This window comes from Pygocentrus nattereri, chromosome 19, assembly GCF_015220715.1.
Source record: "Pygocentrus nattereri isolate fPygNat1 chromosome 19, fPygNat1.pri, whole genome shotgun sequence".
Classification (NCBI taxonomy): Eukaryota; Metazoa; Chordata; class Actinopteri; order Characiformes; family Serrasalmidae; genus Pygocentrus; species Pygocentrus nattereri.
Genome location: NC_051229.1, coordinates 16,689,979 through 16,762,067, shown reverse-complemented (window position 1 = coordinate 16,762,067; position 72,089 = coordinate 16,689,979). Strand labels below are relative to the sequence as shown.

General features: G+C 38.3%; 2 protein-coding genes across 3 annotated transcripts; both read left to right on the top strand.

Annotated features, from left to right (window-relative positions):
- Nucleotides 1-575: 575 nt before the first annotated feature.
- On the top strand, nucleotides 576-10,376 carry LOC108427189 (lipoprotein lipase). Of its 2 annotated transcripts, XM_017697165.2 has the most exons (11): nucleotides 576-786; nucleotides 1,820-1,995; nucleotides 2,799-2,978; nucleotides 3,596-3,704; nucleotides 4,286-4,519; nucleotides 6,032-6,274; nucleotides 6,624-6,744; nucleotides 7,763-7,939; nucleotides 8,527-8,634; nucleotides 8,828-8,986; nucleotides 9,692-10,376. In XM_017697165.2, the coding sequence occupies exons 1-10, from the start codon at nucleotides 696-698 to the stop codon at nucleotides 8,967-8,969; spliced, it is 1,581 nt and encodes a 526-aa protein (XP_017552654.2). In that variant the 5' UTR covers nucleotides 576-695; the 3' UTR covers nucleotides 8,970-8,986; nucleotides 9,692-10,376. The 2 variants fall into 2 exon arrangements, with proteins under 2 accessions (XP_017552654.2, XP_017552653.2); XM_017697164.2 differs by having other exon boundaries at nucleotides 8,828-10,376.
- Nucleotides 10,377-32,428: 22,052 nt separating this feature from the next.
- Nucleotides 32,429-59,487, top strand: ap1m1 (adaptor related protein complex 1 subunit mu 1). Its single transcript, XM_017697163.2, has 12 exons — nucleotides 32,429-32,632; nucleotides 34,525-34,681; nucleotides 37,116-37,183; nucleotides 37,433-37,563; nucleotides 38,094-38,241; nucleotides 38,727-38,853; nucleotides 40,262-40,404; nucleotides 41,321-41,392; nucleotides 41,724-41,882; nucleotides 42,049-42,174; nucleotides 55,882-55,957; nucleotides 57,597-59,487. The coding sequence occupies exons 1-12, from the start codon at nucleotides 32,591-32,593 to the stop codon at nucleotides 57,617-57,619; spliced, it is 1,272 nt and encodes a 423-aa protein (XP_017552652.1). The 5' UTR covers nucleotides 32,429-32,590; the 3' UTR covers nucleotides 57,620-59,487.
- Nucleotides 59,488-72,089: the final 12,602 nt, after the last annotated feature.

Here is a 72,089-nt window from a genome sequence, read left to right as displayed (position 1 = left end):
TGTTCTCGATGGTACCACATGATGGGGGCTGGGGCTCTGGCTCTTCTCAGTTTGCTGAGGAAGTAGAGGTGCTGATGAGCCCTTCTGGCCAGTGATGCTGTGTTGTTGGCCCAGGAGAGGTCCTCTGTGACGTGGACGCCCAGGAACTTGGTGCTGTTCATCTTCTCCACAGCAGCACCGTTGATGGTCAGAGGAGCGTACTGGGTGCACATTCTCCTGAAGTCCACAACGATCTCCTTCATCTTCGATTTCACTCTCATAATTTTAAGACTTTATTCTCAAAGTCTACTATTTTTATTTTTATTAACAGCGGCCTTAAAACGCCGTCGTAGTTCTGTTTACTCAGCAACATTACTGCGGCTTTTACTCCAAAGCCCACCTGCCCCTGACGTCAGTTGAGGGGCGTTCCTGGGTGGGCGTATCTGCATCACAGAAACGCCCTCATATGGTGCTACAATTCGACCCTCCTCGTTTGATGGCACTTTTCTTCTCAGGATGCTTAGCCACGCCCCCAGACTCACTTTCGTCCAATAGCGAGCGAAGAGGAGACGTTCTGCTTGGTATAAAGTGGCGGGGACGCAGCAGGTCTTTCAGCCGCTGTTGTTGCTTTGACAGAGTAAACGGTCAATCTAGCTTTGATTTACAGCCGAACTCTTTTTGGTTTGAACTCCAACAACACGTTTGCACACTGTACTATGGGAAAAGAAAGTATCTGGCTACTTGTCATCGGATTTTCTCTCATTTCGTGCGACCCTCTTTCTAATTCCACCCAGGCACCTTCCTCAAGTAAGTGTAACATCGTGTTTAAATTGTGCCTAACGTTACCCCAACGGTCAAATTAGCGTGTTAAAATGCTAGCTGGCTAATTTTATCGTCTCAAACCGTCTGAGCTCAGCAGCCTAACGTCGTAAACTAACTGCTAAAGTTAAACAATACTGCATAAAACGTGAATGCCAGACGTTAATTTACCTCAGTGTTAGCATTAAGATGCCAGTGCAACTGAATATAAGCTAACGGTTATGAAACATGAGTTTGAATAGGTTTAATGTCAGCTGTGTGACAGAAAAGTATGTGTTCAGAAACATTAACGGGGAAATCCACCTTTATTTCAGTATTTGTTGAGATGTAAAGTCATTCAGAGAGGTTTGATGTGAAGGGGTTAATAGTAGAGAAACCTACAGACTGATTTCTTTACTGTGGTGGTGAGAGGAACCAGGGGTCACAATGTCTACAACACTAATGCATTTTATTTACTGTCCGAAATCACCAGACGTCTCTAAATGTCTTTTTTTTTTACATTTAGCCCCTTTAATTATGTGAATTAAAAAAAAATCCCCCTTAAGTTTTTATCTCCGAAATGCTAGTGTTCAGAATCCCTTAAATTTCTGAGTCAATTTAACTTTGAATAGTAAGTGACCAGAACCTGGCAACCTACTGTTTGAAGTTCAGTTAACTTAAACTTTTAAGTCCAGTCACAAACTTTTTAAAGTCAAAATATTAACCGAATACCTTTTGTATTTTTGCGGTGATTTCACCAATATTTGGCATATTTGAGTTAAATGTTGTTCTCTGTCTTTCAAATGTCATTACAGCTCCTAATGGTTCATTTTTCCACTGACCGTGAAGTCTCACTATTATTAGACTAACTATTCATAGGTCTTTAGCTCTATGGGCAGTTGCATTCAGGTCAAGTTTAAGGGCCTCATGCACAGTTTGGGCACTGCAGTGTGATGAGGTGATTTTGGTCATGAGGGTTTAGCTACAAAGAAGCCATTCAGGTGAACTCAGGTGAGATTTCTAAGTCTTATTTTATTATTAGGTAACACTACTGACTGGATTGAGGACTACAGTAACATTCAGTCCAAGTTCTCACTGCGACATGTTGAGTTTCCTGAAGAGGACGTGTGCTACCTCGTCCCAGGAGAAATAGGCACTGTATTAGACTGCAACTTCAAGCCTGATGCCCAGACCTTTCTGGTCATCCATGGCTGGTCGGTGAGTTGTGTACATACAACATCTCTCTGCATTGAGGCCTTTTCGGAGAGGCAATGCATATTGTGCATCAAAATCACTAATGACTAAGGGTGGGTGGTTTGGCAAAAATTTTACATTGCAATACTTTACAAGTGCAACCTGTAACATGATATACACCAGATAGTTAGTTAGGAATCGGAACGGACACCAAAACTAGAGTTGAGCGATAGGCAAAAATCTAATATCATTAAATGTGACATTGATACGTTAAAAATACTATCAACAACTATGAAAACAATGATTTTTATTCAACATTTAACATGCTGTACTGCACTAAATCCAGTTAAAGAAGCCTAATTATGCTCTGTTTGTAAGATAACATGCAGTTGGTCAGTATTCCTTAAGAACTGATGATATCCTTGATGTGCACAGAGAAGCATATTGTGATGTAATTTATCATGATAAGGATAAATATCTTCATATTGCCACCCCTAATTCAGACAGGCTTTCTATAATCTATCTAAATCTGTCTTTATGATACATTGATATGTTCAGTATTTTAGCAGTTTTGACAGTAACCATTATATACTAAGAAAAAGGCATCGTGATGGAATTTGTCACAATAACGTTAACATATTTCCCACTCCTACTAATGCTATTGACAAGGATATAAACAATAATAGTGGCATATTAAATGAAACATAGTTTGTTTTATTGATTTTCAACAAAAGGACATCTAACAGCTCACAAATAGGTCTCATAGGTTGATGTATATTAGGTAAAGTTGTCTTGTTGGCATAATTACATGCTGTCTATCTCGGCAGGTTGCAGGGCTGTTTGAAAGCTGGATCCATAAGCTGGTGTCTGCTCTGTTTGAACGCGAGCCCACTGCCAATGTCATCGTGGTAGACTGGCTGGACAGGGCCAGCCATCACTATCCCACCTCAGCTGAGAACACCAGATTGGTGGGGAGGGATGTGGCCAAGTTAATCAACTGGTTGGAGGTATACATGTTAGGAGAGGTTCAGTTTCCACATGGAATAAAAGTAGTGAATTGAGTTTGTATGATTTTTAAATGTGTACATTATTTTAATGTGAATAAAACATATTACATCATCAGAACATTTGGGAGTTGTGTGTTGATGTGACATATTTTATTTATTTGGAAATTGTGTTCAAATTTAAATCAAGTGAATTCACTGTATTGCTTTTTTTCATAGACTTGTTGCAGCCAGGACAAAATGCTGTGACTCCACTTTTTTATACCGAATTTAATAATGCCAGTTGTTAGAATTCCATGATGAGTGGACAAATGGAACTGGACCAGCATTACTTGCATTATTAGTCTTGTTCCATTATCTTCCATTCAAAGTTATGAAGGTTTTCTGCTTCTCCTGCAAGCTCCCATTTCGGGGGGTGCAAGCATTTGTCCTGACAGCATCGTCATGTTTTATGCTTGGCTGTTGTGTCTCTCCATGTCTAACCCTGTTTAAGATTTTATTTTCAGTTATTTTAATTATGTTTTGATGTCCACTTATAGGTTTCTCCTTGTCATTGTGATGACTGGCCTTTCTTTTGGGTTGTATTGTGGAAATTAACTTTTGCTTGTTTTGCTGTGAAGGGTCTAGGCTATCCACTTGAGAAACTGCACGTGTTGGGTTATAGTCTGGGTGCACACGTGGCAGGCATTGCAGGAAACCTCAGCAACAACAAAGTCAACAGAATTACAGGTCAGAACCATTTAGACAAAAGCTACTGAGCCTGTGCAATGAATCTCTGTTGAATGTTTGTCTGTATGAATATCTTATTGGTTGATTGTTAGGAATTTTAGGTATGGTTTTAAGAGACCAGAGCATTGCACCTACCTAAAAATATTTAGATTGTCTCTTTGACTTCTCTCCCTGACTTGAATCACCAAATACAAAAAAGACCCAAGAGGGAGTTAGAATCTTTCATGTGCATGACTGCTGCACATGTAGGCTGTTCTGTACACTGTTTAAAATAAAGGTGGGAATAATGTTTTTTTTTTAGTTTTGCCATTGAAGAACCACTTTTGGTTCCTTAAAGAACCTTTCAGTGGAGGGTTCTTTCAAAAATGCAGTTGAACCCACTTAATTGAAAAACTCCTTAGGGAATCAAAAAGTAGTTCTCTGGTGCTCTTTTTGGTGTCTTTGTTTTTAATAGCAATGGGTACTAAAAGCAAGGTCTTCCTGTATTGTTATTTATACATTTGTTGTTGTTCCTATAAAAACACTTAAATAAATCTCACAGCCATTGACTTTCATGCTATCTTTTGACTCTTGACCTATAGGTCTTGACCCAGCTGGCCCAACCTTTGAGCATGCAGACACTTTGAAACGACTGTCCCCTGATGATGCTAAATTTGTGGATGTCCTGCACACTAACACAAGAGGCAGCCCAGACCTGAGCATCGGCATCCAGAGAACTGTGGGCCATGTGGACATTTACCCCAATGGGGGCACCATGCAGCCTGGCTGCAGCCTGCAGAACACCATGAAGATGATTGCTACATACGGCTTGTACAGTATGTGTTCATACTGACAGTAGTTTGAGTATCTGGTGATTTCTTTTATGTATTAGTTTACATGAACAGTCCCTTAGCCTTATTTCATCACAGTATATAATAATCAGCTCTCTCTCACTGTAATCAGTGCCATTATTTTTCCTGGAGAACTAGTGTTCTGTGGTCATTTCTTAAAATTTTGGCAAATTCGATAACCAATAACCAACCATCACTAATTGGAGATTTGAGTAATTAAATCTAATTGGCAGAGCCACGTGTAAAGCCACTGTAATTTGCTGAAATATACACACAATATACACTTATGTGCTCACATATCAATTGAATTCTATATTAATGCACCTAGATATTGAAGCATGTTCTTTGTATCGACCATAGAATGTAATACTGATAGTTGGGTCTGGACATAAGCATGTATATGGAGTAAACAGCCTGGGACTGGTGTATACAGTAGTGGGCTATTGAAATCTATATTAGAGAAAGTTATATTTACATTTCATCACTAGTCCAAGTTAAAGCAGATATAATTGCTGTAGCCAGGGCTGTCTCTAGCTCAGTGTTTCTCAGTAGCTGTCAAAAACTGTCACATCTTTCTTTAGATTTTTTCACACTGTGAATCACACTTTCTCTTGGAGATCATACATGAAGCAGCTGTCTATCATATTACTTGCGAAAGTTTGCTTTCTGTATGGTACATAGTTGGAGTTGTGCTATCAGCCTCTTGAAAAAGTGGTCCTGAACACCATATTTCAGTAGGTCTATCTAGGGGAACCAGTTTCCTAATGTGCCCTCCCAGTAGAATTGGAAATAGAAATGGAAAAACTTTAATGACCCGTCTGTTCAAATAGGAGCTGTTGTTTATTGGAAATTAAGTCCAATCAAATTCAGCATTTTCAACTCATAGCATTAGTTGACAGTTGTTTATTTTTCAGTTAAAGTTTAATTGGTTAATCATATACATTTGTCTCATTCCAACCTTATTCTAACATCTAACATCATTCCAGATGATGCAGCCGATGTTAAGAAGCTTTAAATTCATATAACCAATAATTTTGGCAGGTACAATTGCATATTGTTGAGAATTAACCACACAAAATTAAAAGTGAATGATTTTCTTCACATATTTCTGTTCATTACAAGATAAATCGAGTTACAACTTTTTAAAAATCTTAAAACCTAAAAGCTTCCACACTTCCATTCCTCACCCTCACAACCACATATCTTACTAACTATTATGAAACTATTCTGTATGTTACTGTTATTGGCCAATATAGGCCTTTGCAATACTATAAACAAAGTACCACTTTATCAAATGCTTTTATCCTGTCCTGTACGCGTCCTCAACATTCCCAGATTTCGGATGAGTTTACTGTGACTGATTTAATGGATAAAGGCAAATGTAAATGTAAATTGTGTTAATGTAGATCAGAGTTTAACCAAGTGTTAAGTAAAAAAGGTGTAAAGGTTAAGCTCAATAGGGTGCTGACTATTGTGCCCTTTCTGCCTTCTCAACAGACATGGACCAGCTGGTGAAGTGCTCGCATGAGCGCTCAGTGCACTTGTTCATTGACTCTTTGGTAAATCAGGATCAGCAGAGCCTGGCTTACCGCTGCAGCTCCAAAGAGGCCTTCTATAAGGGCCTTTGCCTGAGCTGCCGCAAGAACCGCTGCAATAAGCTAGGCTACAATGTCAACAAGGTCCGAACAACCAGGAGCGCCAAAATGTACCTCAAAACGCGGGAGATGATGCCCTACAAGGGTGAGTCTGTGAAAACTGAACCTAGGCATGCAGCAAAGAAAATGGTGATCTTTGAAAGTATTTACGGAGCCTTGTCTGGTCAGTTAGGTGATTATATCATGTGTCCAGTCGTGTATTACATTATAATGGTGGTTGGATAGTGTAGTGGTTAACACCTCTGCCTTCTACACTGTAGACTTGGGTTCAATCCCCACCTAGGCAAACACCCTACACTATACCAATAAGAGTCCTTGGGCAAGACTCCTAACACTGCCTTGGCCTACCTATGTAAAATGATCAAATTGTAAGTCGCTCTGGATAAGAGCGTCAGCCAAATGCCGTAAATGTAATGGCATCTGTCTCTCTGTAGTTTTCCACTTCCAGATTAAACTGCACCTCTTCAGCCAGAAGAATATGGCTCTGGAGAACCAGCCTGTTAAGATTTCTCTGTTCGGAACTCGGGACCAGAGAGACGATATCCCCGTAGTTGTGTGAGTGCCTGTACTTTCTGAAGAAAACTCATAGCTCTTTTCACATTTCTCATTAACAAGGATCAGTTCAGTAGTAGGAAACTTGAGCAGTCTGTCCACTTTTTAAGGTTGCTCTGCACACTAAAGAACTTCACTGTAAAATTACAGTAAATTACTGCCTACTAGTTAAACTACTGGCTACATGAATTACATTAATGTACTTCACCATGTTAACTGTAAATAGTAAAATAAATAGCTGTAACTACTGTACACTTACAGTAATTAGGTATAATTGAATACAGTAATCACATGTCTTTGTATATAACAAATGTAAAATTAATGCAACTCATTAACAGGTAATTTATTATACATTAACATATTAAAAACCCAGAATTTTAATTTTACCAGACTAATAAATGTGTTGATTATTTTAAATAAAAAGTTTTATACCCAATACAATATTAATGAACATATTTATTCACTATATTTTGTACTGTATGTGCACAGAATAACTCAAGTAAGCATGTTTCAGGCAGTTTAACTCTGTTTATAATTTGCATAAACATGAAAAAAATAAAAAAATTTTTTTATAAAAACAAACGAACAAAAAACTCCAGAAGAAAGCTTTAAAACACTATGACCAGAATTGTCATAATAAAAGCACTTAACAACTATTAAACTATCAAAATGCCTTTTAAAATGCCTTTTTATCTCAGTTGCTGCCACATTTCATAATGCTCTGTGGTATAGCTCGACGTCAACCTCAGTAATGTGTGGTGTTATTACAGAAAGTATGTAAATATTAGTTAGTTTTGCAATGGAAAAAATGAACCTACCTTTTTAGTTAGTGTTAAGTATTGTGAAATTCTGGCAATAATTAAAAATGCTGCCGTAACATTAGATGCCATGGATAAAAGCATCATGACAACAGTCAGAGATAAATAGAGGACAGCAATAACCTCAGTTATCAATTAGTTAATTACCATTCCCTGCCCTGCGTGTGATTCAAATCAGGATTGCATCTTGTGGTCCTCTGTAGGCCCAGTATGATCACCAACACAACCATCTCCTTCCTGGTGACATCTGATGTGGATGTAGGAGAGCTGCTGATTCTGAAGGTCCAGTGGGAGACAGATTCATACCTGCCTAGCTTCTTCAGTACCAACGAGTTCAACATCCGCAAAATGAGAATTAAATCTGGAGAGACACAAGCCAAGTGAGTACACTTACCACAGATAACTGATGGAGGTGACCACAAAGCAGGTCACAAGTTCTTGAGACTGTATCAGAGGCTCACTGATAGGAAAGGGTTCTTTCTTATTGTCGCAGTTTCTTACTTCTTGAAGTCATTTTTTTGTAGAGCTGAAAAACCTGAGTTCTTTAGAGTGCTGCTACTTTAGTTTTGGGTCTCTAAAGAACCTTTTGATGGATGGTTCTTTCAAAAAAACTCAACTGAATCCTACTGAAAGGTTCTGTAGGGAACCAAAAGTCTTCACTCTAAATAACCTATAAAGTAAATAGACTTATTGCTGATGATAGATAAATAATAATATATTGATATGAGGAAAAAAAAATTGTGGTACCCTTGAACAGGAGAACATGACATAAGTCATAAACACCTGTTTAAACTTCTGATCTATGTCAGTGTGTCTAGTTACAGGGAGATAGAAACAGCAATTAAAGTACTGATGGGGGAAAAATTAGTGGCATCTAGTTTCATGATAAGATAATAAAACCTATGTTTCAACTTTACAGGCCATACTGTACTTCTCTATGTTTATGTTGTTTGTCTTTACCTTCCAGGGTGATTTTCAGACCCAAAGATGTGGAGTTTGAGGATCTCATTCAGGGGGGTGACGCTGTGGTCTTTGTGAAATCAAAAGAGCATGAACAGAGCAAGAGAGAAGCAAGGTAAGGCTGTAAACACAGAGTAAGGATTGGCCTTAAATAACTATTCACTATTTACAGTTCTATATGTTTTATACTATTTCAATTTTTCAGTTATGCAATTTTACAATTTACTGGTTACTTGTGCATATAGTATAGTTTACAGTGTGTATAACTAGCCATGTACTTTGTATTTAATGCTTGTTTCTCTTTTCAGGTCACACAGACTTAAAATGCATGGCAGCTTCTTCAAGGAAGGTGTCAATGAATCAACAACAGATGTGAAGAAAGAAGAATCAGGGATGCAGTCAACAGAGAAACCAGTGGAGGTGACCACAAAGAAGGCCACAAGTTCTTGAGACTGTGTCAGAACCTGGTTAGTGACTTAAAAATACTGCTGTGAACTTTAATGCTATTTGCAATCAAATTAAAGATTTCAGATATGTAATCTCAGAAAATAAAAAGGGAATGTTGAACCTTGAAATTTGAAAGATGGAGTGATTATACTCATTCTTAGTGCATACCACATCTAGGAATCAGCATGTCAGCTTGACCTTGAAGGCAGGCTTAGTATAGACTTATATACTTAATGGCTGTTAGTTAGTATTAAAAAGTAATATTATTTAACAATATTATGTTACATATTACATCATATAATGTGAGTCCTGATTGCGATATATACTATTATGGCCTGCCTTCGTTTTTACAATGACATACTAAATATGTTATATAACTGTGATTAAATATAGAAATTCTTGCTACCTCTGCTTAGTAGTTCACTGGAATTCAACATTCCAATTAGGAAGTTACACACATTCAAAAGTTTGGAATCACTTGCTATATTAAGCTTTGCGTTTTTTATATACGATATCTAACTTATATTGTTATACTGACTAGTTATATTAATGTTTTTAATGTTATTTATAGTGCTAATAATGTTGTTTATATTTTGTTTACACGCACAAGACATTATATTCATTTATCAATTATAATTTGATTCGTAATGTTATACAGCTTTCTGAGTCATTTTAGAAGTCGACATATTTGCTGTACAGCTTTACAATTTCCTTTTTACCCCTAGCTTCCTACTACTTATTTGAAACCTGTGGAGATGTGCAGGACTATCACACCAGAATCATTTAAAAGATGTATCTGTAACAATATTGAAAACTCTTAAACTGTTATTCCAAACTTTTGACTGGTAACGTATGCATGTTACTCATTTATTATAAAATCAAATCGATGCAATGTCTAGTGAAATGCTGTATCTTCTGTTCTCAACATCCATGAAATGTATGACATGCTTATGTGTGTAATCTGTCTAATGTATGTTTGTACTTCAACCAAGTTTCCTTGATGTATATGTTCATTAAGCATGTATAAAACTTAGTTTCTCCATGTGATATGTATAGCATGTTTAGACTGGTTCTTGCAAAAAATATATTTACAGGTTCCAAACCAAATGTATTATAGTCCTAGTTTTGTAGTATGTATTTGTAGCCTTGTAGATTTTAGCAGAGGTCACTTTTAAAGTCATTGGTCTGATCCTAACAAACTGACTTTTAAAATCATCCTTGTATACAGAGGCCTTTGCATTGTTTTCTGTGTAACCAGGAATTATGGTTTTCTTAAAGAAATCACCCAGTAGGTATATATTTAACATGTAGATCTACCTAATACACATTTGAACTGTAAATAATGTCTGACAAATGTAATCTTTCAGTAACATGTGTTTTAATAAATGTAAAATGTAATGAGTTTTTGAATTTCAGTTTCAGTCTCCCATTTGTTTTGCATTGTGATATGATTGTCAATTCTATTTTAAAATTCACAATTCTTTTCAAGTTTAAAGGTGCCGTAATGAATAGTCAATTCATGTGAAATTCAGTAGACTGTGTGCAGGAGCATGTACAGTTCCTTGGAAAAGTATTTGCCCCTTTGTCTGTGTTTTAATACTTTTTCACACTTAAGCAAACACAAGAAAAGACAACCTATGCTAACACAAAATTCTGTTTTTAAAGGATTCATTTATTAAAGGTTATTTAACTCTAAGTGGCGCAATTAGCAAATTTTGTTTAATTGGGATCAGCTGAACAAGCCCTGCTGAATCTGAACATCATTAAAGGTTCTGGCGCTTCAGGCGTTAATACTGCTGGACTATTTAAGGTGGAACGGGAAAGTTAGCTAGCTAGCTACCAAGACCTTAGCATACTTTTAGTGATTTTTGTTTTGTTTTGTTTTTTTTTGCTATGCTTGTTTCAAAGAAAAAAACCATAATGCGTTGAAACAACGTTAAACTAAGATAACTCACAAATGATAATCATTGTATTTCTTTCATCTTGCTGGCTTTTTTTTTTTCTCATAACAGAGTGTGCCTCTGAAAAACCTTAGATTGAAGAGTCATATAGCCCTAACACTTCACCCTACCCGTCTACCCTTAAATGTAAACACGGAAAACAGAGGGTTAAGGGCTAAGTGGTAGGGGCAAGGGGTGAAATGGGATTGAGTCTAAGCCTCTGTGACTCCAGCAAACCATTCCAAATGGAGAAAACTCGGAACAGTGGTGAATTTTCCCAGAAGTGGCGAGACTAGGAGCAGTCCACATGAGTTTCGCAACAAGTCATTTAGGAAATTGCATGGAACCCCAACAAACACTGAAGAATTTGTAGGCCTCACTCACTTCAGATAAGATCAGCATTTCTGATTCCACTGTTAGAAAGAGACTGGACAAAAATGATATCCATGGAAGTGTTGCAAGACAAAAACCATTGCCAACCAACAGAAACACTGGGATATTTTGCCAGTCAGGGATCTGGTGAAAAGCTGACACAGCATTCCACTACAGGAACATCACAATAACTGTCAAATGCAGTGGTGCTAGTGCGGTAATGTGGGAGTAGTTTGCTGCTTCAGGTCCTGGGCGATTTGCCATACCTGATAAACGTCTACCTATGGTTTAGAAGACAGTTATAGGAAGAATTTGATTGCATTTGTTGCTGCCAGTGGTGGTTCAATCAGTTATTAAGTTTCGAGAAGTAATTACTTCTTATGGCTGATATAAGTGTTGCATAACTTTTATTTATACAATGTCTGGACATGGAGACACTCAAATGTCCCATATGTATTATGTATACATAAGCAGTGTTGTACAAGTTCCTGAAAATGAGTAATTACAGTTAGTTGTTACTTCTTCAGAGAGTAATTGAATTACTTTACTAATTACTGCATACAAAAGAAATGAATTACTAAATGTTTGTTTCAGTTGTCTTTTTGATGCTTATATAACTATAGTTTGCTTGTTTGACACCATACCTGGCAATCGATCTGTTTATTTCTGCCTGGCTCACAGACTTTACAGATGTATTTTTGGATTTATAAACAAGCCTTAGCTGCTTGGGTGGAGTGGCTCAATGTCAGTAGCATTGTGGACTTTGACTATTAGCTTGGTACAAGTGTGTTGTTTTAGATTTACTGTTCTTTGATGTGGATGAAGTTCAGACATACACTGCAACTCATCTATTTGTGTCCTTGATCTTGAGGAGTGAAAAATAATGCTCTTATTTCCAGGACGGCACGCTCACATTGCCCTAACTGTGGGCCACTGTGTGGGCTAATCCTGGTTGATTCATTCATTCATGATGCCACCGTGTAGTGGGGTGAGGTTAGATCATAAACAGGAAACTAGGGGAATAGGCTGCATGTGTCTGCTATAGTCTGCAGTTGTCCATTAATATTTTAGCCCATATACATTTCAGTAATTGCAATTGTGTTATTTAATTTGAAAAGATAGTCTGCCCTGCGATGGACTGGCAACCTGTCCAGGGTGTATCCCGCCTTACACCCGATGACCGCTGGGATAGGTTCCAGCACTCCCCTCGACCCTGAGGGAGAAGCGGCTTAGAAAAAGTGTGTGTGTGTGTGTTAATTTGATAATTGGATATGTCACTGTATCTCCAAAAAGAGGAACCTTAATACAGAAGGAAAACCAAATTTACAATGGAATCTAATAGAACAAGATTTTTTGCAAGAAATTTCTTTTGGCTGATTTGCCATAACTGGAGTCTTCAAATGTTTTTGTCAACTTTGTCACCTTTGTCAGGTGACCAATTTTTTTCTGACGGTTGGCTGTCATGACTCTTTTTTGGGTGAAATGACAGCGTGTGATAGTAACTGATATTGTGTATATCACAGTGACATAACCTTGATGATGTGACATAACATCAACTTCAAAATGGTCACATGACCCTGACTTTATCTCAGGGCCTCACCAAAAATGCAAACGTACAAAGACGTACAAAGCCACTAGGTTGTCACTACAACCTCATTTTGGGAAAAAAGTGATCTCACATACATGCCAATGTGAAATGTTTCCAAAAAAGTTGAGATGCTGTGCAAAATGTAGATAAAAACAATGCAATGATGTGCAAATGATTTTACCCATATATTTAGAAAACAGTACAAACCCAACATATGAAATTTTTTTTTGAAATTTGTGAAATTTTATTGTTTTTTGAAAAATATATGCCCATTTTAAATTTGATGCCAGCAACCTGTTTCAAAAAAAGTTGGTATGGTGCAATGAAAGACTGGTAACATTGCGTAATGCTAAAAACACCTGTCCATTTATTGGCAACAGGTTAGTAGCAAGATTATGTTACCTTGACATCAAAGTTGGTAAATGCAGCCTTTACAACAAACAACGCCTTGGAATATACATTTAGAAATGTTTATATAGGTCTATAGCAGTTGGATTGAAAGGGCCCTCATGTAGCCTTATGAACACTGCCCTACAGTGTAGTGTTACCCACATTTTTAACACTGATAGGTTGGATAACATTCTTGGTGAACAAATATTTAAGCAGGACTGGACACTGTACAGCTGGACTAATGCTTTCCCAGCATTTACAGCTTCTCCTATGGCAACAGAGGCAGAAATGTCACAACTACTGTAACCTGATGACCAGCAACCACCATCCGCTGCACTGAAAAACATAAAACATTCAATGTATTTGTTAAATGTGTTTTATTTCCACATGAATAAAATCAACAGCATCAATAGCATCAACACAATGTAAAGAATTGTGAACGTTGTACACATATGAATTGAGTAAATTTAATGCAATAATTTTTCCTTTTCAGATTAATACACATGTATTAAAGACTTAAAAATTCAAACTAATTCATATTAAAAACATAGATGCAGCTGGTTTAGGTGATAGTCATTGTTATTGCTACAATCACGGTTTGGCATCGCGGTTAAAATGACAAGCAGAGAGAGAAAGCACTTTAAGTACTTTCATGCATGTGCCCTGTTTGTGCATGTGAGTACAAAGGAATGAAGGGCTGAATGCTTCTTCTGTTTTGAATTGTGCAAGCTTGAGAGTTTCACACGCCATGTGATTCTATTCACCATGTGTGCTGTCACTGCACTGGATGAATTACACAGTGTGTGGGGCTGTGGGCAAGCATATGCATTTGCATACACTTGTTTTTATACAATGTCAGGACTTGGGGGTCACACATACACTCACCAAGCACTTTATTAGGAACATAAAGTGCTTGGTACACCTGCTGTTTCATACAATTATCTAATCAGCCAATCGTGTGGCAGATGTGCATAAAATCAGACAGCATCAGGTAAGATTTGAGTCTTTATACAACTGCTGATCTGTGATTGTCATGCACAGCAGTCTCTGGAGTTTATTCCGAATGATTCAATAAAGAAAAACATCCAGTGAGCCAAGGTTTTGCAGAGGGAAACGCCTTGTTGATGACAGAGGCCAACCATCAATGGCCAGACTGATTTGAACTGATAGAAAGGCTATGGTAACTCAGATTACCACTCTGTACAATTGTGCTGAGCAGAAAAGCATCTCAGAATGCAGAATACAACAACACCTTGAGGTGGATGGGCTGCAACAGTGCAGAAGACCATGTAAACTTCCACTTCTGTCAGCCAAGAACAGAAAGCTGAGGCTGCAGTAGTCACATACTCACCACAACTGGACAGTTAAAGACTGGTAAAATGTGGCCTGGACTGATGAATCTCAGTTTCTGCTGAGGCACACTGATGGTAGGGTCAGAATTGGACACCAACACCATGAATCAATGGACCTAACCTGCCTTCTGTCAACAGTCTAGGCTGGTGAAGGTGGTGTAATGGTGTGTGGCATGTTAAAATTGTTAATATTGAGATAATATTGACCTTCATGCAGTACTGCACTAATGTGGTTATCTGATTTTGAATTTCTCACTGTAGCAACTAATCTTTACACATTAGCTTAACAGTACTCACAGAATAATTTGTAGTAGGCTATAAACCAAAAGTCTTATCATTAAAACTGATTGAAGTAATAGTTGAGGGTAGTGACTGTAATGTGGAATGACAGCTGTTGTCTACATGAATGAACAGTGGAGCCAAAACATGTGTGGACCTCATGGCAGCTTTGGTCATGAATAAGGGTACTCATGAGGCATCAGGAGAAAGTTCACGGGGCAAGTAGTGGATGTGTGTGTGTTGGGGTGTGTGTGCAGGTGCGTGAGTGAGGGTACCCTTTGAGGCATTAGGAGAGAGTTCATGGGGCCTGTTGTGGGTGTATGTGTGTTGGGGGTGTGTCTGTGTAACAGGTGGTCAGTGTACTATGTGAAAGAGGAAATATCAAGGCCAGTGTGACCCACATGTAGACACACATACCATCATAAACATTATTCACATTAAGAACTGTGCAGCAGTCTTATGTGACCAGAGAAAATGTAACTATTTATTGAGACAGGTTTTGTCTGGAAAAATGGTAACATCCTCTGCAGGGAATAAATTTATACATGACATTTTCAGAAAATCTTTTGCTAATTAAAAATAGCACCCCACTTCTATCTATTTACTTAGCTTTACATCTTGGAAAAAAACAAAACATAAGCTAAAATATGTGCTTAACTTATGCTCAGACCACATTTTAACATGTTAACATTTTGAAAATAAGAAAAAGAAAACATGAAATGTATAAACATAACAGTGTGTATATAATACATAAGCATATGTATAACACAGTAGTATACACTCACCGGCCACTTTATTAGGTACACCTTGCTAGTAAAAGGTTGGACCCCCTTTTGCCTTCAGAACTGCCTTAATTCTTTATGGCATACCTTTAACAAGCTGTTGGAAACATTCCTCAGAGGTTTTGGTTGGTTATTTGAGTTACTGTTGCCTTTCTATCATCTCGAACCAGTCTGCCCATTCTCCTCTGACCTCTCACATCAACAAGACATTTTCGTCCACACGACTGCCGCTCACTGTATATTTTCTCTTTTTTGGCTCATTCTCTGTAAACCCTAGAGATGGTTGCACATGAAAATCCCAGTAGATCAGCAGTTTCTGAAATACTCAGACCAGCCCGTCGGGCACCAACAACCACACCACGTTCAAAGTCACTTAAATCACCTTTCTTCCCCATTCTGATGCTCGGCCTGCACTTCAGCAAGTTGTCTTGACCACCTCTACATGCCTAAATGCATTGAGTTGTGGCCATGTGATTGGCTGATTAGCTATTTGTGTTAACAAGCAACTGAACTGTACCTAATAAAGTGGCCGGTGAGTGTATATAAATATTCATGTATGCTTTATGTTGGTGCACCGAAATCATTTGACTCAAGACTCAAATCTACATTATTTCCACATGAAGTATATTACATCAACACAATTATTTCCAAAAGTAAGTCAACTGAAAGTTATAATATATTTTATTAATGTGAAAATGAACAGGTTTAAATTCAATGTATTGCAGTCAAGACTAAGTCAAAACATACTTACTGCTCAGATAAGTAGTTTTAAACAAATCTCTTGACTGGCTTAAGCACTACAAACTACACATTGTTTTCACATTGTATTTCTTTTCAGTAGAGCACAGTGAGACAGTACTCTTGACTTTGCTGGCATGGACACTGGCATGCCTGTGCAATGCTTCCACCAGTCCATCATTGTGTCGTCTGTTGCTGCTCTCAGGCTCTGTTTGTCCCCCTTAGCCTCTCTCTTATCTCTGTCTTGACCCACAAGGGCCTTATGAAAGCTGGTGAGAGGTGGACACATCTTGACAAAGTGTAGTACATATCTATGGCCTCAGACTCGGGTGTTAATATTACTCCATAGGCTGCTGCAATGGCAGGATAAAACTGATGAATATATCAATTTTATAGAAGAAAGCCAAGTTCCATTGTGCAATCTTTCTATTCCATTCGGCTTTCTAAGTTTAGCTAGGATTGCTCATGTTACTTCTTCTTTGTACTTCTTTTTTCAGCTAGTGAAATCCACCCACTATAACACATATCAGGATCTTATTCGAGAAATCACAAGATGTCAGTTATAGTGTGTCTTTTATGTATTAACCCTTTAAGGCTGATGCATAACGTGACTATTTCTGCCATATAATGCGCTCTTCTCTTCTCTCCTAGTGATGGTGGTGCATTTATTCGAAATATAAGGAATGTGGTCTAACAAATCAGAACATTTGCAGGTTTTTACTTAATCTGCTTCACAAATCACCCCATTAAACTAGCATATACACATAAATAGGAATCGTATTTAATTTTTCTGTTTAAGCAAATCAATAATAAACGCTGATCAATCTAAATGAGCTCGTTCACGGAACAAGTTCTCTCGTAAATGTAGTTGATCAGCTGAAGACATGAAGTTTTGCACTGGAGCAGTGATGCTAATGTAGCTAAGGAGTGTGAGCTATACTTCACCAATTCGCATCATACAAACTACATTGCTAAAACTTCACCAGTTGTTTCAAACTGTGTTGAGTAATCTAATAGACTTGCTTATGAGATTTATGACACTGGCAATGTTTATATGCAGCCTGACAATCCGTTAATAATCCAACTAATAGCTCAATCAGAATAAAATATGTACATGTAAACACGTCAATCAGACTAGACTGGTCTGATTGAGGCCTTCGGAATACAATTTCTATCTGATTGAGTGAGATGGGTAAATAGTCCACTAAATAAAAGAATAATAGCCATGTAAGCGCCTGTATCTGATTACATTCCCAAACGGAAAGTTCAAGTACATTGTGCACATGTGCATCACATCATAGTGAAAGTTTATATTGTTCAATATGGCTGGAGCAGAAACTGGTCATGAAGGTTAAGCTTTAAACTTTAAAGTAGGGTGGTCTTTTACTCCAGTAAAAGTAAATGTTCCTTCCTTTAGACCTCCACTTGAGTAAAAGTACAAACGTATTTGCCTTCAAATGTACTTAAGTATTGAATGTAAAAGTACTAAAATATTAATTATGACTCTAATGTCCTATTATCATTTTTGTAACAAGACTCTTGCTTCATTAACTCGTTTTAGGTGAAAATACTCCAGTGTCACTCTTGGTAAACCAGTCTTTTAATAGAATGTCATTAATTAGTCTGACACTGATGTCTATTAAAATGATCTATTCATAAACATAAACTAGCCAAAACAAATTTACTATAAAATAAAAGTGTTTGTATGAATAAAAAAGGCAGATGACAGTCATAACTGCATATGTGTACATATTTTAGTAGTGACTATTTTAGTAGTGACAGTTTCATTAGTGACTGTCTCAGTAGTGACAGTTTCATTAGTGACTGTTTCAGTATTGATAGTTTCATTAGTGACAGTCTCAGTAGTGACAGTTTCATTAGTGACAGTTTCATTAGTGACTTTCAGTAGTGACAGTTTCATTAGTGACTGTCTCAGTAGTGACAGTTTCATTAGTGACTGTTACAGTAGTGACAGTTTCATTAGTGACTGTTTCAGTAGTGACAGTTTCATTAGTGACTGCTACAGTAGTGACAGTTTCATAAGTGACCTTCTCAGTAGTGACAGTTTCATTAGGGACTGTCTCAGTAGTGAGAGTTTCAATAGTGACTGTTTCAGTAGTGACAGTTTTATTAGTGACAGTCTCAGTAGTGACAATTTCATTAGTGACTGTGTCAGTAGTGACAGTTTCATTAGCGACTGTTACAGTAGTAACAGTTTCATAAGTGACTGTCTCAGTAGTGACAGTTTCATTAGTGACTGTTTCAGTAGTGACAGTTTCATTAGTGACAGTTTCATTAGTGACTGTCTCAGTAGTGACTGTTTCATTAGTGACTGTTTCATTAGTGACAGTTTCTTTAGTGACTGTTTCAGTAGTGACAGTTTCATTAGTGACTGTTTCAGTAGTGACAGTTTTATTAGTGACTGTCTCAGTAGTGACAGTTTCATTAGTGACTGTTTCAGTAATGACAGTTTCATTAGTGACTGTTACAGTAGTGACAGTTTCATAAGTGACTGTCTCAGTAGTGACAGTTTCATTAGTGACTGTTTCAGTAGTGACAGTTTCATTAGCGACTGTTACAGTAGTGACAGTTTCATAAGTGACTGTCTCAGTAGTGACAGTTTCATTAGTGACTGTCTCAGTAGTGACAGTTTCATTAGTGACAGTTTCATTAGTGACTGTCTCAGTAGTGACAGTTTCATTAGTGACAGTTTCTTTAGTGACAGTTTCATTAGTGACTGTTTCAGTAGTGACAGTTTCATTAGTGACTGTTTCATTAGTGACTGTTTCATTAGTGACTGTCTCAGTAGTGACAGTTTCATTAGTGACTGTTTCAGTAGTGACTGTTTCATTAGTGACTGTCTCAGTAGTGACAGTTTCATTAGTGACTGTTTCAGTAGTGACAGTTTTATTAGTGACTGTCTCAGTAGTGACAGTTTCATTAGTGACTGTTTCAGTAGTGACAGTTTCATTAGCGACTGTTACAGTAGTGACAGTTTCATAAGTGACTGTCTCAGTAGTGACAGTTTCATTAGTGACTGTTTCAGTAGTGACAGTTTCATAAGTGACTGTCTCAGTAGTGACAGTTTCATTAGTGACTGTTTCAGTAGTGACAGTTTCATTAGCGACTGTTACAGTAGTGACAGTTTCATAAGTGACTGTCTCAGTAGTGACAGTTTCATTAGTGACTGCCTCAGTAGTGACAGTTTCATTAGTGACTGTCTCAGTAGTGACAGTTTCATTAGTGACTGTTTCATTAGTGACAGTTTCTTTAGTGACAGTTTCAGTAGTGACAGTTTCATTAGTGACTGTTTCATAAGTGACAGTTTCAGTATTGACTGTTTCAGTAATGACTGTTTTAGCTGAACTGAGTCTGTGCAGAATTCCAAAAATGCTAGCCAGTACATGACTAGCAAACACAGGTTTGAACAATTGCACAGACATAAAATCATAGTATTTTTATTGAAATACAAAAAACCCTTATTTGCTGAAATTATGTGTTTCAGCAGTGGTGAAATTTTGTGCACTGACATTTAGACTTTGGGACACGTTTATTTCAAAACAATAGGGTCTAACTGCTCACCATGTGGCATTGAGGGACAGAGATGCAGTCTTGCTTCCTGCCTTAAAATGTATGTACAAGATTAAAAGAAAGCCTCCTTGAAAAGTATTTTTTGTTGTTGTTGTTTTTTGTTAAAAAAACAACTCTTTATAAATCAAAATCTTTGAAGTACACATTAAAAACATTGATAAAAAATAGAAAAAAGGATGTATTTTCACAAATTGAAATACCCTGTAAATGATACGTTTGCTTTTATTTAGCTTTCTCAATAAATACCTTGGGTTTAAATAGATCAATATCTAATGTCTGAATATTTCATCATTTTTTAGTACTCAGTTTTACTGTGGGAAAGTAAAACTAATTCAGTAGAATAGTCCATATATGTATACACACACACACACACACACATATATATATATATATATATATATATATATATATATATATATATATATATATATATATACATACTTTTTTCTGTGCTTTTCTTTTAATGCAGTTCAAGGTTTTATTTTAGAAAAGTCTGTAGTGCTCAGCAAATGAAGAAAAACAAATTTGTGTATGGGCTTATTTGTGGCTTCTCACATCAGTGGTGTTTGTCAGTGACCTGAAGAGGGCTAATGGATTGATGGACCAACTGCACATTGGGTAACATGGACAGATTTGTTGTAGTCATACCATGGGCCTCAAAACAGGGACATAGGTCAGAGAGAGAGACAGAAAGAGAGGGAGAAAGAGAGATAGGCCGGTTTGAGAAAGGTTGCTTATAAAAAGATCAATGTAGAGTGTGTTAATAGCATTTGTTCCCAATTCTTTGGGTTTTGTGGGTAATTGGATTGAATTTGCAAACCTGGAGTAGGAAAAACTGCAGTTTCTACATTTTTAAAACTAAAGGTTAAAACAATAATGTTCTATATATGATAAAACTATATGCAGTCCATCCAAATGGTGTAATCTTTCACACACAAACAAAACACACATCATTTGAAAATAATTATTGTTATTATTAAATTCTGTCGTGTCAGTTCTGACTCCTGCTGACCACATGGATAGTGCTTCTCCAGAATGTCCTCTGTTTTCCATCTTTAGGCTTCCAAACATGATTATCATTGCCAATGAGTTGATTCTACTGTGTCCAAAATCAGGTCCAATTTGATCACCCTTACAAACAAAAGTTTATTTAAGTGTGATATTAGTATATTTCTCTAGTATATTTTTATGTAATTATCAGAGAAATACTAAACAAAATTAAAAGAGAAATGTTTAAGTATATTTGGTCTGTGCTTGCTTGTAGTTATTTATGTACATAAATATATATATACACATACACACACACACACACACATATAAGTGATACTTTTTTTTTTTTTTGATCCCACAACCAGGGAAATTCCACCTCTGCATTTAACCCATCCATGAAGTGAAACACCACATACACACCAGTGAACACACACACTAGGGGGCAGTGAGCACACTTACCCAGAGCAGTGGGCAGCCCTATCCACGGTGCCCGGGGAGCAGTTGGGGGTTAGGTGTCTTGCTCAAGGACACCTCAGTCATGGACTGTCGGCACTGGGGATCGAACCGGCAACCTTCCAGTCACAGGGCCAGATCCCTAACCTCCAACCCACGAGTGCCCCATATATATATATATATATATATATATATATATATATATATATATATATATATATATATATATATATATATATATATATATATATATATATATATATATATATATATATATATATATATATATATATATATATATATATATATGAAGAACAGGGTAAGAGGGGGCAAACAAAGTATGCTGAGAGACAGAAGGTCTACAGTCTGTAATTGTAGAACTATAAAGTGCACCTATATAGAAAGTGGAGCTGATAAAATGAACAATGAGCATAGAAACAAGAAGGTGATTTTATATATATACATATACACACATACACTATTTAGACATTAATGACTGTGTGTTGAGTTTTTTTCAGAGGACAGTAAATCTTTACTGCTATACAAGCTGTACACTGACTATTTTAAGTTATATCCAAGTTTCATTTCTATAGTGTTGTTCCATGAAAAGATATAATAACATATAATAGATATAATATAATAAGATATAGTATTTGCAGAAATGTGAGGGGTGTGCTCAGTTTTGTGAGATACTATGTATGTATATATGTATATATAATTATACTATACAATTATAATCTCTCTCTAGTTATACAATCATGCATATAGATATAAGTATATAATTAGTAAACTATAGCTGCACTATAAAATTCAACTTAGATGTAAATGAGTTGTGTACTCAAAGTTTACAACTCTTACACCTAAAGTATACTTTAAAAATGTACTTTTGTTAACTAAAAAGTGGACTACCACACTGTTAGTTTACTACTTAAGTAATATTAGTCCACTATTAGTCCATATATATATATATATATATATATATATATATATATATTTGTGTGTGTGTGTGTTTACTTGTGCTATACCACAGTATACTTTCACAAACTAAAAAAAGAGAACTAGAAGTGTATAACTAGTACCTATAAGGTCACTTATAGTGTAGTTCACAGTCTAGTTGCAATACTTAGATATTACTTTTATAAACTAAAAAGTGGGCCAATTTAGTCAATTTAATGTGTGTGTGTGTGTGTGTGTGTGTGTGTGTGTATGATGCACAGCCTTATTGGATGTATGTGTGTGTGCTGGATGTGCAGAGTTAATGGAGCCTAAAGTTGTACATGGTATCTCCCCGTTCCCTTGATAGAAACAGCCTCGAACATCGTAAAGATAGCCTCCAGGCACAGAAACCTCTAATCTAACTAATAACCCCCACCAGACAGACCCTCATCGTCAATAAGCGTTGAAATGTTATCAATTGGAGTGATAGTTGCCCCTCTAATCTATGCGTGGGTAGGTTTTCACGTAGGTATGTGTATGTATATGTGTATGTGTGTGTGTATGTCTGTGTGGGTGTGTGGATGTGTGTGTGTGTGTGTGTGTGTGTATATGTATGTGCTTGTGTGTGTGTGTGTGTGTGTGTGTGTGTGTGTGTGTGTGTGTGTGTGTGTATGTCTATATAAGTGTGTGTGTGTGTGTGTGTATGTGAGTTGGAGTAGAGCCTGACTCTGATAGCTCCCTCAAGCCCAACCTTGACACAGATAAGCTCTAGGCTCAAAAGAACATCTCCACACTGGTATATATTTCTGATTCTTTTAAAATACCATTAAATAACCTATAGTTGGAGAAGCAAGATCCCCAAAAAATATATAGTTTGGTGGTCAAGATCCCCAGATCGCTTACACTGGTAAGTATACTAGCGGTACAGTGATGTTAGTATACTTACTACATAAACTGTACTTGTGAAATATACTTGAACTTTGTTTGTTACTTGATAAAATGAACTCTAAGCCCACTTTAGGCTTTGAGTGACAGATGAGGTTCGATTTGGTTGATGACCCATTTGTTTGTTTGCCTTTCAGGGTCTCAAAAGATCAAATTTTCAACTACATCAATTTTCTTTCTTTCGTCCTGCTTTTACACCCATTAAGAACCACAGGAAAGACCATAGGACAATTCTGATCTTTCTTCATAGAGACAAATCCTTACATCTGAGATCTTTTCAAGATTGTTCATCCTGTGTTGTGTTTCTTGACTGCTGCATCCTTTGTTGCTAATAACTGATCCAAGTGAGCCAAAGCTTTGCACCACTTCTACATCTTCTCCACTGGCAAAGTTACTGGTCTTTCTGACTGTTATAACATTTGTTTTCTTCACATTGAGATAAAATATTTTTACTGTTCTTTTACTTTTTTAAGGGGTCATTCAGATCTTCCTAATATTCCATTAGTGTGTCATGCCATGTGTGCATATTTGTGGGCCAAATCAAACATCCTTACAGGCCAATTTTTATTATTAAGATTGTAGAATGCACTTCCAGACAGTGTATCCCACAGTGTATTTATATTGAGTGTTCTGAGTATTTATTGAGTCAACTAGTGTTTAGAAAGTCACATAGTCGTATAATATACCACATGACATTCATTCATTCATTCATTCATTCATTCATTCATTCATTCATTCATTCATTCATTCATTCATTCAGTCTCTTGTGTGGAATATTGACTTTCTGTTCCTAATAAAGTTAAAACCTAACTCCCTGACTAAGCAAACTGAATTTCACCTGAAAACACCACTCTATTCCATGAAACACATGCAAGACATTCCAGCTGTTTCCAATTAGGCCATGATGTCATGGAATGCAGTTTTAATTGTTGTTATTGATGTTGACATCTCTGCACGTGCAGATGCAAGTCAATACACCAGTCAGGCATAGAGTAAACAGCTTTTTACAGAGTGGATCTAAGAACAAAACAAGGCCACCATACTGGAGATAATCAGGCATGCAATGAGAAGCAGCCTACTGACGTCAAAAGTTTGGAGTGTGACCTCTATTTTGGAGACTGGAAAGCCATGCACCTGTCAATGGAAAATCTGAGATGCTGAAAACTGGCGCCTTCTATCTGCTAACAGCACTACTACAAGTTTGGTATCCTTCCCTGGGCTGGGCAGTTGGCCAAAGTACAGGCTGAGGCAAAAGTCACAGGACACATTTTATTCTATTTTATTTTTATTTTATTATCGACTTTTATCACAACAAACACCCCCTTCAGCACTGCATCATGGAGGCTTATGACAGCATAAAAAATAAAATAAAATAAAACGGTGTCCTTTGACTTTTGACTCACCCTGTATTGATTATTTACATACTACTGGAGATAATAAAAGCATAAAGGACTATGATGTTACACTGGCCCCTTTCACTTAGGCTCAATGACTCTCTTGGCTTGGACACTTCTAGAAGAAACAATTAACTGGTACAACATCTTTACATTATCTACAGCTCCTTTAAACTTTTTAACAAAATTTCATACTTACACATTTATAGAATAATTCTTTAAAAATCTCAAAGTCTCTAGGGAACCGAAATAGCTTCTTTTATAAAATTCCTTCTTATAACTTTTTAAGAGTGTGTGCTATAAGTGTGCACTGTTGCTAGACAAAGGCAGGTTTACACTGCACGATTTCATGGGCTGACATTAGGGGACTGGGACCTCCCTGAACAACCATTGTGCCCACTCAACTCATTTACTCACCTAAGGCACTCCCAAGCCTAAATATGTTATATGGCCAAAAGTATGTGGACATCCCTCCTAATTAAGTTCAGGTGTTTCAGCCAGACCCGTTGCGAACAGGTGTATAAACCCAAGCACATAGCTAAGAAAACTCTATTGTGCTGAAATGGAAGCAGCTAGTAGCAACAACAGCTCAGCCACAAAGTGGCAGACTTTGCAAACTTGCAGAGCAGACAGAGGGCAGATGTGTGTGGCATGTAAAGAATCCTGTATCCTCTGTTGCACTGCTCAGTACACAGGTCCAGACTGCCTCTGGAAACAACATTAGCACAAGAACCTTGCGTCACAAGCTTCATGAAATGGGTTTCCATGGCCGAGCAGCTGCACACCAACCTAAGATCACTATGTGCATTGCCAAGTGTTGGCTACAGTGGTGGAAAACACACCATCACTGGACTCTGGTGCACTCAAAACATGTTCTTTGGGGTAATAATTCATGCTTTATTATCTCACAGTTTGATGGATGAATCTGGTGTTGGTAGATACCAGGAGAACATTGCTTCACAGAATGCATAGTGCTAACAGTAAAGTTTGATGGAGGCGGGATAATCTTCTGAGGTTGTTTTTTAGAGTTTGGACCATTCCCCTTAGTTCCAGTGAAAGGTAATGTTAATGCCACAGTGTACAAAGATATTTTAGACAATTATATGATTCCAACTTTGTGGCAACAGTTTTGGCAAGATCCTTTTCTATTTTAGCATGACTGTGCACTGTGCAATAAGTGTGGAGGATCTCCAGTGGCACTGCGCAGAGCCCTGACTGAAACCCCATTGAACTTTGGGATAAATTAGAATTGCGAGCCAGGCCTTCTCATTCAACATTTGTGAGATCATTTGTGATTTCACAAATGCTTTCTACAGTGAATGGGCACAAATTCCCACAAACACAGTCTATAATCTTAGAGAACACCTTACCAGAAGAGAGGAGACTGTTATTGCCCCAAAGAGTGGCCAATTCTATATTAATATCCATGATTTTGGAAAGTTATGCCCAACTCACACAGGTATGATGGTCAGGTGGCTACATACTTTTGGCCATATAGTGCATGTTAGCCAGGAGTATGCCTTCAGTTCACATATAGAGTGATTTGTTTTGGATAGCAAATCACTGGAAGAGTAAACTAATACATAATGAACAAAAAAATTCACCAACCTAAAACTTGCATTTTGTTGTCCTTTTTTCTCAGTCATGAATGGCTACAAACAGAAAGTGCAAGCAGAATGTCATTTTCCTGCATTGTAGATCTGTCACCAGAAAATCGAGGTCTTATAATCACATAATCTGACCTTCAAACACACTTCAACACTGCTATTTTTTTTTATCAATGTTTGCAAAGGCAATATATAATTTTATTAACGTGAGAAGGGCAGAAAAAACCTCTATCCGAATGACCTCTGTATAAAAATAAAAAAACAAATGGCAAAGATATTGCGATAGAGTGCCCTCTTTTGAGACTAAACCTAGACTACAGGGATTATTACCAGCTCAGTGGATGGACTGGTCATGCTGAACATGCATGCTCATTCAGAAAAAGTGCAGGGAACAATGAGGGTGGCTAGCTCTTGGTTCCTTTCATTTCCTAATACAAGAACAAAAAGAAATCTGCTGTGTGCTGCATCAGGACAATGATTGAGAAACTGTTACCAAACCAGCTATTTGGGTAAACCAGCCCCGTTACACCAGCACTGGCTCATGTTGATCATTTAGAGCATGGATACAGAAATGAGTTTAAGTTCTACATTAATATCAGGCTTACAGTTGTGTGCAAATGCTTGGGCACCCCTGGTCAAATTAGAATTTATAAAGTTATAGCACATTTTATATTTTGTGTTTTTTTCCCCAATATGTTAAACTCAAATAAACAGAAATTGTGCTCTAATATATGCATATGATGTCTTTATGATATTTCACTTGGAAATATACAATACGTCATCTGACCAGGGGTTTTTAAACTTTTACATACTGTAGGCATGTTTTCCACAGCTGGACTGTGTTGACGTCGACATCATGCCAAACTGAGTTGACGCGTTTGGTCTTTTACGCTGGTGAAACACATCAGCATTTCAAGGTTAAAGTATAAAAGCCTGGAGCCCAGAAATACACCTCTGACATCAGAGCCTCAGCTTATTCTCCACAATGGCATGTGCATCACATGACCATTAATACCTAGAAACTTCAGAACAGCTTGCACGCATGTTTTTCTTGTAAGGAGGGGGAGGCGACTTTTAAATCGAACACAGAAAGTTTTTACATGAAATGGTTATGAATACAAACCCAAAAGTTGGAACAATGCAAATAAAAACAGAAAGCATTGATTTATAAATCTACTTTGACCAGCTGTTAAACGAAATAGCACGAGAACTATATAATATATTTAATGTATATAAAGCCCTAGTCGCTCATGAGCAAGGATGGATTGAGGCTCGCTACCTTGTAAAGCTTGCATCTGCAAAAAATGTTCTAGCTTAAGAATAATATTCCTTAGTAAGCAATTGCAAATATTTTAGGTATTTTATCCTATATAGTGCATAATGTCATCAAACGATTCAGGGAAACCAGAGAAAGGGCAAGACTGAAAACTAATCAGATGGATCTCACCACATGAGCTCAGGAATGCTTTGACAAATAGTTATTAATGTACACCACTGCATCCACAGACGCTAATGTTAAGACTGTACTATGCAGTCATATTTCAACAGTGTCCAGAAACGCTGCCAACGTCTCTGGGCTTGAGCTCATCTGAAATAGTCTGATATTTGGTGGAAACGTGTACTGTGGTCTGAGGATTTAACCTTTCAGGTTGTTTAAGGAAACATAGAATGTTGTATTCTCCGGACTGAAGACAAAAAAAGACCATCCAGATTTTTATTAGCATCAAAATTTTAAAGGCAGGGTCTGTCATGGTTTGGGGGTCTAAGACACATTCTGCATGAGTTACAACAGCCTGCCTATGTAATCAGAGAGTGCAGATGCTAGACTGACCTTCTCACAGTCCAGACCTGTCACCCACTGAAAACATGAGTAAAATACAACAATAAAGGCTCTGTACATTTGCATAGCTGAACACTTTTAAAAGAAAAGCAGATGAAACACAATGGTAAACATGCTCCTGTCCCAACATTTTTGAAATGCTTTGCAGACATTACATTTGGAATCAGCATGTATTTACAAAAAAAACAAAGATGTTCATAAGGTTGGACATAAATATTGTGCTTTTGTACTGTTTTCAGTTTAATACTGAAATAAACAAACAGTTTGTTTTAGCATTTCACATAATGTACCAACTTTTTTTAAACCTATTTATAGTGGAGAGGTACATGCTGGTTGTTGTAAACCTAAATAATACCGCAAAAAACAAGCTTTTACCACACAGTGCAAGTTCACTGGTCATTTTGGATAATTAACAAAATGATAATATTAGTGTTGCAACTCCTGGTTCCTATCATCACCGCTGTAAAGAAATCTGAGTCAGTAAATTTCTCTGTAATGCATCATTTCACATCAAATTATGCTGAATGATTTTGCTGACATCTCAAATATTATATATATATATATATATATATATATATATATATATATATATATATAAGCAGAAACTTTTTTAAATGGGTGAATTTTCCCTTTAAGCCTCTTACAGGCCTTTGCTAATCAAAAAGACATTAGCAAAGACAATGATTACATGTCTGATCTACAGTGCTGCACGACACCTTACAAAAGCCTACAGCTTTCTGACGTGTCATCTGACAAATAAAGCAGCTGCTTTAGGATCCACTATATACAAACAAGGCAAGAAAACAAAAGAAAGGTGAACATCAAGTGACATCTAATGGTGAAATTGAAAAGTGCCAACTTAGATTAGATCATTACCAAGTCAACGTTAAAATCCATCCATCCATCCATCCATCCATTTTCTAAGCCGCTTCTCCGTCAGGGTCGCGGGGGGGTGCTGGAGCCTATCCCAGCAGTCTTCGGGAGGAAGGGACAGGTCGCCAGGCCTGGACAGGTCGCCAGTCTATCGCAGGGCAGACAGACAGAGACAGACACAGACAGTCACTCACACATTCACACCTAGGGGCAATTTAGCATGTCCAATATATATATAGTCAAGCTGATGTCAATTTAAAGGAATACAAACAAACAAGTAAACAGCCTTCAAACATTGTGGTAGTTTAGTTGAAGTGAACCCAAATGCTGTACTGTTATCTAGCGTACTATTCCACTTTTATTCAAAAATATTACATTTCAGTTAGAAGCTATTTAGCCATCTGTGCACCTAAATGTGGAGTATGTGTTGGTAATATTACTATTATTAACAACAATTCTGATGATTTTTCAAAATTCCTGTGTATTTACATTATTAATATGTAAACAAAGTCATTCAGGGTGGTTTTATATGAAATATTCTGTTGTAGGATAACTTACCAAGTGTCACGATTGCCTCCCCAGTCTTGTCCATGTGTTCGTGCTTTGGTCTAGTCCATGTGTTTTCTTTGTTTTGGTAATTAGTCATGCCCCCCTTGTTTAGTGACTCCGCCCCAATTGTTCCCACCTGTTTTCCACCTGTCCCTTGTTCATATTTAAGCCCTGTGTTTGCCCCTTGTGTTTGCTGGTCTTTGTTGTTTGTTTGTTCTGTTTGATGTTTGTTGGATGTACTGTTTGAAGGATATGGGTTGTTTTAAGAGTCTTGTTTATTTCTGGTCTGTTTGGAGTTCTGTGTTCATTTTGTCATGTCTGTCCCTCCTGCTCTCTGTATGTACCGTCTGACCCTGGACCTTTTTGACCATGACCCTGGATTTGCCCTTAATAAAAGTCGCTTATCTCAGTGTATGAATCCGCCTCCTCGCTCCCCACCGTTACACCAAGTCAAAATTGTTCACAATGGTGGTGATAGGAACAAGACCCCTGAAGAGTTTAACGACTTACAATCCCAGACTTATTACTTACTAAGGCTTAGCATTTAGTAACTACAAGGACTTCATTGCAAACTGGTTGACCTATTTTTAGGTCATAAAAAGGTACAATAAACACTTAAGGAGTACCGGTAATATCTCTAACATGTCCCTCACAGAAAATTGTTACATGAAATTCCACATACATGGGCTGATGTCTGAGATGTTGTTTTGTGGTAGTTTTTTAATAAAGCTTAAAACCTATTTTTAAAAATATTCATGGTGGACAGGTGCATGCAAGGTGTATAAATAAATAATAAAATAATAACAACATGTATTAAAATAATGTTATTATTTAATGCAATTTGTATATGATTATTTATGGAATTTATACATATATTAACAATGCAATCCAATTCCAAAAAAAGTTGAGAAGCTGTGTAAAGTATAAATAAATGTAAAGAAAAACAAAATTCAATGATTTTCAAATCTCATAGACCCATATTTTATACACAATAGAACATAGAACACATATCAGATGCTGAAAGTGAGACATTTTAGCATTCATGAAACATATTACCTCATTTAGAACTTGATGGCAGCAATGCATCAGAATATTTGGGACAGCGCTGTTTCTACCATGGTGTAGCATCCTTTCTTCTTTTACAGTCTGTAAACATCTGGGAAGTGAGGAGACCAGTTGCTGGAGTTTTGGGAGAGGAATGTTGTCCCTTTCTTGTCTGATGTAGGATTTTAGCTGCTCAATGGTCCTGGGTCTTCTTTGCTGGATTTTTCGTTTCATGATGTGCCAAATGTTTTTTTATTGGTGAAATTACCAGTAACTGGACTGCAGACAGGCCAGTTCAGCACCTGGACTCCTCTTCAGAGATGCCATGCTATTGTGATGGGATGGGATGGGAGCAAATGTTGTTCTAAAACCTCATAATACTGTTCAGCACTGATAGTGCCTTTCCAGATTTGTAAGCTGCCCATGTTATAGGCACTACTGCAACCCCATACCATCAGATATGCAGGCTTTTAACCTGCACGCTGATAACAAACTGGATGGTCCCTCTTGTCCTGAGCCTGCAGGACACGCCGTCCATGGTTTCCAAAAAAGTTTTCAAGTTTTGATTCCTCTGACCACAGAATAGTTTCCCATTTTAAATGAGCTTTAGTCCAGAGAAGATGGCAGTGTTTCGGGATTGTGCTGACATGTGGCTCCTTCTTTGCATGATACAGCTTTAACTTGCATTTGTGGATTACGCAGTGAACTATATTCACAGACAGTGATTTCTGGAAGTGTTCCTCAATAAATGCAGTGATTTCCAGTACAGAATCATGCCCGTTTTTAATGCAGTGCTGCCTGAGGGCCTGAAGATCACGAGCATCAAATATTGACAGTCAGCCTTGTCCCTTGCATACAGGGATTTTTCCAGATTCTCTGAATCTTTTGACTAAATAATGTACTGTACATGGTGGGAGGGCCAGTCTTTAAAATTTTACGCTGAGGATCATTTTTCTGAAATCCATCCACAGTTTTTAGATGCAGTTTTTCTCAGATTGCTGAAAATCTGCCCATCTTTGCTTCTAGGTGTTTTATGTTCTGTTGTGAATAAAATATGGCTCTTTCATTGCATTCTGTTTTTATTTACACTTATTTACATTTTGCACAGCGTCCAAACTTTTTTGGTATCGGGGTTGTACATTTAAAAACTCAGAAGACACACGTAGGTTCCCTGGACAGTAAAAGGACACCTGGAAAAGAAAATAAATAAATAAAGAAAAACACATAATAATTACTTACTATCATAATTATGAGATAATACATCATTATTATAAGATGTTAGGTCCTAACTCGTAATTATGAGATGCTACATCCAAATTATGATAAAGTAAGTTACAATTATGAGATGCTAAAATCATAGTTATGGAAAGCTTTTTCATTTTAACGACTTACGGAGCCCTGCTGATGACATTCTGTACAAATAAAATAATGTGTGGGAATTAGATGATTACGTTGTGGCCATGACTTAGTAAGGCATGGGAATGAGATCATGGCTTACTAAGTCATGGCCACACATTAGGATCTTGTTCCCTTTACTAAGCCGTGGCCACGACTTAATTATCTCGTTCCCACAGCTTACTAAGTCGTGGCCACGCATTATTGTTATTTATGCAGGATGTCACCAGCGGGGCTCTGTAATGGTTGTATATTTTTACAGCGGCTTTTCGACGGGGTTCCATACAAAACCTCTCTGCAAACCAAGCTAGAGGAGTTAGCCAGGGCTGCTGAGATGCTAGACGCTAGCCGGTCGCGGCGTCCTCCACGGCGGTAGGGGGCAGCACGGAAATGTATTAGTAAGACCGTGGAAACCGGCGGCCCAAAATCTTAACATTCGCTGTTTCGGAGATTTCTCAGCATCCTACGCTGATGCCATCAATCCGTTAACGCTGTGTGTGAGTAAGGACAGGCGGTAGTTGGATCCCCGGAGCTGAAAATCAGTCGCTTCGTTAAGAAGCCTCAGCATGTCCGCCAGCGCTGTTTATGTGTTGGATCTGAAAGGCAAGGTGAGATAACGGAACAGAGCCGAGTTAACCTACACACCCTGCCAACTGCTGCTGCTGTAGTCGACGGAGCTGGTTAACTTAAAATTGTCTTTAGTATTTGTGAACATATTTTTGTAGGTCTGGATGTTACAGACACTGGATATTCATGTCTGTGTTTTTGAGAGGCTTTCTAAGGCAAAAACGGGCCATAACAATCCCTGTTAGCGACCGATTAGCGGCGCTAGCTAACTTCTCTTTCTTCATTTTCTGACAGAATTCTTTGCCAAACCACAAATTAAGGATGCAGTAAAGCTGTAGTAAATCCCTTTGAGACATTTACGTAAAATAAGTATGAAACCTAGTGCTTCAGTGTGTTCAAAAATTGATTTTACAGTGATTTTTCGAAATGCTGCTGAGGAATTTGAGTAAAGTAGCGTACGTGTTCCTCCTAGGCAAGCGGTTGTCAGTGTCAACGTTACGCTCTTAAAATAAAGGTTCCCGGATGGTTATTGGCTTGTACATATGGTTCTTGGGGTGGAAGAAAAAAACTTTTTAAACATGAAAAACTTTAAAGTTTTTTTTAAAAAGCGTTCTTCACACTCGCTCATCTCTTAGCTGCATATCTTTTTTCGATATCATCCAAATTTCCAGGCTTTAACCGTCTAAATCACTGTCATGATCATTGTTTCATATATTCTTTGTATTTACAATCCAAAATGACCAGTGACTAACTATATACTAATTATATTATACCTACAGATATTCCCAAGTGAAAGTTAGTTATTTAGTTCAGAATGATCCCTAATCAGAGCCCAGAAAACCAACCTCAGGTTTAAAATAAATACATTTCCCACAAGAAACTGTAAAAGGTCAATTCCACTGATTTTTCAGTAGATGAAATGGTTTGATGCTAAGTAGGGAAACATGGTCTCTGATATCATTACAGTGGCGCTGATAGTAACCAGGTGTCACAGTATATTGTCACTGTCCGTACCTGTGAAATGGTTCATTTATAGGAGAGAGCAAAAACGTTCTTTACTTATCGTGTAAGTTAATGTTCAGAGATTTTATTCAAATGTAACCATTTTTTTTGCTACTCTAAATGAACCCATATCTCTTCTGAGCTTTATATTTATTGCTAATAATAGTAAAATAGTGGTAAATCTTAAAAAAAAAAAATCTTTGAGTACTACTTGCTTTACAATGCCCTGTATGTGCACCTTCACCAAGAATGTATTTTTGAATACATTTTAGGCCAGAAGCTTATCTCGGATTGTTGTAAAACAATGCGTCAGACATCAGGCAGTGTTTTCATAACCTGTTACTGTAATAACTTTCTGTGACAAAGCTTTAGAAGTATTAAGCGCTTCATATATCTGGTTACTTCACCAACTCTGTAAATACATTTCTGACTCTAATAGATTGGAGCATTTCTCATCAAGCAGCTCTGAATGACTTTGTTTACATCTGAACCATTTAATTTTACAGGAAGTTTGAACAAAAAATGTGCTCTTTTTAATTTAAGACCCCATTTTCGCATATGCTCCTGATTCAGCTTTCAGGGTTTTGTAGCCTGTTAAGCTGTCCCTACTGGTTTGTCTGCCAATGGACACCTGGTTGCTTTTTATTGTTTTGTAGTTTCTAATCCTGCTGACTGTATAATCTGAGGTCAGTGTTATTGCTCCAGCTCAGATTGTGACTTGTGCAGCCTGCTTCGTTTGATGATTACATTCATGGTTAGAAAATAACTTTAGTTTTCAAATGAAATGACACAATTGTCACTAATCCCAGTTGTATTGTTAGATAGACTGTGAAGGGTGGGATGTATGCAAAGGTTCACTCTGAGGGCCATCTGTTTCTGTTAGTGACCTCGCAGTGTGGTATGTTTTTGTGGTGCCTGTGTGTTTTGATAGGTCCTGATCTGCCGTAACTACCGCGGCGATGTGGACATGTCTGAGATCGAGCACTTCATGACCCTGCTGATGGATAAAGAAGAGGAGGGGACTCTCTCCCCCATCCTGGCCCACGGAGGAGTGCGTTTCATGTGGATCAAACACAACAACCTCTACCGTATCCTTCCTGTGTTTGTCTTTCTCTTGTTTAGTGTTGATCTGTGCTATAAGGGCTGGAGTGCAGACCTAGAGTTGGGATGCTCAAGAATTCGGTTAAAAGTGAATCTGTATTTGAATACTGACATCGCTGTTCAGACACACGTTATGTTTTGGAGGAAATATACTGGCTAACAATTCTGTTAAAGGCAGTTTTATGGTTAAATACGACTGTAAAATTTGGAAAGTTGCACTTTGCTACTGCAACAGGTGAGTGTTTTAACATTTTGTCAAAGACGAGACTTAGAAAGCAGAGGTAGCATGGTATTATCGCCAACACTGTTATTTAGATTCAGAGACTGAAAAATGGGACATTGTCCACTGAGGGCAAAAAGAAGACAAGGAGTCTCTATGACCATCTTGTGTTGTACCTGTTAGCCCTGATGGCTTGTTAGCTCTTCTGAAGAGACAGCCTCCTTTATTCATCTGTTACGAAAACGTACCAGTTTCCCTCGGCTGTTTTTCAGAAACTGAAACGTTTTTAAATGTGTTCCTCTGTGCTGCTAATTTTGTGTAGCACCATCGCTGTCACCAAAAGGTAAGCCTAAAGATCTGTGGTAATTTAAGCTATCCATTCATTACCCCTTAAAAGTGCTTAAATATTAAAATTTGTCATATACATCTCTAATGTAGAATCAGCTTTATTGCTCAATTTCACTCATTTACTTTTTAATGATCCTGTTAACAGAATAACATATAACAATTTCTGCATTAATGTATAATTACAAAAACAATGAAGTTTATAAGATATTACCTCATTTTTATACCATTTTTATTTAAATACAGGTAGAGTTACACATTAAAAAAAAAGTGCAACTTACAAAGGCTCACCTAAAACAAGGTACTTTTTGTTTATTTCCAGATAATTTAGATCTTGTATTAAATTACTTTAATAGATTTAGTTAAAACAACAAAAAAGATCATTAATATCTATGAAGCCATACAGTTTAGGGTCCTCTATGGCTGCAACTGCAACTGCTAATGTCTACTTTGTAACTGTTACTAAAGACTACGGATCAATCGATACCAATATCGGTTTTGGGTGTTGGGCTGGTACTGGTTAAAAATTCAGACACCAACTGATACCGTTTGATGTAAGCTGAGTGTACATTGCCGCCCTAATAAACGCACGACTGCAGTTAACAGTAAAGGAGACTCTGCTCACGTACTGACTCTGTGGTGGTCGGACACAAAGTCACTGGGCTGTTTAAACATCCTTGGCTGATTCCCGCCAGGAATGCGCTGTGTGATTTTAGACCGTTTTAAACGCACAATCACAACCACTTCCCTGGTACAGGTGAAGACACAGATTCCAGCCAAACAGATGCAAAACAGTCAACATTTCCTACTAAAGTCCATCTCTGCTGACTTCACTCTGTTAGACTGAGTACAATTACGAGACATAAACGTTAATACAGTGTTTTTGTTTGTTTGTTTGTTTTTATCAGAATGGCAGTAGGCAGACTGTTCTACAATTCTGTTGTCCTACAATGTACATCACTGCCTGGCTTTTAGCTTTGATGCACAGTGTTAGCAGCACAGCACAGTTCCTCTATGCTCAGTACTGACTACGCAGCTTTATTTGAAGTTGTTCATGGTTTGAGCTGTTTGTAGAGACAGTGTTTCATGTAGCATGGATGAAGGTTCTCGTACAGTACGAGTACATAAATCGATGGCCTATTCACATATACAGTGTGAGTCACCAAAGAACAAGATTTCTAAAATCACACACTGTATGTCTGGATTTAAAGGACATTCAGCTTCAGCTCATCTAGTCAATATAAATATAAATATAAAACTCCACACATGAGTTCTTCAGACGCTTTTGCCTGGAATGTGACTCCTGCTGTCGCTGTGCTTCAGAGGCTGCTGTTAAAAGAGACGGATTTTAGTTAAAAACTGTGAAACAAAGACCCATCTTATCTTTGATCTGATTGGTCATTCGGCACAGACCAAATGGCGTTGACATAGACTACTTGACTGCTTTAAGTTGAACGTTTTAAACTCGGGGTTTTAACGTTCTGCATAAAACATAAAGCATGAGGCCGCCCAGCATGCAAAGACAGTGAGAGAAATGTGTCTTTCCATTGTATTGCTCTTCAAATCAAATGTGCTGTTGTTGGATTTAACAACTTGATGGTGCTTTACAGTTGTTGTAACTAACAAATTTAACGATATATAATCATATTACATATTGCATGTTGTATTAGAAGATCAGTGCATATATATTTGTTTTTCCTTTCTCTTTTAGAAATAGTGTTTGTTTCAAAACAGAATATTATTTGAGGTTTGAAGTTCATTTTTGCACTGAAGGGCAAACAGTAAACCCAGCTGCTGCACTTACTTTTTTACTTTCAGAAGGATGTTGTGGTTTCCCTTAACACTGTGACCACTAGTTGTTGCTACATCTAAGAAAAATGCCTGCGTGTCCTTGGTTTTCTCTTTCCTGTATAAAATCGTTCAGGTATGTTTGCTTCAACTTTGCCAATTTTGAGTGACACTCAAGTGAAATAACTTGTTTCTTTGGTGAGATGTCATTTAATACCATGTACCAGTTCACTTGTTGAGTGTAGGTTGAGAACAATCCTTGAATTTCTTTTTATATTAACACATTAGGCTGTGGGCCAGTTTCCCCAGTGTGCCGTGTAGTGTAAGGCTAGGCCTAGTCTGTGGAAAGTGGCTCTAAATGTACAAATACTGGTTTTGTTTTCAGGTGTTCTCAGAGTACTTCAAGGAGCTGGAAGAGGAGAGCATCAGGGATAACTTTGTCATCATTTATGAGCTGCTGGATGAGCTGATGGACTTTGGCTACCCACAAACGACAGATAGCAAGATTCTCCAGGAGTCAGTATCCTCTCATCTATCTGTTACCTTTCTTGAATCTTAAAGGAATAGCTCTGTGAAACTTCCCTCAGTCTAAATGTAGTTGATCAGTCAAGAAAAGTTTGTTTCTTTAGTGTTGAGCTGGAGCTCAGGGGTGAATATGGCTAAGAAGTAATGGAAGCTTGTCCCTATTAGCTAACACTGTGCAAAGTGCATGCCTGAATCATTGCACCTTTGGAATGGTTAAGCATGTGGTTTCTGACACTGTACGATAAACTGTTATCTATATGCAAAAATATGGAGCTTGAAGTTGGCTGCTACTGCTTTTAGCAGTTTGAGGTAAATACATGAGACAAACAGTTAGCACAGTGCTAATTTATGAGGTATAGGCTTCCATTGCTTGTTGGCTACATTAGTCTTGTTGCTCCAGTGCAAAACTAAAGAAGCAGACTTCCGACATTTTTCTAAGTCAGCATTATCAGTATGGTTAATATTAGTCATTTTTGGAACATTTTCTGAAATTGTAGTTATTTGTGTGTCTGTTCATTCAGATATATCACACAAGAAGGGCACAAGTTGGACACAGGCGCCCCACGGCCCCCTGCCACGGTGACCAACGCTGTGTCCTGGAGGTCAGAGGGTATAAAGTACAGGAAGAATGAGGTTTTCCTGGACGTCATTGAGTCAGTGAACCTCCTGGTAGGAGCGCTGTTTTTAGAAAGCCTTTGCAGTCTAAACAAACACAGAAATCCATCACAACAAAGAGGACACTGTTGTTTTTGTGCTGTGAGGAGGAAAGTAAACGGAGAGATGCTTGCAGGGCTCTTGTTATTGTCTAACAGGCCAAGTGGCCACAGCTGTGCTTTGTTTTCACCTGCATATATTGGCTGAATTTCCTTCTGTAGTTGACTTTGTCCCTCAGTTTTGACATGCAGAGGTTCAGTGTCTTGATTTTGATAGTGCCAAATTAAAAGAAGAATAAAAAATACTGTAAAACTGAAATGACGGCTATTAAAAGCACTACATTGGGAATAATGCCAAGTCACATTTTATCTCCTTGTTGAGGTTAGCAATCAAGCCTCTTAGGCGTTTAAACTGCCTTTGGGCCAAAAGATGTTCTGTATGTGCTTTTAACACAGAGCTGTGCAGTAAAAGCTGTTGTGTTCTGTTGTTGTTGTCCTCAGGTGAGTGCGAATGGAAATGTCCTGCGCAGTGAGATTGTGGGCTCCATTAAAATGCGAGTGTTTCTCTCAGGCATGCCAGAGCTGCGATTGGGCCTCAACGACAAGGTCCTGTTTGAAAACACTGGACGTAAGTTCACCGCACCCTCCTACTTTGAGATTAGTTGTGGAAAGCTTGCAAAAGGCTAGACACTGTGTAAAACTACCAGACATGTATAGAACCTCTCTGAAGCGTTGTTGGAGCTAGGTAAGTTTTAACAGAGGAGGGTGCGTGACTTGTAAGAGGTTTCCTGGCATATTCATACAGGATAAAATGTCCATATAGCTCGGATATTCACATTAAAAACCATCAATGCCAATAACAACACCTGTGAAGCTTATTAGCAGGTCTGGTTATACCATTAGTGTTGAGTTTTTATATGTAATGTTAATAATGGTAAAGAAAAAAAATGATTTTATTTGTGAACTATTTCACCTTTCAGTACTCTGCATGTACTGCAAACTTTTTGCCCAAAACATGTTCTCAGAAATGTTGTAAAAAGTGTTTCAGGCATCATGCAGTATATACAAAACCACTTGGTGTGGTAGCTTTTTTTTTATTATTATTTTTTTATTTTTATCAGGGATCTTCTTTCAGAGTGGTTCTATATAAAAACAGTTAATTGTAGAAAAACGCACTGGCTCATATTTCTTTATTGTGGTGGTGATAGGAACCTGGAAGAACCAGTTTTTTATTTAATGTTGTTAATGGTTGATGCATAGTGGTAATTCTCAAAAAAATAGAAAAAAAGTTTTCTATGGATACTATATGCCTCACAGCACCCTCCATGCACTCCATCACCATGTACTTATATATATAAAAAAATAAATCCAAACATGCTTTCAAAACTATCATAAAACAATAACTCTGGCACCAAGCAGCATATTTGTAACTATTTCATTTAATGTCTTTCTGTAAGGGAGCTTTTAGAGTCATTAAGCTCTTTAGACATCTGGTTCCTGTCAACATTACTGTGAACAATTTTGACACAGCCATTTTCTCTAGGATTAAGCATTTCCCATCAGAATTTTTTGTTTATATATGAACAAATAAGTTATGCAGAATTTTTGAAACATTGGTGGATTTCTCCTGTCAGTAAAACTAATGATCTAAAACTAATGATTGCTTTTATTTTTGACAAGTGAAAAGCTGATTTTAGGGACACTTAGTAAATACAGAGCTTAATCCTTGATGTTATGACAGCAACTAATGTAGATGTAAATATCACTGACTTGCAAAATATTGGTAAATGAGTAAATAAATACATGCATACAATTTATAGGTAACAGTACGCCCTACAGTGTTGGACACCACATAAGCAATTCAGTTTTAGTGTATTTAGTGGTTTGAGGCAGGTGTGTGATTATTAGTCATATAGTTCACACACTGTTAATTAGCAGTGTATATTCTTCCATCTTAGCATATTAAGGTGGTTTGTGAGCTGTGGAAATGTAATTTTTGTTATTTACTAAAGTGACCATCTTTTTGTGAATCTCAGGAGGGAAGAGCAAGTCTGTGGAGCTGGAAGATGTGAAGTTCCATCAGTGTGTGCGTTTGTCCCGTTTCGAGAACGACCGCACCATCTCCTTCATCCCTCCAGACGGAGAGTTTGAGCTCATGTCTTACCGCCTCAACACACATGTGTGTATCCCTGCTGATCTCTCACTCACACAGGCACTGTTCATACACAACATGCCTTTTGGGCTGTGTTGTGCAGACCGATGAGCACACTCACACAAGCTTATGGTAACTGTGCATTACATTTTATACTAGGGCATTTGGACGTTTTGTGGACTGATTTTAAGGGACTAAAATTGGTCTAATATTGGCAGATATAATTGTATATTTGTTTTAATCATGTGCTTTTATATCGCTGTAGTGGAGCATTTTAAAAAACAGCAGAAACTAAAAACTCCTAAAACTTTAGTTTTTGTATTTTTTTCATAGTTTTCTTCAAAAAAAAGTTTGCACACTTAAGTGTTTTATTTTAACCATGATTGTGTTTTGTGTTCAAATGCACAGGTTAAGCCTGTATTCCAGTGATATTGTTGAACGGGGTAATTATATTGGTGTTTGCAGCATCACAACTGTCTAAGATTTTGACTCTTTATCAGGAGATCATAAGTTGAAATCTGAGTGATCCTGTGATGGGGGAAAAAGTGGCACAATTTTTGCTGATGGTGTCCGTATCAGGCATAATAACAACAAACCAGTGCATCATTGAGCTCTATTTTATACACGTTATGGACTAGCGGGAACCTTCTTTTCTACTTCTGTTGTTTTGCTGTATTCTTCCTATTCTGCAAGATGTTGAGTTTTCAGGTGGTATCAAACCTGTAATTGAGAAATTCTTGGGTGGTGTTCCCCTCTTGATAATAGGCATGAACAGTGATTGCAAATTGCTTGTCTTAATTCCCTTGTAGAAACTGGAAAATAGTTCCATACAGCCGACATTTTCACTCTACTGCTACATCTGTTCTATACTTCTGTGTATACTCCTTCAAAACACTTGCACACAGTGATCACCCTGATAGAGGATCATGCTGTTCTTTTCCAGGTGAAGCCACTGATCTGGATCGAGTCTGTGATTGAGAAGCATTCGCACAGCAGGATTGAGTACATGATAAAGGTCAGTGCTCCTCATTCTTATCAGAGTTGCCTTTAAATCTTTTTACAGCTTAATTAATTTCCTCGTTAACTGAATAAAGATGATTGATTAACCTGATTTTAATGGAACAAGTTACAAAGTAGCTTCCTTAAGGCTCCAGACTAACACCGTCCCAGTGTCCCAGGGAGGATAAACATAGTGTACGGTTCTGAAGAGCAGCAACATTCCAGAACAAATATATGTAATAATTTTTAACTGATATTGCCAGGCAACCTGAACACACAATCTCAATTTACAAATGTCCAGGCGAAGTTGCAGGAATTAAAATTTTTCATTTTTTCCTCTCCCCCAGGCTAAATCACAGTTCAAGCGGCGCTCTACAGCCAATAATGTGGAGATCCACATCCCTGTACCCACAGACGCAGACTCACCCAAGTTTAAGACCACCGTGGGCAGTGTGAAGTGGGTCCCAGAGAATAGCGAGATTGTCTGGTCCATCAAATCTTTCCCTGTGAGTACATATACACAACTGGAAGGTGAAGGGTGGTGATGTTCTATACTTCAGAGCAACATAAACATGAAATCATACAATTTTTTTTGCTTTCTGTCTGTCTGTCTGTCTCTCTCTCTCTCTCTCTCTCTCTCTCTCTCTCTCCCTCTCATTGTCTCTGTCTCAGGGAGGTAAGGAGTATCTGATGAGAGCTCACTTCGGTTTGCCAAGTGTGGAAGCAGAAGATAAAGAAGGAAAGCCACCGATCAGCGTCAAGTTTGAGATTCCGTACTTCACCACCTCTGGAATACAGGTGTGTGTTTGTGCACTTGTGAAACTTGTGAATGAGATCCTCTCATTCTGTTATTAATCACTGCTAACTGTCTAAAGAGGACTTACTTTTCCTTTGTTTGCCATTAGAGGGCGCCAAAGTCACTCCTGGTTCTGCCTTGCTACTGAATCACTATAGCACAGAAAATGCGAAAGGAGATTGGAATGACTTTGTTTGCCATCACTAGGTGGCAGTATAACAGTATAAGTTCTGCACTCAAGCATGTACAGTTTGTGCTCAGATGCACTTGACCAGGCATGAATCTGTAAGACTGATATAGTCTGCGTAATGTGTTTTAAGCATCAGCTCACTGTTTTGGTGAGCTGTTACTCTTATGTAGTGACATTTGTATGTACATGGCAGCATTTATAGTTTCATAATTTATATTTTTGGTGTCTTCTGAAGGATTTTGGCATGTAGCACCGGCCCATTTTGCTTAAACAAATGCGCTCTTTGGTGTACCTGATGTCGTTGTACCTGAGGCACATTGTGAGGCATAAAAGACAAACCACAGAAACACAGTAGTGCTGCACATTCTGACACTCCTCTGCAGGCGCTGTGATTTTACTCTGTATGTCTGTGTGTGTTTATACGCCTGAGCCGTGTGTGTGGCTTCAGAAAATTGCACCACTTTGAAATCTAGTTTGGGAGCTTGTTTGAACAGACTGTTGGAAGACTCCTTTGTGGCTTTATGGCTGTTCAGATCCACTTTAGAATTTTCTCTTGGATCCTGCATTAGCTGCATTCAGGGAATCTGCTCCCGCTGCTGTGTCCAATTTGGCTTTGTCTCTTAACAGTGTTTCTTTAGTGCCTCCTTTTGACATCAAATCATAAAACTCGCATGGCCGACTGTTTCTCTTTTTCATCGCCATTCAAATAGTCTTCTCTCTTTGCCCACCATTTTTGGCCAGAATTTCAGTGCATCGCTAATAAATCTCGTGAGTAGTCCCATCTTATTCCATTCAAAATATGTGAACTATAGCGCTAAAATGAAGGCGGAAGTGGACAAAGGAATAGGTATAGAGAGCTGGCAGCTGTCAAGCTATTCACTTTTTTTTTTTTTTTTTTTTTTTTAAATCAAGCACCAATGGACTTTAAATATATAATCACACAATATATCGCCAATATTTCTCCTCTACGGAGACCAGAGTCCCCTACTTTCTAGATCAACTACGCCCTGATAATGTAGAACCATGTTTTTTTGTGTTCTCCTGTGAAGTTACTATTTTGAAGATACTTTTTTTTTTTTTTTTCTTTGAACAATGACAAGTTGTCTCAAATCATCAACTAAGTGATTGTCAGTGAACTTTCTTTTGATACATGTTGTCATTCCAATGGCGCTGCAGGAAGTGTAAGGGGTGGTATGGCTTGTTTTTCGTTGCGTCATACAAAATAGCTTGTTGTAAGGTAAGTGTGAATGATTGTGGTGCAGTGATGAGCAAAGTGAGGAGAAATGCAGAAGGCGTAGTGGTTTGATTAGTTGGATGGCCAAGTAACATCAGAGAAAATAAGTGATTATTGAAATAATGGTTAACTGCAGCCCTGATGTCTAATCACTGGTCCATCTGAAAGCTTCATTGTTTGCATATTCTCTGTAAATGCTTTGGATGTTTCTTGACATGGGATAAAACAGGAAGAACTTGGCAGGAGTCTTTCAGCTGTGTCTTGTCTTTTCAGGCTCTCTTGGCAAATTCATACTTTTGTATAGGCTGGCTTTCAACAAGCCTCTCTCAGCTGTTACCTTACACAATCTCAATCATACATGTCCTCTGTATGCGTGATGTGACTCTAGGTGGTAAATGATCGCAGGTTGCAGCTGTGAAATGAAAGAACCCTGTTGATCTAGCCGCAGGTGACGGCTACTGACACAAACCTATGCAATGAGAGGTGAGAGATGATCTCTACTGGCACTCGACCAACAATACACTCTTCTTCCGTTTGTTACAGTGCTTATCTAATAGGCCTGCTCGTATAGTCACTCATACCTACATGTCTGTGGCTCAAAATAAAGGCAGCTCAGTATGGACAAAATAAATGGCTACATATCTCAGTATATTAAAAATGTGACACGGTTAAAGGTTGACCTGTATTATTTTGACCACTGTAATTTACTCTTGTTGGATTATAGAAAAGCCTTAGTTTAGTAGTGGGTGGTAGCCAGAAATTTATATCACAATATAATTAAGATCTACGATGGTTTTGATGTATATCACAGTATAGTGTATTGGATTTTTTTTTTGTTAAATTAAAATAATTTTGGTTGCCTATGGAGCCTGTTTTGTAGATTATAATGATGTATTATTCTGGGATGTCCCTGCTTTTTTAACAAGAAACACAGTTAATAACTACAGTAATCTAAAACATTTTAATGGGTGAAGTGGTAAAAACAGAAATTAACAATATATTGACATTTCAAAGGCATAGCTATGCTCACATTAATAATCTTGGCAAGTATATGGAAAATGATCTATAATTCAAATTTCCATTTCTGCCAGGATTTCCATGTAAAAAAATTAACACTCCTCCTTGTATCAGTTTTGTTTGTATTGATTCCACTCACCCTCCCTCACAAAACATATTTACTGATATTGAGAAGTTATCCAAAAAAATCATAACAACAAAAGACCTCAAATCCTTCTAAAATCACTCCTGCGTGCAAATTTATCTGGTGGTCAAGCTATTCTGATTTAAATTTTACGATCCTCAACCTCATGGTGTGACTATTGTATTTTGCTACTTGGAGCACAACAGAGAAAGCTTATTCTGCCAACCTTGACTGTGGCCAAGAAATCGATCTTGAAAGGCTGGTTCGAACCAAATCTTTCTTTATTACAGTCATGATGCAGATATTTTCTGGACATTCTTGTTCTGGAGTGGGCGAGATTACCAAGGCAGCACCCATTTGTTTTTGGACTGATGCCGTTAACTATGCTAAGACATCAAGATCCTGTATACGTTGAATACTTTATACACTGTCTATTTAATTTTTCAAAATCCCCCCGTACTTTTCCTTTTGTTATTGGGTGCAAAGAATGTTGATTTGTGTGCTGAAGTCTGCTGTGTTTTGGCCCATGAGGTCTAGAACCTGACACACATGATCTAAAACATACAGCGAGTCCAGCAAAAATGCTGCTGATGTTGTTTTACTTCTGGAAGTCATTAGTTTTGTATTTTTAAATGTGGCATCACTGGCTCATTTTAGTCTGGTCCAACTTATCAAACCTTGAAAAACGAAATACTGTGATGCATATTGTGTATTATGAAAATGTCCGGTATCGTGATATTTTGTGTGAAAAGTGAGATTAAACAGTAATTCATTGGCATTTATCATTTATCATTCCAGACTAGTGCCATCTCATTGGCCCAGGGACGTTAAAAATAGTACAGTGGTGTGAAAAAGTGTTTGCCCACTTCCTGATTTCTTATTCTTTGGCATGTTTGTCACACTTAAATGTTTCAGATCACCAAACAAATTTAAATATTAGACAAAGATAACGCAAGTAAACACAAAATGCAGTTTATAAATGAAGGTTTATATTATTAAGGGAAAAAGAAATCCAAACCTACAGGGCCCTGTGTGAAAAAGTGATTGCCCCCTAAACCTAATAACAGGTTGGGCCACCCTTAGCAACAACAGCTGCAATCAACCATTTGCGATAACTGGCAATGAGTCTTTTACAGGACTGTGGAGGAATTTTGGCCCATTCATCTTTGCAGAATTGTTGTAATTCAGCTACATTGGAGGGTTTCCAAGCGTGAACCGCCTTTTGAAGGTCATGCCACGGCATCTCGGTTGGATTCAGCTCAGGACTTTGACTAGGCCACTCAAGTCTTAATTTTTTTTAAGTTATTCAGAGGTGGACTTGCTGGTGTGCTTTGGATCATTGTCCTGCTGCAATCACTTTTTCACACAGGGCCCTGTAGGTTTGGATTTCATTTTCCCTTAATAATAAAGGCCTTCATTTATAAACTGCATTTTGTGTTATCTTTGCCCCTTGCTGATTTCTTATTCTTTTGTATGTTTGTCACACTTAAATGTTTCTTATAACCAAACAAATTTAAATACTAGACATTTTTTTTTCACACCATTGTATATGGTTCTGAAGAGCAATGACATTCCAGTACAAGTACAGTATGTAATAATTTTAAGAGGTATTGCAAGGCAACCTGAACATATTAAATCTTTTTACAAAGACTGTGTATATATAGTGAGTGTTTGATTCACTTACTCTTATACATGTGCATGTAAATGTCTTTATGGACTATAAATGTCATTATATGTGTCTGTACGCACAGGCATGATGAGTATGTTTTCATGTTTGGCGTTTTAGTGGATCCTGTACCATGGTGGTACAAAAATTTAAGAGAGTTTCACTTTGGGGTGGCTAAAAAGTATATAAGGTATTCTGGAGCCCTGATTAATGTGTAAATTAAGCAGCAGTTTGTGTCGTTTTTGTTAGCAGAACTGAATTGTAGTGCAAAAAACAAAAGTAGTCCTACTCAGTCAGTGCTATCACAGACTGTCTAATAGACCAGACTTGATTAGCAACAGCAATATCCCATGAGTCAATAAAATATAAAACTTAAGGGGTATGAGACCAGATAACACTGTTATTTCATTTATTTCATTCATTGGGCTATTCCTTCTTCTGATGATTTTATCTGTAGGAGATTTTCCCAGGTATCTAAAGGCCCCATGGATGCCTGCTGGTCTGGTCAGGAATCCATCCTTGCTTCTGCGATGTTAGTATTGCAGATGTGGATATTGCATTAATGGTTGACAGACAATATTTTATGCACCTCTATAACATACTAGTGTGTAAGAGCAGTTGTGAATTGGATTGACGGCTGAATAGAAGCAAGGAACTGCGAAAGGATTCTCTTGTCTCATAGCCAAAAGCAGTCATTGATCATGGGGGGGTGTTTGTGTGAGTGTAGCTGAAAGTTTGGCTGAACTCTGTTTGCCCTGACTCTCTCTATACAGTTCTGTATGATCATCTTAAAGGAGCCATCCAATCTGCTGCTGCCGATCTTCCTCCACCAACACAATTAGTGCTGATTTTATATGATTTTGAATGGGAATGAATGAATTGGGGAGCCAGAGATTTCCTCTCTATTGTAGACCAAGTTGTATTAAGCATCCCACACGGAACTCAAAGTCACCAAACCTCGCTCTTAACTCGATTTCCCCCCCTCAATGAGCAGGATTATGAGGGGAAAAAATCAGTCATTTGTCAAATCTAATTAAGCAGTTAACTTATGTGAGATTTCCTCTTCTAATTTTTCCAATCTTCATTTATTGCTGTTTTCCTCTATACTCTCACAGCTGCCTGTTGCCCTAATCTGTTTTTTGTTTTTTCGCATTGAAGTAACCTTTTAAATCCGTTCAGGAAAGTGAAACGCGAGCCTGTCCCCATCTGAAACCGAAGATAAAGTTTACAGTTTTCACTTTACCTCAGATGTAGTTGATCAGTCTAGACTCTTTTAGTGTCTTTAGTTTTGTGCTGGAGCTACGAGGCTAATGTAACTAACGTTACCGTTACTTGGCTTCATGCTATCTGCAATCCAGAATCACTACATAAGGCTCAAACAACAGTTTGAGTTGTAAACCAGGGGTGTCTATTTAAACAATGAAGCACCGTTTCATAAAAAATTAAAAGAAAACAATCATCATTTTTATTTTTATAATTTTAAGATCTGTCTTTAAATTTCATAGGGCTAACTGTCCTGTCATCTATATATTTTGTCTCTGTCCTAGTACTAAACAGCCAGACTTCACCACCAGCCGCCACTGATCTAAAGTAAATCTGCTTATGTGGTTTTTGACACAGCTACTGTTTTTAGCTATGCATTATACTCTCTTCATGAAAGGGAATACTAAAATAATTCAGTTTATGCCAAAATATGCTCTGTGTAGTAGTTTAGGGTGGCACTGATCATGAATTCTTATGGCTGATTTTGATTTGACAATTTTTTTATTTTTTTTTGGCTGACTAACCTTGTAATCTAAAGCTTGGACAGTATGAGGTAAATGAACGCTTTTTATCAGCCAAATTGGCAAGATAAACAATGTTATTTCCTCTTTAATGGGCCAAAGTTTCATCATTTTTTTTTCCCATTTTAAATCAGTTGCTTAATAGATAACATGAATCAAACAAAGTGCTACAGTGAAAGAGAGGCGATTGACTGTGCACCGATCAGGCATAATATTATGATCACCTCCTTGTTCCTATGCTCTTTTTTTTATCAGCTCCACTTACTATATAGGTGCACTTTGTAGTTCTACAGTTACAGACTGTAGTCCGTTTCTCTGATACTTTGTTAGCTCCCTTTTATCCTGTTCTTCAGTGGTCAGGACCCCCATGGACCCTCATAGAGCAGGTACTGTTTGGGGTATTGGATCATTCTGCATGCATCATGCATGATTGTGCAGTGATTTTATAGTACAGGTCCTATGTGTCAATCATTTAATTTTTTCTACTATTAGCCCATTTCACCATGAGCTGCACTACAATACCCAGCATGCACTGCAACATAATGTGCGTCTATAGTACAGCACCATAAAAAGAAAAGATGCCAGGTGTCTAGTTCAATCAAACAGGCAGGTTTAAAACACCTACTGTACATTGGGGACATTTAAAGAGGTTGATCGTGATTTGTAACTAACCTGTTGCTTTATATGTGTTTTATATGGTGCAATTAGTTTTTATTTAAAATTATTTGTTATTGAATATTATTTTATAAGCATTCAGTGCCTATTTTGCTGTTGTATTTTTGGCATATTCTGTATCATGGCAAGATGTTAAAATGGAAAAAAAATGGCCCGCTGATGTGTGTTTATTTTATTTATATTTTTTTTTATTTATTGGCAACTTCTTGATTTTGTGTTTTGAGCAAAATTTTGCCCTTTCCAGTCTTGGCTGATTCTGATTGAGCATCCCTGTAGTAGTGGACTAATTTCAGTGTACTTCAGTTTATCTTTACAGATGACCGTACGTATTGTAGTGTCAGAAACCATGTAAAGTCTATTTGAGAATTGTCGTGGTTTGTAATAAGTGATTTAGGCATGCAGTTTGTACTGTGCTAATCAATAGCCATAAGCCTCCGTTAATTGTTAGCTACATTAGCCTCGTAACTCCAGTGCGAACACTGAAGAAGAAAGGGCACGAAACATTTCTTGACCATGTTTACGATAAAGGGAAATTTTTTTTATTGTTTTTTTTGTCAGTAACTCGAATAAAATTAATGGTTCTTTGCGGGCTTGTGCTTGGGTCTTCTTGAACAAGGCCACATTGTGACCATCATTACTGGCCACATGCTTTACCTTGTGTCTTTATTACACACACTCAGGCAGGTTCAGCAAGGTCACCATGGCAGCTGTCTCCAGGGTGAACTTGCTGACTGCCCTGTTCCCGTGAGAGTGGAATGGGATAAAACCTCAGGGATGCTTTGATAACCCTTCCACTCAAACACTCTCACTCTCCTAGTCTCTCTCTCTCTCTCTCTCTCTCTCTCTCTCTCTCTCTCTCTCTCTCTCTCTCTCTCTCTCTCTCTCTCTCTCTCTCTCTCTCTTACTCTCTCTCTCTTACTCTCTCTCTCTTACTCTCTCTCTCTTACTCTCTCTCTCTCTCTCTCTCTTACTCTCTCTCTCTTTTTCCCTCTCTCTCTTTTACTCTCTCTCTTTTTCCCTCTCTCTCTCTCTTACTCTCTCTCTTTTTCCCTCTCTCTCTCTTTTACTCTCTTTTTCCCTCTCTCTCCCTCTCTCCTGTGGTCAGCACGTCTGTCTGCCCTCTCTCGTTCCCGGCCTTTGCCGCACCCGCCCGCGAGCCGCCGGAGCGCTCCTGAGGCGGCGTTCTCCTAGCCAGCCACTAAACCAGTGGCCAGGCGTCAAGGCCCCAGCCTTTTTGGCCTTGACATGGCGTGAGATAACCCCAGGCGGGACGCACTAGTATGCAGGCCACAGGCCCTGCACATACTGGATGGGGGAGACTGGTTGACGCTGGTGTCTGACATGTCCTGGGACCTTTACGGCTGCACTCAGCTGGCCCTGAATATACATAGGTAAACACACACTAGCACATCAATAGACACTGACTATAGAGCTGATGTTTTGGGTTTTGGGGTTTGTTTTTTTTTTTTTTTTTTAGTCCAGAGCTTTGCTATATTTATCCCACTTTTTCTGCAGGCGTGCAAGTGCAGGTTAAAAACTTTATGGGTGGCATTTTCTGATCCCGTAACGACAGAGCGTGGCGACATGGGTCTCAAATTCATGATACCACTTTAAGCGATTGGCATAGTGTGTGTTTTTTTTTTTTTTGTTTTTTTTTTTCCCCCCCCCACACTGAGCTACCGATTGGTCTTGTTGGTGAGGGCAGACAGGCCAAAATATGTGGAAAATGACAGTTTCTCTCACACACTGAGACATCACCCTTAGCAGCTAATCAGTCTCCAGGGCTAAGACTGGCTTTCGATTAGAGACCTGTAATTTGCATGCAGTCACTGAAAAACGCAGTTTTTAAACATTCATTTTAAGGTTTGACATTTTAATTGCTTTTTCATGTACTGGCCTGCGGTTGAAGTTCCACCACTGGAACATCAGAGTGTCTTGATTGCCCTTAACAGATGTTTTCAGGTCCACATCTCCCTACATCATTACATTAGAGCAAAAGATTTAGAGACATTAGAGAAAAAGTTACAAGATATTATCTTTTTTTGAACAATAACAATACAGATAGTTGACAAATTACAGGAAAAGCCAACATAGTGTATATATATAATGTGTATATAAGAAGGTTATAGCATAGGATTTGCATCATTGTCATACTTCTCAAATCATTCAGTGACCCCTCAGTGGATCAGGGTAGTGAGATCCTGGAAGAGACTACTCCCACAAGGACTGAATAAGATACAGACTTATTCTGTGCACTCTTCTTTGAAATGAGGGGTTGATGCACTGTAACTCTTCTCTAATATCTCTCTGTGTGTAGTTTGTGGATGGACTGTTCTTGCTGACTGAGTCTGATCACGTTCTGCATTGACATTCTCAGTCACCTGAGGAACAGTTGCTCTTCTGTATTTCTTTACGTATCACACTAATGTACGAACACTTTCAACCGCAGTTTCCTACTGTTTACTGTTGTCTTTCTCATAGATCTAAATGCAGATGTCACTTTAGTCACTGTTCCTGTTAAAACTCTCCCCAGGAGTTCAGTCTTTGTGACTGAGGCCCCTGTCGTCTGTGCCCCAATAATGACCCTGTTTTTCAGAAGCACTTAGATCTTTTTTCTTTTTGCCATCTTGATCAACATTTTAGGTCAACTGGTCCTGCTAAACATGTATGGATGCTACATGGTAAATTATCTCCACTCATTGATTTTTTTTTTCTCTATTCATCTGTATATATATCCCAAGTATGAGAATGTTCTAAATGTAAAATATTTTGTTTTACGTAATATTTTTGTAACGTAACATTTACATTGCAAACCTACTATTAGAGAGAAGCTGACAGCAAACTGTCAGCAAAAATACATTAGAAAAAAAAATCTGTGTCATGATGTAAATGAGCAATTTATCCTGTATTTTTCAGAATTAATTCGGCAATATTACTGGTTACCAATATTTGTAATTGGGTCATTAGGCCATGTGTTTTTGCATAATATATCTATATCCTAATTATGTGATGTGAAATAAAATTGCTAAATAATCTACACATAGTGATTTGTGCGTATTCACGAGCATCAAGATTTTTTTTTTGTATTTATGATTATATCCACCCATCCATTTTCTAAGCCTCCCTCTCCCTCAGAGGTGGTGGTGCTGGAGCCTATTCCAGCGGTCATCGGGCGGAAGGCAGAGATGTAAAATGAGATGTAAAAAAGAGACCTCCTTATTAGTGCTGCATCTTACAGGTTTCAAATACTTGTTGGATTATTCCACTTTCAGATTTATAACAAAGTTACACATGACCTAACGTAATGTCAGATAAGGGGACAGATAACTGGATTTTTTTTCTAACCTAGATAGCTGCCATGATACAGAAACGTGGTCAAGACACAAGTATTTTAAAATATTTGTGTAGTCATGTGTTTTCATGGTCCGTTTAGCTGGTTTGCTGAATGCAGTCAGATTCATATTCCACTGCTAACTTGGTGCTCTGAGTTCAGTTCCATTACGAGTGAAATAACTTTGATAGGTGAAGGGAGGCCTGCTTTATACCACATTTGTGTAAATTTACACTTTGTCTCCATCTCACCTCTGACAAGGCTAATTAATTGACTGAGGATGCTCAGCTTTTATACCTGAATGTCATTCAACAGTCATAACTATTACCAAGCAAATTTTGTATCTGGCCTTTTCTCTTTGTTTAAATGTTTTTTTTCCCATTTTAATATTCAATAACTTTACTTTAGTCTTTTTTTTTTTTTTTTTTTTTTTTTAAAAGGCTGGATCTTTTTGGAAGTGATGTATTAAGTCATAGGGGGTGTATGGTGTATATTTAGCCTTAAGCTAAAATTAAGATGTTTTCTAGCCTATTGTCACATCCATCATTAAGTAACTGCCATTTTTTTGTTGTTTAAAACAGTAATAAATAAGCCTGTTCTCCTGGGGGTCTAAAGTCTACTAAATAGAGAATACTGAATTGAGCAAGGAATTCCAGCATAATGAATGAGTATTCAAATTATTTGGGCCCACCATAGTCATAAATGCATTACAACAACCTCATAGTTTCTTAGAATTATGAGATGTTCTCATAATTGACTTTTTTTTATAACATCTTGTGATTTCTAGATATTTTCTGGCAGATATTAGTTAACTTGTCATTTTAAAAACATTTTTACAGTGCATTTCTTTTCATATTTTGCTTGTCAGTTCATGATCATCACACTATAGATGTGCACTCAGGTACATTGGAAGAATCAGAACCGAAAACTGTGATATTCGCTACAAGCTTTGCTGATGTACTTTTAAATGGTGTCTCATGTTTCTGTTTTACAGGCTTTCTTTCACTGCAGACATTGATTTATTGAGTCTAGATTTTGAGCCATCACTGAAATAGCCTTTACCCACTGGCTATGCACAAGCAGCCCGAGGAGAACGCTGACTCAGCAGCTGTGCTCTCCAGTGCTGAGGTGGAGATTTACAAGCACAGGATTTTGGGAGTGTGTGTGTGTGTATGTGAGTGACTAGACTGCATGTCTGTGACCGTTGGGACAGTGACAGTCTGGCGGTCTGTCTCCGGACTGCAAGCATGCTCTGTAGGCCACAGCGTCTACTAGGACATGCCGCACTAATGAGAGACCGGTGCACAGTAAACACATGAGCACTCCGAGCCAAAGCCACCTTAAGGGCTACAAACATTGTCCCTTAACTCGTCTTGTTTGGCAAATTCCCGTAAAGCCAGACTTAATCCTCTGGAGTCTGTTTGACAGTATACCTCATGGCTTTTTCTTGTAACCCCAGCACCATACTGGCCCAGGACTACAGGTCCTGACTGGAGCCATGACCCAAACATGGCCTGCCGAGAAGCTAGAGGACCTAACCGCTACGTTCGCGTATGCTCTGGCCCATAAGGCCATGAAGAGAAAGCTACATTTAGATATTTAGAGTCGTCTCGTCACTTTGCCAGTCCATGGGTATGTCCAGAAGGGAGGCCTGTTAAGTTTTAAATAGTGCCCTGTTGCACCCAAGGGTGGCACTGCTCCGACCCACTCAACTCCACGCACAGCCGGCCTGAAATAGCCGCCAGAGTGTCTCCGCGGAGGTGGTTCTACAGGGTTCTCCTCCAATTTTGATTGGAAATAGTCCTGAGAGAGGCCATTTTTAAGCTCTGCTTTTTTAGCCCTGTATTGATGCATACTGAGAATATGGATTTTGTTCTTAGAAAAGCTCTGTTGCTATTTTGCTTACATAGATGCTATTTTGGATCCTGAGACTGGGAGGTTTGGGTCTGTCCTTAGAGAATACAGCCCAAAACTGCTGGACAGATGATAGGGCTTTTAATGTTAGCATGCATGTACTTTGGGAGTTTGCTGAAAGCTTCTCTTGATCATCTACCAAATGCCTTTAAAATGCCTGCTCTACACTTGACCCAGGATTTACTCCATGAAGAATGTTTGTCAGCTCTTCCAGAGCTCCATGTTGCCTTTTCAGCGTGTTTTTCTTCTTTTCAAGCTGATTGTGCAAATACTCCAGTGATGCAATGCATGATTGGAAGGGCACTGCGCGTGTCTCAATATCTCTCTACAGAGAAAAAGGTGCCATTTCCTCAATCTCACTTCTTCAAACGCTTCCTCTGCTTGTATACATTCTACTACTTTCCCAGGCTCTGGGGCTACATCATGGTACCCATGCAGGATGTTCCCTGGCTTAGCAATATGTACACAATGCCGTATTGCGGTTATATTGATGCATGTTGCAATTGCAGTATATAGTAACACAATATCAAGCCCACAGTGTGACCTGAAAGGTTATTGGCCTGCATGTATACCCAGTTATTTGCATTCAGTGGATCATCATATGCATGCCTTAATTTATCGAAGCGACCAATATCCTGACTTGGTTAGAAGTTTATTTGCAATAAGCACCGCAAAGGCCAGAATGCATCAGTGTCTGTCATTTCAAAGATTTGTGAAATTCAATAAGCCAGATTTTGCAAGTAAACTGTAGTTGTGCATTGAAATTGCAGAAGTGTGTTCTGTGTAGAAAATCAACAAAACATTTATTTAACTAAAGGTTTTTAAACTTTTGCATAAAACAGTGGGTCTTTTTTATTCATGTAATTTTTTAAATATGCGGTTAAAATTATATGATAAAAATTTTATATATATATATATATATATATATATATATATATATATATATATATATATATATATATATATATATATGTATATATATATATAATTTTTATCTTATAATTTTAACCGCATATTTTATATATAATTTTATCTTCTGAGTTTTATTTATTTCTTCTGACACATGCTGTACATGTGAGTTTAACAAAATGTGTGCAAAAGCAATGGCATTTTTTGATTTTTCAAAAATTTAACTGAAGTAACAGCAAATAAACATGTACAGAATATCCAGAAAAATACCATATTTAAGTTTGTTTCCTGTACAAGATGTAATTAGCGAAACAGTAATTTGACCAGAGGTGCTCAAACTTTGTATGTGTCCCTTTATGATATATTACAAAACAAAAATGCATCTCCAAATTTTTGAAGGAAATAACATTGAAAATATTCCTTATGTGCAATACTCAATACCTAACTCTACTGTTTATATGTGTAGTAATAATTATGTGTGCAATAACTCGGGTACAAAAATTTGAACTGCCTTATACTAGATGTTTAATATTTATTATCAGTCACCGCCACTTTACTGTATTCATAAGAACTTAAATCTCGTGTACATATTACACATTTCTCAATCTTTGTTTTAAATTATTAAGGTGTTTTATTCTTTTACATAAATGGTTGCAACTGTAACAACTGAATTTCCCTCTGGGATCAATAAAGGATTCTCATTCTGATCACACAGTGTCACGGGGGAAAAAAAAGGATTTTATTGGGGGCCCCCAAATTATTGCATTTGAGTGTAATTGTTTGCATTTGAGTTGCACTGCAGTGTAACACACTATAGATTTGTCTTGTAAATAGTGGCATTATTGAAGCGGTTTGTTTTCAACAGGTGCGCTACCTGAAGATCATTGAGAAGAGCGGATACCAGGCGCTGCCGTGGGTCCGATACATAACCCAGAATGGAGGTAAGCACAATGAACTCGCTCATGTGTTTCTCTCTCTCACTCTCACTGTGTCTCTCACTGTGTCTCTCACTGTGTCTCTCACTGTGTCTCTCACTGTGTCTCTCACTGTGTCTCTCACTGTGTCTCTCTCTCTCTCACGTGCATTTGCACGCAAAAGATGAAAAGATTAGATAACAGTACGCTGCCCGTATCACAAGATTTCTGATGAAGCCAGAAAAAAAAACACAAGTGAATAGCAGTTCCACAGCACAGAATTGAGGACCATTGTAGATGAGTATTCATTCATTATTAAAAATCACAATCTAGTTCATTTGTCATGCTAGTTAAATGCACAGTAAAGTGATGCTTACTCCATACACATCCTCCTCCACATGTACCAGTTCTCACACTCAACTTTCTCCAGCTCTATATTTGTCATTGTTTTTCAGAGTGTTGCAGGTATTGGGCAATAATTAGGCAATTTGGTAAAAGTCGAACGATAGATAGTCAAGGGCTGAGATGTAATGTTTCTGTGAAAAGAGGATGTTTCACTCAGAGGTATAATTCTGGCCCCTGCAGAGGTAGTAAGAGTACATTCTGTATGTTCTGCAGTTTTGCAGTTTTGTTGGTTATTTGATATGGGAAAAAAGTAAAAATAATGAAATCAAGAAAAGTCTGAAAAAATAAAAAATGGAATAGTATATTCCAGTGCATTATTTATCACAGAGGTTATTACAGACACGTCTCTGTTTTTCTCCCTGCTACCTCGAGAAAATTTACAGGCTGAATTTCCTATGGTTCTTCACCAAACTCAGCAACACATCTGTGTTTTTCCAGACAGATGCTGCTTTGAGTTGGAGGAAAAAGATATTTTACCACTGCTATTCACTGTAGTTAGACTCCTATATGTGTTTCTGATACACATGATATCTCCCTAAGATATTAAAAATGTAAACATTATAGTAAAAACTGAACTGAAAAATGGATGCTTTTGAAGAATCTTGGTCCATGTGGTAAAACTTTAATTCTGCGTGGGAGAATATGATCAGTAGGCGTATAGCAGTATGTTAGGTTTTGATAAAATACAGCCTAGTAGAAACTTGCTTGTCCTGTGGCAATTTTTTGCTGATCCAGTATGAATAGGGCTGAAGACACATTAATTATGTATTATAAAACAAAAATGTGCTGCTGTTGTCAGAACAAACCATTTGCGTCTCCAAAATGGGAGCTTTTCAGAAAAAAAAATTTAAGTTAAGAAAAAAAATATACCCTTCACACAGTGTAAAGACAGCTGCTGCTTTCATATGATATTGGAAAAAAACAAGTTATGATTCATTTTGATACCACAGTGATATTTATAATATAACATTTTAAGTAGTACAGTAGTTAAATCTTCTGAGAGTCGAGGCAGGAACACCTTGTTTCTCTCTCCTGTTACCCACTCATATCCTTACTCATATCCTGAATTGAAGCCAGTATCATCAGGTTATCCTCGGTCTCCAAACCCGGTCTTATTTTGCATTGTGCTCTTGGACGGCTGGGCGGAAAAGCTCAGCTGTCACAATTAACTTTTTAAACTATCCCCCCACCCCCACCCCCTGATTTCCTGCCGTTCCGAACACTTTAATTAAACATGGCTCATTTCCTTGTTTCTTTGCAGATTATCAACTCCGGACCCAGTAGTACAACTTCAGCCATCTCCTGCAGAGCCTGGGCCTCTGTCTCTCTGTCTCTCTCTCTCTCTCTCTCTCTCTCTCTCTGTCTCTGTCTCTCTCTTTCTGTCTCTCTCTCTCTTTCTCTCTCTCTCTCTCTGTCTCTCTGTCTCTGTCTGGACCTGAGCCAGTGGCATATCTGCAGTGTTTGAGGAGGGAAAACAAGTTTTTTGGTCTGTTTTCAAAAAAGTACAATAGAACCTGTTACCAGCCATCTTTAAAGGAAAGCTCCAGCCTTTTCCGACCCAGTCTCTATCTGCTGTGTCTGTAGCATATGGTTCATTAGCATGGACATTAATTTCACTGTATTTAGAACATAACAGAAAATCTACTGAAAGTGCACTACAGCACCTGCTCATTGGATCCTTTTATATGTGAGGTGAGTGGGGTTTCTGTCCTTTCATTTAATACTGGGAAATGCTTCAAAAATGATCTGCAGTAATTGACCATATGCTACAGATGTAGAAAGTAGAGATTAGATTGCAAAATGCCTCTTTTTCCAGCAATTCTGTTTAATCATAAAAGCTAACTTTTCATTACAATGGATTTAATTCTGAAATCTTTTATCTATATAATCAAAATGATTCTTCTGCAAATGGCATGCATCAAAAAGAAAAGAAAATGCACCCAAATTAGATCTTGATGAGACATTTTCTCTTCTATGATGGTCATATTTCCTATTCTAGTTTGCTTCATTTTATCCATATGCTGGGTGTAGATCCCGAACTACTGAGGAGACCCTCAAACACTGCAGGAAATTTCTGGATCTCAGGCCTGCTGTGACAGACTGTGTTTTCATGGACCATCAGTGTCTTTCTCTGTGTAAGTCAGCAGATATCACATCCATTAATGTTCAGCGAGATAGTGACCACTCTTAAGGAAACCTCATCTAAGATACAGTGCAGTTCGAATCAATCCAGGACATCTTCAGCTTAAAGAGCGGCAGTAGTTAGGGTCTGTTAGCTGTTATTTCCTTGGTTTACAGGATCTTGTACACTGCTTTTGTATACGTCTGGCTGCTTGGCAGGAGTTACCATGTACCAAGAATCTTAAGCCCACATTTTAAAAGTGTTAGTACTCCTTCATAACTTGATATACGTGCAGAGGGCCAGTATTGTGGTTTAAAAGTCAATCTAATGGCACTTAGAAAAACATGAGATTCTACTTGTCTCATGGTTACAGCCAACATACTTGTAGGTCTACATTTGCACACTTACAAACCTGAAGGTCAATCATCCAAAATCATTTGTTATTTCATAGTATTGTCATATTGTATTTTCTCATTGATTTGTCTGTGGTGGTTACACTGTGTTTATTAGGTGTTTTTTTTATTTTTTTTATTTAATTTCTTTTGAGTATTTTCTGTTTTCATGTTTTCAGTATTATTGGGGGGTGTAGAGGTGCTGAGGATTTCTGTTGACAGTGACCACTCTCATGTTTACTGCAGAGCTCAACAATGCCATTACAAGCTACAAAAAAGTGAACAGGTGCTCGCTGCCATTGGAAGGAATTGACATTGTGCCATGTCAGAATTTAGGATTTAAGATTAATTTAAGCTTTCTTTCATTTCCAGCACACTCTCTTACAAATTAGCGGTGCAAGTAATATGTATATGTATGTTTCATATATGTATGCCGCTCACATTTGATCTGAGAATGCTGCTCCTGTCCTGTCCACAGTTTTAGAGATGACAAAGTGAAATCACTACTAAGACATCGCATGCCCTCTATGGTTGGCAGCAGAATTAAAATGAGATGCGTTAAAACATTCTGTAGCTTTCATGTCTCTCTGAAACTAATGTCTGCAGATCTAATCGAAGATAAAGCTGTTTTCACAATACACCATGTCTAATTGTCTTGTTTAAGTCCTTACCAGTGCTTTTGAGATACTACTTAAAAACTACGTCGTCCTGTAACACTTGGAAAGTGTAGTTATCAGGCTTTTGGGTGGCATGACTGTTAAAGCCAACGGTGTCCAATCTTATCCACAAAGGGCAGAGGTGGCTATAGGTTTCCATTCCAAAGAAGCAGAAGCACACCTGACTCCAAATGAGTGATCATGTTATCTCCTGCAGCCGTCAGAATCTAAGAAAACATAATTAGCTTCCTAATGCCCCTCCAAATCCCACCATCACTAGCCAGCGCAGGCGTCTGTTAGACTGTTAGTTTGAAAAGATGCAGCGGCACTTCACATGTCTCAAAGGAAGCACACACTAGCTTTCACACTCCCAGCTTGGCAGGCTTGTGTGATGGTGGGTGACGTAGCTGGTGGGTGGAATTTTCATTGACTAAATTGGAGAGAAAAGTAAAATGAAGAGAGTAAAAAGTGCGCTCAAACCTGTTGATACAAAATGTTAATGTAGTAAGTTGTGTAACTCACTACATAATTAAATATAGAATTGCATTTGAATTGTATAAACAATGAAAGTAACTAATACAGCAATTTGTGAGTGACCTCAGCTGTTTTGTTGATATCTCACATTAAAAATGTGCATTACTCACTTCTAGATTTTGGCCACTTCTAGATTTTGGCCAGCAGTGTTGGGACGTCCTCTCTGAGAATGCTCATTGTTCACATGCGGCTGGCCTGTGATGAGGTCATTCTTCTTTTCATGCTATGATGTCGTCAACCTTTAAAGGTTGTTGGACAATAGCAGCTCCAGGCTTTTGATGTCCTTCATTGTTTGGGTTTTTTTGGACCAGCTTCTTTGATTATGCTTTAATACATAACAAAGTCAGTCGCAGAGGTCCTGTTGAAAGTTAACCCATCATGAGTGATGTTGCATTTATTTACAAAGCCAAAAAAATCCAATTTTTGTGTCAAAAAATTACCATTTTGAGCCAGAAAACACAAGAATCTGAATATACGTCACACTTCATTAGCTTTTGTTACTCTGATGAAACAAATCCAATAATGTTTGATGCAATGATCAAACTGTTGCATTGCATCCAACAATGAAGGCAGCATGGAGCTTCTTTCATACAGTGATAGAAAAAGTACTTGGACATTTTCTGCCTTGTTAGGTCATGTGCCTGATTATTTTCACAGTTCATATGTTCATAATTCAAATAAAGGCTAGAGTGCATTGACTGGAAGAACATGGACAAACAAGTCTGGTTGGTGTGCCTTGCCTTTGATTAAAAAACACTCTCCATTCACTCCAGTTCATTTGGTGCATCAGTTGGACATTCCAAAGATGGCTGCAGACATCAGAATGTTTGTGTTTGTTCATGTATGTCTGGTTTGTGTACTCTGGATTTTAAAGATAAAATTCTTGTTTTCCTGTAATAGAGATGGGCACTATGATGGCAATTATCATTATTATAGCAAGTTACTGTGCATCACATGACGTTTCCCTGAGCACCCACCTAATCCCATAATCTTCCATCAACTTTTTAATGACTTTTGACTGGAGTTTTGATATATTCACTTAACCCTCGGCTAGCTGAGAGACCCTCACTGATACTGTATCAGCGAATGGAAAATGCATTATGTCTTCTGATTTAGGTGACCTTCAAAGGGGAAGAAAGTAGTGTCTGTGAGATGTTGGGTAAGATAAACTCTTAAAGACCAAGATGGTTCTCTAAGAACTATCCACTGACGGTTCTTTAGGGAACCAAGAGTGGCTTTGCTCCAAAAATCACTGTTCGGAGTGAAAGATTAATACTGATATTTGAGTTGGTGCTAGTAGCTTTCTTGATTCTTTCATGTATATTTAAACTGCACATTTCCTGTGGCAGTTACCTTACCATTTTTTAGTAGTAGTTCCGAGACGTGCCAGTATCTACATTTTGAGGTCATGCTGTTTTTTGATTGACAGAACTGGTTCGTTTTTTTATTGTGTGGTGTTTGTGCTCTAGATCAAGGGTGCTCAATTCTGGTCCTGGAGGTTTACCACCCTGCAGAGTTTAGCTTTAACACAGTCGTGTCTGATCTATTTACTGAAGGCCTTCAGGAGCATCTGAATAATAGAGCCAGGCGTACTGGATCTGAACTCTACTGGGTTGGTACATGTCCAAGACCAGGATTCGGCACCCCTGCTCTAGACATATGATGGCGATTCAGCTGAGGAATCTGGTTGGTGTGGAATTTTTTTATTTAGCCACATGTGGCCAAAAGTTTATTACAGAAGACTTTGTGAAAATCATCAGACGTTGCTGCACACTATTTTTGTAACTTAGCCATGAAAAATTTAGATAACTGGCAGGAAACATTGTCTGCGGTCTTCAACGCCTACTTTTCTTTTTTTTTTTTTTTTTTAAAAAAAAAGATCTGGCTGATATTTGTTTGACACCACTTTTATTTTTCTGTAGAAAATCCATTGTGTGGGTGGTTTGTTTTGGAGATCTCTGACCGTGTTAATGCTATTGTACAGCTGAGATGATTTGGTTGATTAAGTTGGTTCCTGGTTACAGAAAAAGAACCAGTTTTTTTTTTGCAAGTTAAATAGCGAACAGTTCCTTCTTCTTTATTTCAGAGTTCAGTAGTATTGAACACCTGACACTCTTCTTCCAAGTCAACACAGACCTATCAAAAAAGTAGTCTATGAAGATATCTTACTGTAAACTCTGACTGTTTGTGTATAACTTTTTAAAATTGATTTATTTTTTAAAATTTTTAGATATTTAACTGGGATCTGGGAAAGTCTTCTTCAACTGGTTCTTTGAGAGATTGGTTCTACATAGTTCTTGGAGTGTTCATGGTTCTATCTGCATGCTTAAATGGTTCTTTACATGGTGAAATGGTTCTTCAGATTGGTTCTAAATCTTTTTGAAAATGGTTCTATACAGCACCAAAATGGTTCTCCTGTTGTTAGAAGCTTGATGTCATAACAGCAGAATCCTTTTTGGTGCAATATTGTATTAACCAATGAGTTAGAGAGCCTGTTTAACTGATCATTAAAGTACAAATAAGGTTTGAATGAATCCCAGAGGAACATATAACAACTAAGAACAATCGAAATTTGTTTTGTAAAGCAAATATGAGTGTTTGTGTACTACATCCAAAACTACCAATTTATTTTTGAGATAGAGATGAGTAAAACACTGAAATTTTTAAAAAATTGGTAAAATATTTAAAGTAAAAATAAAGTCAAAGCACTCCACTTTTAATTTCACTCAACTTAATGCAAAATCACTTTTACATGTGCTTCAGTATCAAAAATATGTATTATCAAATGTTTTATTATAATAGTGTTATTATAAATGTCATATTGTAAATGTGTTTCGGTAGTGACAATTCCTAATATGACACACTTATTTTTCAGACTTTGGAACACATTCACTTCAAAACAATGGGAGGTATCTGCTCACCATGTGGCCAAGAGGGACAGGGATGCAGTCTCACTTCTTGCTCTAAAATGCAGGGGTGTGGCGAAAATAAGGCTCCACCTATGGACTGACTTAATAGACGTGCTCTAAATAGACTTACCTATTTTATGAGATGGTTGACCATCCATAGTCACGTAACAGTCAAAATTGAAATGAATTCATTAAAACAAATCTGAGCGGTTGCAGACATGAACAGAATTTTAAAATGAATGACTTTTTCCTCTGTTGAACCACATACTTGAACCAACTTCCACAAATGAAGTACAGCCAGGACTGTCTCACTTCTGCCTTTTTTCTTGATGCTCCACTCCACTGTTCCTGTAATCGATCTAACGGCCATAGGTGCAACAGGTAAAGTAGCACGTCATAAGCCAAGGCAGGGAGGTTTCAATTCAGTCCTTAGGAACCTGCGTGCACATTTTTGTTGCATTCTGTTTCTTAACATACCTGAGCCATTAGCACCACTGTACAACTCTTCATTACTAAGCTTAGGTGTGTTTGGAGCAGAAACAATAAAAATGTGGGCTGGTTGGTGGTCCCGAAGGACAGTTTTACTGGACATACTGGGCTCTCTTTTTTTCCCACCACAGTGTAAGACAAATGTTTCTTAAAACTAAGTAACGTCAGAAATAAGGTAAACTGTACGCAGTGTGTAAAAGCCCTGTGCCTGCTGTGGTCGTATCTATGCGAACACCTATTAACATGCCACTGCCATGTTGATGTCAGTGACCGTATCACGGCTGAGGGCGTTTGAGAGATTTCTGCTGGAAAACAAATAGAGCATATTTTCTTCAAAAATGGTTATCCCACCAAAATGGCATCAACAGAAAAGTGGAGTGCATTGTCTTGTTTATATGATGGAAAGCAGCTGCACCCATATGCATAGGTTGGTGCATGTGGGTGCAGTGGGTGTGAATAAGAATAAAGGTATGTACCTGTGTTGCGCAGGTAGGCCTATATACAAGTCTTGCCAAGGACATGAACCCATGCACAGGACATTTATAACTTCCGTTCATGCTGAACACAAGCAGCCAACAGTTCTTGTGTTGCATGTACACATGCAAATTTGTATTCATCTCTTTGTGAGGTGCCATTAAACACACAAAATCATGTATACAAAATTTTAAGAAGAAGAAATTAATTTTATTGAAATTAAACTTTACATTAAAAAAATAATAATTTTCCTCGCAGTAACGAGCTGAATGTCCCCACATCATGAAAAGTTTTGTTTTCGATTAACCTAAGGGTTATCTGGTCCCCACCAAAAGCTAAATACAAGGTTACACACACACAGATCCCACAAGAATGCAGCCCCTGCTGGCTAAGCTGTTCTGTTTCACCAGTAATAGGGACTGCAGCTTTGTCCGGAACTTTCCTTGGCCTGTCTTTGTGATGCTTGGCAAAGCACAGAATTTGGCATATACGAGAGAGAGAGAGAAAGAGAAAATACAGTACCAGTAATAACACTAGATTGAAATGTTTGGCTTCTACAGCTGGCTTAATATAATCTGCATAGTAAAGACCCTGTCTACAAGTGAGCATATATATGTGTGTAGCCAGAGCCATTTCCTACTATAACAGAGATGCTCTAATATAAGAGGAGATGGCAATATTCTGATGTTTGGCATTGGCAAAAAGCTTAAGGCTCGGCTTGTCCAATCAAATATTACTGCTGTGCTGAGCTGATTGGTCGGTCTGCCCATATAATATCTAGTGAGTGGTGGTCCTATAGTAGTCACTTTCCATTGATGGACAGGGAAAAGGGTGGCTGATAAATTGTGCAGCAACAGATGGGCTATAGTCATTACTTAATGGAAGGTGCTTCTGATAAATTGGCACCAAAATGTATCTGGAAGAACTGCATATCCAGACATCCCTGAAACTCATGAATTCTTAGAGTTGGGTGTAGATCCTGAAGAAATTAAGGATTCTCAATGAACACCAAGCTCCAATTGGTGCAAAGAACTCTGACACTGACAGTATCACGGCTGAGGGCGTGGCTCAGCAGTTTGAGAGATTTCTGCTGAAAAACATCTAGCATATTTTCTTCAAAATGACTGTCCCACCCAAATGCCATCAACAGGAAAGTGGAGTGCATTGTCTTGGTTATATGATGGGAAACAGCTGCACCCATATGCACATGTTGGTCTGCGTGGGTGTGAATAAGAATAAAGGTATGTACATGTGTTGCGCAGGTAGGCCTACAATACACTCCCCAAACCCCACTTCCAACGAGGGGAAGGACCCACGCATGGGACATTTCTAACTTAATTGGAAACAGGTGAGTGTCATGATTGGGTATAAAGGGAGCATACCTGAAAGGCTCAGTTGGGGATGAGTTGGGGATGGGGTGGGGATGGGGTGAGGATCAGGTGAGGATCAGGTGAGGATCAGGTGAGGATCACCACTTTGTGAACAACTGCGTGAGCAAATAGTCCAACAGTTTAAGAACAACATTTCTCAATGTGCAATTGCAAGGAATTTAGGGATTTCATCATCTACAGTCCATAATATCATAAAAAGACTCAGAGAATCTGGAGAAATCTCTGCAAGTTAGCGGCAAAGCAGAAAACCAACACTGAATACCCGTGACCTTCGATCCCTCAGGCGGCACTGCATTAAAAACCGACATCATTCTGCAACGGATATTAACCACATGGGCTCAGGAACACTTCAGAAAACCACTGTCACAGTTCGTCGCTCCATCTACAAGTGCAAGTTAAAACTCTGCCATGCAAAGCGAAAGCCAAATATCAACAACACCCGGAAACACTGCCGGCTTCTCTGGGCCCAAGCTCATCTGAGATGGACTGACGCAAATTGGAAAAGTGTCCTGTGGTATGACGAGTCCACATTTCAAATTGTTTTTGGAAATCATGGACAGCGCAAAGTTCAAAAGCCAGCATCTCTGATGGTGTGGGGGTGTGTTAGTGCCCATGGCAGGGGTAATTTGCACATCTGTGAAGGAACCATTAATGCTGAAAGGTACATACAGGTTTTGGAGCAACATATGCTGCCATCCAAGCAAAGTCTTTTTCAGGGACGTCCTGCTTATTTCAGCAAGACAATGCCAAGCCACATTCTGCACGTGTTAAAACAGCGTGGCTTCGTAGTAAAAGAGTGCGGGTACTAGACTGGCCTGCCTGCAGTCCAGACCTGTCTCCCATTGAAAATGTGTGGCGCATTATGAAGCGCAAAATACAACAACGGAGACCCCGGACTGTAGAGCAACTGAAGTTGTACATCAAGCAAGAATGGGAAAGAATTCCAACTACAAAGCTTCAACAATTAGTGTCCTCAGTTCCCAAACGCTTATTGAGTGTTGTTAAAAGGAAAGGTGATGTAACACAGTGGTAAACATGCCCCTGTCCCAACTTCTTTGGAACGTGTTGCAGACATCAAATTCAAAATGAGTGAATATTTGCAAAAAACAATAAAGTTTATCCATTTGAACATTAAATATCTTGTCTTTGTAGTGTATTCAATTGAATATAGGTGGAAAAGCAAATCATCGTATTCTGTTTTTATTTATGTTTTACACAACGTCCCAACTTCATTGGAATTGGGGTTGTGTTTATGTGTCATTTTCTTTTGAATGAATCATTTAAAAAGTTAATCAATATTGTAAGATAGCAAATATTTATTATTCTGGTGGCTTAAGAATTGTTGGCACCCCACTCACTTCATGCCACTGATGACCGACAGATTTTTGTTCTCTGAAAGGAAATGGTTTAGTTGAAAATCTTGCTGCTGACACTGTACAAGATCAGTTACAGCTGTCTCTCTCATATAATGAACTGTCTGCCCTCAGGCAGCAGCTCGCTCTTCTCATAAAGCTCATGAACCGCTAAGTCAAGCCGCACGCTGTTCCAACCAGCTGCTCCAGGTCAAGATTGACATTTAACGGTCAATGGGCAGATAATGGCACCCCCCCCTTTCACAGTAATATTAACATCTTCTAGCTAGCCAGGTCATTTCAAAAGCAGAGCTTTATTTAATGTCTTTTAGTATTTATGGTAAAGATTTCTATCAGTTCATATACTCTCAAATTCAGTCTTTCACAGTAATGTAACAGAACTTAAGACTAAACTGAGCTTTTTAAACACAAGGAAGAATCTTTACAAGCAGGTACACTATCAGAGGGAATGTATAAATGGAATTTTTTGGAGAAAAGATTTATGAGATTCACTACTAATCTTGAAGTCAATAAAGTTAAAAGTAACAGCAAAGACACTAAAATTAATTTAAATGCATGTGACTGAACACATCAGTTATTTTAAAATGTACTGTTTGTACATTTATTAGAGCATATTGGCATTAGCACTTTTGATTATAGCTGATTTAAATTGTCTTCTTCTTCTTTCGGCTGCTCCCTTTAGGGGTCGCCACAGCGGATCATCTGCCTCCATCTTGCCCTATCCACTGCCTCCTCTACTTTTACACCATCCATCTCCATGTCCACCTTCACTACATCCATAAACCTTCTCTGAGGTCTACCTCTTCTCCTTCTACCCGGCAGCTCCATCTCCAACATTCTTTGACCAATATATCCACTATTCCTCCTCAACACGTTTCCAAACCATCTCAACCTGGCCTCTCTGGCTTTATCTCCAAACTGCTTCACCTTCACTGTCCCTCTGATCTGCTCATTTCTAATCTTGTCCATCCTTGCACTCCCAACGAAAATCTCAGCATCTTCGTCTCTGCCACCTCCAGCTCAGCCTCCTGTCTTTTAGACAGAGCCACAGTCTCCAAACCATACTTCATAGCAGGTTGCACTACTGTCTTGTAAACCTTCCCTTTCACTCTTGCTGTTATCCTTCTGTCACACATCAGCCCTGACATCCGTCTCCACCCACTCCATCCTGCCTGCACCCTCTTCCTCACCTCTTTTTTGCACTTTCCATTGCTCTGGATGGTTGACCCAAGATATTTGAAGTCATCCACCTTTACGACCTCTACTCCTTGCATCTTCACCTTTCCACCTGCCTCCCTCTCATTCACACACTAGTATTCCGTCTTGTCTCTACTGACCTTCATTCCTCTCCTCTCCAGTGCAAACCTCCACCTCTCCAGATCCTTGCTGATTCAGCTGATTTAAATTGTCTGACTAAACCAATTTACAAACAATAAATAAATAATAAGTAAGTAAGTAAGTAAGTAAGCTGTGTTGTGCATGAGAAATGAGCAGGCAAAAACTATCTTGTCTAAAACTCTCCGATAGTGGGCCACCTGGAAAATGGTGTGCAAAAAGCAAGTTAGCTGCTGATGGTAGTCGACATTGGGCTGCCAGCTTTGCCGTCAGTGATCATCAGAGTCCTGCTACGCTATTGATTATCTACTATCTAGATTATCATGGTCATATAGCATCAGGGCCATATCTGAACACCTGAGGGCTACAAGTGACATTCTACTCCAACTGTATGGACTTGTATGCAAGAACTAATTTCATTTTGGTCAGAAACAAGTAAGGCAGTGGATCTCCCTAAGCAGAGCCCTCCCAAAGCCTTGAAAATAACATGGTTTTGGTTGTTAATTTTGATACTGTTATTATAGAAATAAACAATACACGACTGCATCTTCCATGATAGGTTCTGCTTATTTGCTGTTGTTTTCATTTCCATGGCCAACCCCACCACAAAAGCAAAAGTGGTTTGATCCTCTGGTGTGCACTTGTCTGCCAATTCTGACTTAGGTAAAAATGAAAGCAAATATAGGACTTCAGAAACAGAAGGAGCAGAGAGCGAGAAAGCAATAAATGGGAAAACATCAGAACACAGGTGAACCTAAAGTGCACACCAGTAAAGATGTTGTAGTATTATGAGCTGGCTAGCTAACTAGTGGTAACTTGTGATTAGCTACATTTACAGTCATTTGTTTAAAAAAAAAGCAAAGGATTTGACTTAAAGCAGCCAGGAAGCTTCTTTGTTTAAAAAAAAAAAAAAAAGTCTTTCTAAAATCCCGACTCAGTGAAGCTGGAGTCCAGCAGTTAACCTGTCAAACGTACGCTGTTCGTTCCAGAAGCAGCCATAGACACTGAGGGACAATCACCTCCTTCTGCTGCAACTGAAGACATGAGACCAGGAGAGCTCACTAAACTGTAAACCACTTGTTGAGCAGCACCAATGAAAATGACAGTAATTATATTTAGTCTAAATATTTTTTTTAAAAACTTTTTTCTCCTTTTTCCTCTAATTGCATTGATTGATTTGAATATAGACCAAGATTAAGTCTAATCCTTATTAAAGAACAGCAAGACTGATGATTCAAAGCACGTTTCCTTTATTGTCAGCTGTTTAACCCTTAAACGTACAACAACCACTCACATAAAGAAATACAACATTTACATTAAGACACATTACCGGGTCTGGGGTCCAAAGTTTGGTGCTACACCAAATTCATTATTTTTGACTATATTTTTATAGCAACGTCAGCGTTACATAATTAGCCCCCTATAAATGTGACAAGAACAAGATTTTCACCAGAACAGTTTTGAGGTTGTAGGAGCCAGTAGGTTCCATACTAAGTAAAAGTAAAATGTAAAGTACTAAGACTGACAAAGTAAAAGAAAGTCAGGTAAACGGTGTGGAGGGCTAACTGGGTTAGCGTGTACGCTGGCTGATTTTTCCCGTTTGTGTTGCCTGACGCCCTTTAACACACTGCTGCTCCCCAGGTAGGAAAGTGTGGGAGTAAAGGCTGCGCTAGATATGAACGGCGAGTCAGCAAAACCCAGATTAAAAACCCTTTAGAGTCACAAACCTGTTTCACCCACCGGAACCGTTGCGAAATGAGGCAGCCCGGCCGCGCTATCATTAAGCCAACGTGGCGCTCGAGGAGGTCACGCGAAGGAACGTCGCGCGGAACCCCCCGTGTTTTTGTTTCGCGCACCTGTCACCTAGCAACGCGCTTTCGCTGAGGGAAGCCCTGCTCGCGCACTTGTGACGTCAGGAGCCAGAGCCCTGGAGTAAAACCAAGAAGGAATTCTTTCACCTGTCGGTCTGGTGAAGATAAACAGCTGGAGGATGAGTCATTTCGAGAAAAGGGCTTCGATGAGTTTGGGTGTCTGTTTTCTCATGGGGGGTTGTGGTGTTTACGTGTGGGAAGCCTCTGAGTTTTTCTGGAGGCAACAGGTGGACAACCCCTCATTTGCAGTGTCATGTGAGGAGATTTTTTTGCGTGGGCTTGGAGGGGTAGGCCTCAGAGCACGCTGACGTGGGTCATAATTGTGAAAAAGAGTGTGCTGATTCTAATCCCGCTAAATTATAGCTTTACAGGCTCTCTCTTTCTCCCCTCTTCCCTCTCGCAGAAGCAATGCTATGATCATGGTTTTAAACTCTGTATTTATTTAAGCAAACCAGTTTAACTCCACATCCTGAGACAACATCCATATTGTCAACTCTCACAACAAAACTTGTGTCTTGATGTTCTTTACTGCACCTATTGGCCATGAAATGTTGGTGGCAAAAGTATGATATGACAGCTACAATGTGCGAACACTCTCTGACCTTTTTTTAACTTCTCCATTAAAACATGTTGTAAATCTTTTGAAATTCCTCAAACACCAGTTATCTTGCAATCATTCGCTATCTTTCTGGGACACCGGTGATGCAAAAGAGGCGGAAGTATGGGGGCTCTATTGCACGGTGATCCTCACGGCAGCACATACCTTAACACTTGGGTTGGGTTGTTGGGTTACTTTGGAAAACCATACAAGCTTCAATGAAATGGAAGCACTGTTTGCTTTGTCACATTTGTATTATGTTCACACTGCCAGACAGACTGAAAAGAAGCAGCTAGACTGCATAGCCAAACAGCTCATAGCTCAACTGAAGTTACACGAGGGTTACGCAACTCTTGTCGGTCCAGTTTTCATATAACTGTACAATGTGTACTTAATCCTTCTCAGGTGAGCTGTGCTGTGACATGCACTTTGTGCAGGTGTGTGTGTTTGTTTATTGTGGAAAAAGTGACGTTTCTATAATGACTGTTATATAATCGGCAGGGCCACGCTGTAGTGCTCTGTTGATATTTGATATGCCTCCATGGTAACTAGAAGATCCTCCATAAACTCATAGTGTAGAAAATGTTTCCTGTCAAGCGCTTGAACTTTGGCCTGCCGTTAACGTGAAATCAGACAGTGATGCCCTGAGACAGGTTTCTATTACGTCTATTAAACACAGTGCTCCTCACCATTGTAGATAAGGTCTAACAATGCCATTATAGTGATGCAGAACTGTACAGTTTCAAATACTGGACACTGGGATTAGCCTGTTGTGGCCTATGTCAATTTTACAGACTGAACATACCATGTAAGTAAAGCTGTGGTCATAGCGAAAGCAAGTCAGATTTGCCCAGCGAAAAAGCAGATTCACTTTATTGGGAAAGGGAGCAAGAATGCGAAAAAGGAATATGCTTCCGGTGGTTCATTTTGCTTTGTGCTAAGGTCATCTAAGAGAACTTTAACCCAATTTGCAATCGTCAGAACAATCATGAGTCAATAGAAAACGAGAGGGTGAGCTGTGTTGTCTGAGTGTCAGTCAACATAATGCCACTTGTCGCTTCTGGCAAAATAAAGTCATAATTTAAGCCATAAAATGTATGTTGAATGATAAGTTGGCAATATTTTTATTTATTTGTTCTTATGCCAAGGAAACTATTAAAAATGGTCCCTAGTCTAAACTAGCCCTAAACTAATTAAAAATGCAAAGCTTTATGAATATGCATGGAATACAAATTCTAAGTGTCCCCTTGCTTCCCAGTTCCTAAACCCCTCCCCGCCCTTCTCCACTCATGATACTGCTTTTTACCATTGGGGAATGAGGACTACATCCCTCATGTTAGAATAAATTGAGCAGATGAGACTAAACACAACATAAACAAATAAGCTCTTGCTGGAACATTAATAAACACAAAATTAATGAGCAAAATCCCTGATAGCAAGAGGATAGTGGACTGCTGTTGGCCTACTGAGTAAGCAGAGTATTAGCCAAAATTCCACTAATCACTCTTTTTCCACTCTCAGTCCAATTTACTGATTTTGCTTCTTTCCTTTCTTTAGTTATACTTTGTAAATTAGTTCAGTAAATGAGTTTAATCTAGCTCAGTGTCAGC

Bases quoted from the DNA above. Each gene is read 5' to 3' on its own strand.
- LOC108427189 (XM_017697165.2), top strand. From the start codon at position 696: ATGGGAAAAGAAAGTATCTGGCTACTTGTCATCGGATTTTCTCTCATT. The intron at 3,705-4,285 runs GTCAGAACCATT...CTTGACCTATAG, and splicing joins CAAAGTCAACAGAATTACAG to GTCTTGACCCAGCTGGCCCA. The intron at 7,940-8,526 runs GTGAGTACACTT...TTTACCTTCCAG, and splicing joins TCTGGAGAGACACAAGCCAA to GGTGATTTTCAGACCCAAAG.
- ap1m1 (XM_017697163.2), top strand. From the start codon at position 32,591: ATGTCCGCCAGCGCTGTTTATGTGTTGGATCTGAAAGGCAAG. The intron at 41,883-42,048 runs GTGAGTACATAT...TCTCTGTCTCAG, and splicing joins GGTCCATCAAATCTTTCCCT to GGAGGTAAGGAGTATCTGAT. The intron at 55,958-57,596 runs GTAAGCACAATG...GTTTCTTTGCAG, and splicing joins ATACATAACCCAGAATGGAG to ATTATCAACTCCGGACCCAG.